Here is a 72,089-nt window from a genome sequence, read left to right on the forward strand (position 1 = left end):
ATTTGTTTGGCGACTACTATTTTAAAGCCAGCATACCTACAACCAATTTTCTTTGACTACCGATAAAAAAACGTAAAATAGATTTAATTATATACCCAGTCATAAAAATAAAAAAATTTCATGAAATTTAAGAAAACAACACAATTTTAAGATATTTAAACATAAACTCCCACAATGAAGTAAGATCAACGTATAGTGTATTTGCAACAAACCAGCGAAACTACCTATTTGGGTTGACTGTAGTGTCTGCCATGCCACATGAACAGTATACTTGACATTCCTAAATCAGCAGACGACTCTGGTGGCCTAGTGATTAGAGTGTCTGTCTCAGATATAGCAGGTCATGAGTTTAAAACCCAAATCAAACACACACACACACACAAATCCTCCATCAGCGACAGCTTGCTCATAGGCTTTGCTTTTTAATCATTCCACAAAAATAAACCGCATTATGAGTCCACTGATATTGCAGGGCAGCCTGTCACTGTCTCTCTTCATTCAGTCACATCAAGCGAGCAGTAATGTCACAGGTGGTGTTCATTCATTAGCAAAATGGTCATATTTATATGCATATATCCTCTCTCATTGCTTTAGTGAAAGCCATCAGCATTTAGAACTAGACCATCTCTTTAATGTGTCAAACTCACAAGCTATTCAGCAAGGGTTTTGACAAGTTTTCAATCTACATTTAAAGAAAGGCAGCCAGGGTAATGCTTCTATTCAATGTAACACTGAAAGGCATTTTCAAACTACCAATACTCGCTTGATCATTCAGCTAAAGTCTTCATTAGCTCTACAGGATTGCTAATTGATATTTACAGTGTAAAAGTGTATAGTTCATCAGCACATGAAAGGTAACTGTGTGCAAAGGTAATATCAATAACATGCCTTTCTCTGAAACCAACTATCGCAACCAACTTGAGCTCAGCCACTATCCTGAGATGATGTACAATTCTTTACCCCCAGGTCTGAAATTAGGGCGTTATTTGTTTCAATTTGTTCGAATAAGGATGGTGTTTCATTATTGCTGAATCAGATAGTAATGACCTTAATTTTTTTATTTCTTATTCATAATAAATAAGTCTGGGTGGCCACACATCAGAGTTCTTGAAGCAAAATATTGCTACACAAGATAAACCAAAGACACAATGAATGATAATGCTGCCGGAGTTTGAATAATTACTCAATTTACCACATGTATGTATGTATGTATGCATACATGTATGTATGTATGTATGTATGTATAAATGGTTGTATGCATGCATGCATGTAGTTATGTATGTACGTACATATGTATAATGATATATGGGCTTATTATTGGTTATATGCCACCAATTCAAAGCTTGTCCAAAAAGTGTATGGATGAAATTATTTTTGAAAGTTGAAAAGAAAAAGTCACCCAAGTAAATATAAACATATAGTATTAAAAGATAAAAACTCAGAAGAAAAGATTTGAAACTGTGTCAATGTATGTAAAGTAAAAGGTACAATTAAAACTCCTTTAAATATCAAATTGACATTTGTTATATAATCAACATTTCTTCATAATATTCCAAAGATTTTCTCTCATACATCACCATAAAATTTCTTAACTGTGTTCACATAAGAAAAGAAAAGAAAAAAAATATCCCACTGGGTGGAAGTCAATACACTAGACAAGTGTGGGTACTACTGTCAGGGGACTCTGGCACATTATTAATCTGTTACATAAACATAAAAGACAGCTACAAGTTTTGTTCAATGGTTTATTAAGTTCCATGACCATGGGCAAAACATGATGCAAAATCATGTTTATGATAAAAATAACAAAAATATGGCAACTGTCCACACATATGAACCATTAATTTGTTATAATTTCTTACCCTGCATAATTGTCACATTAAACAATGCTAGCAAAAAAATTGTCTTTTTTTCTGTGTCCCATAGCTTCTGCTACCAGTGTTTGTTCAATTTTAAAAAAAAAATTAAATTCACATTAAAAATGACTTTTCGTTCATATAATTTCCATAAAAAGACTAAGAACAAGAAAGGTAAGCCGGGACCAGAATGAGGATTTTGAGGTAAAATGTAACCAGATTTTATAAATACACAGGGTGATTTCAATTCAATATTTTTATTTATTCAAAACGTGTATTAAAAAATTATACTTATAGGTGTTGTACATAACTCACACTGTGACTTTCATACAAGTAACATGTCAAAATATATGCAGGAGTTCAAAAGTTAGTCTTTTTAATGTTCTTAATATTTGAGGCAGGGGCCTAAACATGGTCTGTGAGACACCCTCTCATAATAATGTTCACCAAATATTTAGTAGCTTGGGAGTTACAGCCTGAAACAGAACAAGGTCATAGTTACAGTTCCCCCATCATAACCTTGACCTTTTGAACTTGAGACCTGATCTGGTCAAATACAATGTGTACTCATATACTAGATAATGTTTAATCAAAGTCTCCTAAAGGCATGCTAAAAGAATGTTATTCATCCTATATCTCTGGAAAGATTAATAATTTTCTCTTAAAGGCTTAAAATTCTATTAGCTGAATAAGCAAAGGTCAACAGATAGAAGGATGGATGGATCAAGCCACAATGTAACATGGCCTGTCAAGATGCATATAAAAAGAAAGGTGTAATTTTCAATGCCAAAAATACAAAACTATAACATTACCAAGAACTCTTTGTACAAATGGTACAGCTAGCTATCAAAGCCCCTCAATTAGGCATGCTTCCTGAAACAACATCCCAACATAATTATACATTTTCAGCTGACATTAAAGTAAACCATATAAAAAAGAAACCTACAAAAGTATAAAGGCAGTAACTATGTGATAGAAAATATGCACAAATGATAAACAATAAAGGCTACATGACTTTCCAAACATTTTTGTTTACATGAAATTTTACAGTTAAGATGCACGGGATTATTTTAACACAAGTAGCAAAACTCCTAAAAATCAAATGATTCCTGCATGATTAACAAAAAGCACAATGCTTGTGCAGTACAGTATTTTATTTGCACCTGTTGCTACAATATATACTGACTGACCCAACTTGACAAAAAACCCTAACACAAATTTGATAGACAAATTATAACTTTAATGATGCAAATTTTGTAGCCAGAAAAGTGATAATTATGTCATGCCATGTACATCTGTTGGGTCCTAGAAAAAACTTGTAAGATACACCAGCCTTCTGAACTATATGCGAAACTACATTTCACAAGTTCAAGTGATAATTCATTCCAAAATGCTAAAGTGCTGGAAGATATTTTATGATTGATAATTCTTAAGAAAATGACAAAAGCTGAGTCCATGCCCTATAGTTGATGACAACACAGGAAAAAGGAGAAAAAAATCAAGTTTATCATTTATAACTCTAAAGAAAATTTGACAAAAGCTGAGTTCATGGCATACAGTTGAAGACAACACAGGGAAAGGAACAAAGCAAGTGTACAATATACCTCATGCAACAATTCTTTTAAAATATGAAATTATTTCTTTTTGTTAAGCAAAATGATATTATATATATATATATATATATATATATATATATATATATATATATATATACTAAAATGACTTATTATACAACTATATACTTACATAGAATTCTATACATTATCACAGTCTCAAATACGGTGTAAATAAAGCAATATTATTGGTCCCTAATTCCTCCATACCTTTTTTTTTATGTGATCTTTCTGGTACCATCTTTTTCACGTTATCGCAGAAAAACTTAATATCAATTGGTCCCTAATTCCTCCATAATTTATTTTTTGTAAGCAATCACTTGGTTCCACCTATTTCATCATAATGTAGGGAAACCTAATGCCAATTGGTCCCTAATTACTCAATACCTTTTCTCTTAACACATTAACCCCTAGCAATGACTTTATGGGGCAGGAGGTAGTAGCCTACTGCCGAGCTCTGTAGCATCATGGTCATGCATGATACATTAAAGTGGGTGGTATTATAGAAAGGTAGACAGATGTAGCTCTACGATGATACCAAATAATCTGGAATATCTAGTTGCACTACAAAATACAGATAGAAAAACCTTATTTTTTGGACCCGACTATTTTTTACGCAAAATTCGCCCGTGGTCAGAATCCCATTTTGTGTCTGGATTTTAGACTTTTTGGTCTCAGATCTAGGCAAACCAGTATGAACTGCAAACAGACAGATGAGCCTTTGCAAAAAGTAGGATATGATGGGCATTTGGAATAAAGAGTGGTCTCCATACAAAAATAATGTTTCTAACACAACTAGGCAGTATGTTACTGAAAGATGACCGGGGATTTGGTGTTTTCGAGTCTATTCAGAAATAGCTTTCAAAATGTGTTTCCGACTCGATTTTCAGGCAAAAATGGCAAAAACCTCCAGGGGTTAATGTGTTAAGTGATCATTTGTTACCAGATTTCCATTATAACACATAAAAACCTAAAACCAATGTTAATACTTTATGTCATGGTTTAAAAAATATATCTCAAAATAATATTTTCATAAACAAATAATATGAAATAGTACAAATGTACGTTGACACTAAAACACATTCAAGCTAATGATTTCACCATGAGTAGCATCATTTGATAGTGAAATATTGGTATAGCATAAAATCCCATATTTACTCAATTTTGCAATTTTCACACATTTTATACTTTGAGAATTAAAATCTTTTGATTTCTAAATTGGCTCAATCTCATAACTGGACAAAATTTAAGAATGCCTACATATTTTTTGTTTTACAATAAAAATTATTACTGCCCGAATTTGTAGTCTTAGAATTATTCCAAAAATTCAAAGGATTTTTTGACTGCAACTTTAAAAGATGTGAATTTATTATGGAAATTATGAATAAAATAAATGCAATAAAAGATATTTCCATTCTCCATCAATGACATTCAGGCTGGAATAGTTCCATACTGTCCATCACTATACATGGGTCCAAATTTTCTACCTTAGATCTACATATCACATTAACCCCTGGCGACAAGTTAACATTGATGGCAGGAGGTAATAGCCTACTGCCTAACTCTGTAGCATTAAGGTCATGTAAGATACACTAAAGTGGGTGGTATTACAGAAAGGTAGACAGATGAAGCTCTACAATGATACCAAATAATCTGGAAGTTCTAGTTGCACTACAAAATAAAGAGGGGATACAGTTTTTGGACCCCATTTTTTTTCCACCCAAAATTTGCTTGTGGTCAGAATCCGATTATGTGTTCAAATTTTAGACCTTTTGGTCTCAGATTTAAGGCAGACTGGTATGAACTGCAAACAGACAGATGAACCTTTGTAAAAAGTATGATAACATGGGCAATTGGAATAAACAGTGGTCAAGATACAAAAATAATAGGTCCATTAAGCTAAAACATAAAAAGAACTCCAACTTTTACCCTTTTGCTCATGCACAAGCCAAATAACCAATGAAAAACGATGTTTCTAACAAACTAGGCATTAGGTTATTGGAAAATCACCTGGAAGTTGATGTATTAGGAGGTATTCAGAAATTCTTTCAAAATGTGTTTCCTACTCGAATTTCAGGCGAAAACAACAAAAACCTCCAGTGGTTAATGTGTTTACCCAAATGACTTGTATTCATTTTCATCAAGCATATACACATTATCTAGTCATTAGTTTATTCCTATGCATTTTGTTTTGATCATCAAAAGTTTTAATTTAACAGTATCTTTGTCCTTTTTGCAATTAAATACTTTCAATATTTGTTAAATGAAAATTTGACACCCATAACAGGAACTGTACTTTCAACGTTTTGGGGAGCTGTTGCAGCTTTTTTGATAAAGTGTCAAACTTGTAATAGAAAAGCATGAGCTCGATACCCAGCCCTGGCTTCACTACCTCTGTTTGTCCCTGGGAAAAGCACATAGTTCCCATTTCCAATACATGTCATAGCTACTACTGAGTTGCAATTGCTATTAAAAACCAACAAAGAAAGGATTTACTTTTCATTTTAGCAAGATACATTTTATTCTATATGTGAATTGAACATAGTTTGCAATTTTGAAGTTTTAAGAAAAATCATTAGCACTGATGGTACCGAAAGAACAAGTTTGATATAGCTTTTACATTTTCAAAGTATGTTTAGCTTTTACTGTATATAAATGGACTCAAAAAGAATTGGGATTTATATAAGTGTGATTCACGCCATCTAAAAATGTTTATGTGCATATGTAAATGAAGACACCTAATTAGTAGAATCTAGATGTGAGATATGGAATGCAGAAAGAACTGCTGTATCATTGCCAGGTCAAGCATATAAGATTAAATAGGTATGTAATTAACCTTATATTCATGATACAATAACTATTTTGCAAACTATAAACAGAATAAACTACTATTCCTGAGTACAATTCAAACAACGAAAAAAATAAAAAAACACAAATACAATACCTGGAGCCAACAGTGGATGCAAACTATGAATATTTAAAATTCTTCCACTGAATAATACTTCACTTGATAAATTAGATACAAGTTATATAAAAATCAACCAGATTGAAAATAAAAGGAGCCACCAAATTTTTCACATATATACAAAGCATACATTACATTCTGGCAGTTTGATATGATCTACTGAAAACGTTGAAGAAAAAGGCAAGAAAAAAAATGTATTTTTAATCTGTGTTTAAGTATTTATCTGACATCAAGAGACTGTACAATAATTTATGGAATAAATATTAGTAACTGATTTTGCAAAAATTTTAACTTGTCAAACCAAAAACTTATTGGGGGAAACTAAGAAAAATTTCAATTAACTGCCTGAGTGATTAATTTATCTACAGATCCAATGCTGGATATATACACCGGGTGACATTCTATCCTGAGAGATTTATCTCTCTTAAACACAATGTGTTATGTGTCTATAGGGTTTAACAGCAAACAGCACAATACTGAATATACAGTGCCAAGTAAGTTTAGTTGTCTCCACTCCAACATAAAACAAAGATAAAGCCAGAAAGGGTAAAATCATTCAGATACAAAGAACATTTTTTTTTATATATGTAAACCACTCTTTAATAAGTCCAAGAACTTATCAGCTGGGAAATTATCACAGGACACATTCAGAGTGAAAAGGGTTGACTTTTATGACATGTAGGATGGGACATCTGGCCTGTTTTACATCCCTACACCATTACTGCAAAAAGAGAGCAGCTTTGATGTAAGTTTCTTTAACATCGCCACTTCCAATTACTTTGATTAAGGGAAAATGTCTTGTTTGTTCATTTGATTATCTATTTTGTGGGTTTAATCCAGTTTTTCAGCACATGATATACTATACATGGAGGCCAGTATATCTGGTACAGAAGAATCCAGGAAAAACTACCAACCCACAGGAAGCTACTAGTGAGCTTTCTCGCATACCCATGATGGTCAAAACGAGAACATAACTAACCAAGACAATGGTGATATGTGTGAGTGACCTGTAAAGGTGAGTGCCTTATCCTGCTCAGCCACCCGGGACCCCTGGGTAAAGATATACGCTGAAAGCATACTTGGGACACACTTTTAAAATATTTTCGTTTAACTGTATTAAATAAAAAGTAGGAAATTATAGTCTGCACCACTTTAAAATGAAAAAAGATATTAAGTCTCACATGTCAAGTGGAGCAGAATAAAAAATACATAACCCACAGATATGACTATCAAACAAAAAAATTTGAACTAAACAAAGGTCTTTTTGGCTACGAGGGATCTTCAGTCACCTTCAAGCCTATGGCATAGTATTCATACACTTTTACCAAGTATACTCTGTATTACTAAGAACAGTAACAAACTGGATGACCTTAATAAAATTAGTAGTAAAGTATATATTCATGAACCTTTCTGATCAAGTTTATGCATCACAAGATTAACTCAAATTTAGACAAATGATCAGACATATTTATCTCTCTTGGAATTTGTGCTGCTGTCTTAAAACTTATGAAAAAGGTGGGGAATGCTTTTAAAAGAAACTACCAAATCATCTTCAGACACTGTTTCAAATGTTTATTTTTAAAATTTCTAGTAACATATCAAGAGAAAGAAAATTCAGAATAATATTCCAGTACTGTGTTTCAGCTAGTACAAAGGGACATAAACAGCACTGTCTCTCTTGAGCTATGTTCTTAAGTAAATTAATATCATTTCATCCCTCCAAGCTATCAATGTTTTCAACACTTTGACCACCACTGAGCGCCATCAAAACAATGATTGTCCATGGTAAAAAGATTTTGAAAATATTACAAAAACAAATGAAATAAATACGGGTATCCTATATGTATGAAACACACCTTTCCCTCAAACTAAATACAAACAAAGATGCTATAAAGGATTAAAATAAAGTGGACAAAAGAAATAAGAATGCTTCAGTATTAATGTGGTTAGTTTAAACAAAAATAAATATATCCATATTAGTTTACATTTGTAGATCTATGAAAACATAACAACAATGAAACCAATACTGAAATACTATCACTAAATGTACATACATCCTGGGTAATAGAGAAAACATTTATCCATCAATGTACAGTTAGATTTTGTCACTGATAAATAAAATATAAAACATCACAAAAAGATGATCTTTAAGCAAATATTACATCGTATTCAAAAAATGTAATAGTATCACAGAAAACCTTGGTGGAAAAAATTGGATAATGTTTCTTGCAGAAAATTTCAGGATTCTTAACAACATCAATTTTTGGTTACCACAAGACTGCGCTTTCAAGACCTTATCTCTGGTAAGCACCTTCTTAGAATGGTATGTGCAACAACACACAAGATGAGACAGCATATCCTGTAATTCTATCAAACCATTTTCCATTAAAAATAAACTATCAACAATAATGAAATATTTGAACAATGTGCAATGCCTTAAGCTTTTTGAGTCAGCACACTCTCCATATTTTGTCGAATCTTGCTAACACTCTGTTTCTCCATTTCATGCCTCTGCTGTAGGGTATTAAGGTCAATAACATCTAAAGTCTTCGCCGACGGCGCTTTGGAAGGAGGAGCTTTTGTCTTTGACTTCCCTGACGGTGCTGCTAACTGGGCAGCTACTTCATAGGAATTGTACTGATTGGGTCTTGGCTTGACTGCTGGCTTTGGTACATTTTTGGAATACTCAATTGCCTGAAAAATACATCATAAAAAATAAAACGAATGTAAGTATTATTATAAAAATGAGAAATATTCAAAAGTAATCTATTTCTTATTTCTTATGTCTGTAAAATTTCTCAAGATTATCCATGAGACTTTAAATATTCAAGGGATCTGATTTATTTCCTTCCACTGCTATAAAAATCAGTTCTATAAATAATAAATGTTTTAGGCAAGTTATAAAGAGGATTTTTTTCTCAACACATTGTATTGAAATATTTAGGAAAGCAACATAATCCTCTGTTTTGGAAATGTTTGAAATACTATAAACTTGTTGTATGGCCTCTGGTGTACCATAAACATTACCTGGATTTCTTCCAGCATTCTTCAGAAACCAACCAACACACACACTGTTACTTCCCACTATAATAGTGCTGTAAATATGGTGATAATATGCCACACATTGAAAACTGAACCTTTCATAACTTTATGACACTAATGTTAGACTGTACTTACTGTGATTTTCATTTTTATTTTTCATTAGTGTCAAAATGTCAACATTGTACGTAATATGTGAGAAAAAGACACAAGGACTCTTTTCTTTCAGTGATGGAACACAAGGTAAATGAAACAAGAAGTTAGATATTGACACATGTAATAATATAACAACTGCAGCATAATGTAACACATTGGATCTGACACATTTTATCTGCTTCCTTTATCTTCTTATTGGCATGATTCCATTGCACGTAAAGGGAACAACGGTAGGAACTATCAAAGGTTATTTTATACTAAACTACAATGATGATAAACAAAGTCCATTTGACCTAAGGGTAAAAATAGTATTATGGCATCAATATAATCTGAAAGAGTATGAACTGTGAGGAATGTATGTTCATGAAGCAGTACTGGCAGCCTGTATTTTGAAGAGTTATCTCCCCTATACTATAACATCAATTTTAATTCATCACAATTTTCACTATCATACAAGGCAAGTTAAAATGAGGATTTGTTTCTCAACACATTGTATTGAAATATTCAGGAAAGCAACATAATCCTCTGTTTTGGAAATGTTTGAAATACTATAAACTTGTTGTATGGCCTCTGGTGTAACATAAACATTACCTGGATTTCTTCCAGCATTCTTCAGAAACCAACCAACACACACACACTGTTACTTCCCACTATAATAGTGCTGTAAATATGGTGATAATATGCCACACATAGAAAACTGAACCTTTCATAACTTTATGGCACTTAAGTTAGATTGTACCTACTGTGATTTTCATTTTTCTTTTTCATTAGCTTCTGCTTTTAAACATTATCAAAACAGTTATGAGTACAAAATCAGAGATTTATTCATTTGTTTGGTATAAATAAAACTATAATCATCTTTTTTCTTCGAATTGCTACTTTATCATTTGTTTTATTAATTAAGTACTATTTTCTACTCACTGAGCTAACATAACGACGTTGTAGCCTTGGAATGTGCATTTTTAGTATATCTTTCTGTGCTTTATGCCAATCAAGAGTTCCACATGTGTTCAAGATCACATATTTATATTACAGTTGCTTAATAGCTAAATCCAGCAACAGTTGATCGTGAAATAGGCAGGTAAATCATGGCGCGAGTACACTTTTTCACTCTTCCCTTCCCTTAGGATGAATGCAATGTAGAAACCATTCATCCTATCACATATCTCTGCTTGACCTAAGATACAACAGGCTTGTGTCTAATGAAGTTCAAATATGCCCCAATTGTCACTGTTACATAGCAGTCACCTGGTCAATATGGACATTTTAATTTCCCCTGAAAAATTTTCTATATAAAAGTAATGTATACCATGGTCCCATGCTTTCCATGTTCAGTGGTCAAGTATTTTCTAACCAAATATTTATTTCTCTCTGCTTTAAGCTGTTACTGGAGTGTATCAACAATGACTGCTCTATACATGCAAAATGAAAACATAGTTTAATGAAGAAGGCATTGTTTAGATACATAAATAGCACAAATTGATGTGCAAACATGTTTTATCTCACTTGTACATACTGTACTCCATCATCCTTTCAATGTAATGCAAAAGTGTAAGATTTTAAAGTGAGCCAATTTCTACCATTTGCAAGAATGTAGGCTGAAGAAATTCATTAGCTAGATGGTGGGTAAATTAAGCAGAAATGAGTCACCTTTTGTAACACAGTTACAGATAATGTTTGAAATCCCAATGTGTTTTAAATCTAATGAGTCACCTTTTGTAACACTGTTACAGATAATGTTTGAAATCCCAATGTGTTTTATATTTAATGAGTCATCTTTTGTAACACTGTTACAGGTAATGTTTGAAATCCCAATGTGTTTTAAATCTAATGAGTCACCTTTTATAACACTGTTACAGGTAATGTTTGAGATCCTAATGTGTTTTAAATCTAATGAAAACAGAGTTAATCATTGAGAAGAAATATGAATTCATCACATTTCATTAGGGTCAGGGGTCATTTGTTATTTAAATACCTTGTCTGTAATGACAGGCACAGTGTTGGTTCATGTACTAACATTAGCCACATAAGCCAATTCTTTTCATTTTTTAGTCATCAAAAGCCTCTCACATAAGCCAATTCTGTTCATTCTCTAGTCATCAAAAGCCTCTCACATAAGCCAATTCTTTTCATTCTCTAGTCATCAAAAGCCTCTCACATAAGCCAATTTTTGTTATCCTTCTAGTCATCAAAAGCCTCTCACATAAGCCAATTCTTTTGATCCTGGCGAGCTGAGAAACATGTGCATGTGGGCCATAGAAAAAGTCAGTTCTTTTTGGCAACCATATTTAAGCTGTTATTTAGTAGCAACATAGTGCCTTATACTGGTGTAGAATACAAAGATCAATGCCTTTTTAAAAAAAAAAAACTTAAGCATCAGTGATTATTGTATTTATGGATTAAAGTAAGCAGGATCTTCTTTGGAACATAACTTTAGTAGAACAAAAACCAAACAAATATATTCTATGATTTTGTTAAATAGTACACTATATTAAATTTGTTAAAAATAATAATAATAATAATTATAACAACAATACTCATGATACTGTTATTTAGTGCATTGTATTTGTTTAAAAACCAAGTTGGAAAGGTGAAACTGTATAGAGGTAAAATATGTACAAAAGACCAGTATATATCCTTGTCTATGTTTATTTATACTGTATATTAATAAGGTGTGATTTGAGAAGAAAACCTAATGGTAAATTAAGCTAAGAAAATAAGATTAAAAAACAACAAAGAATAAAGTACTGTCATATACAATAAGAACCTGCTTTGACACTTTAGGTGCTGTTTGGATGTTTAATGAAATTTTAAGTTTCTTTCCTAAATTCTGCATGTTTTCTTACACCTTTGAAAACCAGGCTTTCACAATCAACAAATATGGGCTATTTAAAACACTAAGTAGTAATCAACCATTTACATCAACATTGTCTGTTTTATTTTCTGGCTGCTATGAATGCACTAAAAGTCAAGATCTTTACTGGAATTACCATCTTCACCCCAAGACTTCTGGATGAAAATGTTTGGAAGAATTTAAGTCAGTAATGCTATTCTTATTCCAAATTTTCATATGCACTAAATAAGACCTGTTACAGCTTGCATGAAACATTTGAGAGATATTTTGATTCAAAATGGAGCCCTGCAGTTTAAAAGCAAAAACCAGAATGACATACACTTCCAATGAAGGACTGTCAAGAACTGCACTGGTCTCAGATTCAAATCCTAACATTGGACTTGCCAGGGTGAGCTACCATTTTGTGTCCTCGGACAAGGCACTTTACTCCAATTGACTCGGCACTAAATAACCTACTATGCTGTTCCATAAAGCATGAAACCAAAACAGAAACCATAAAATGATCATCTGGTTACCACAAGACAGTGCTTTCAAGACCTTATCACATGGAAAAATGTCTTAAATTTAAATATTTTACGCTTTACATCATCTGCAATTCTTTACAAAAATTAACATTGATTGACAGGATGAAACAAACTGTGTTAGCTCTGGTAAAAATTTGAAAATATATTAGTTTACCCTTAGGAATTTAATATTTTAATACTAAACATGTTAAAATAAACAGTAATTATTGCTATCTTCATATAATGTGTATTGTTATGCTCTCCTTAAGAGGGCTTCAAGGGAGAATAGTCCTTGACTAATGAGTCACCCTCAATAAATAAAGCATTATTATTCACTGCAGATCATCAACATATGAAGAAAACTGATTTTGCTACAAATTTAGTGACATTATTTTCTTGTTGTTGTCTTGGGCTTAACACCACCTTTCACAACATGATAGGCTATACAAGCCAGCCAGTATAACTAACTGGTGGAGGAAGAACCCAAATTATTTGGAGTGGGTTTTGAGACAAAGTAATTTGAAAGTTTGTGTTTTTATTGTAAGTATCCACACATATCTGAAGGCAGAATCATTTGTATCTACTTAGATGCAGTTCATGACAGGATGCTTTATGCTAAATTTAGTTGATACTGGTTAAGTTTTTTTGGAGGAGGAGGGGGGATAAATTTTTTAATTGAAAATGTTTCTAAATGAAGGGTAGACAAAGGGCCATACAATAAACTCACTTGGCATTACATCCAGATAAGCTAAAACACAAATATAATCAAATGAATTAATGAGAAGAGATCTCAAAAGAAAAGAAGTATTTGTTTGAAAATAATTCAAGTCTAATCCTCACACATACCCATTACTTAAGTGGCAAGCAAAGAAAAACCCTTTTTATACCGCAATTTTCAGTTTTTTCTGGTAATATGATTTTGGGTAAGCCATCTGTTGCATGGCCTAATACGGGTAAGCTATCTGTTGCATGGCCTTATGGGTAAGCCATCTAATGCATGGCCTTATGGGTAAGCCATCTAATGGATGGCCTTATGTAGATCTTAAACATCATTTAGATACAACAATCACTTCAAGTCAATTAAACAAATCCATAAGAACATATTTATTTCCATCAGGAAGTATTCTTAATTTATAAGAGTTATCTTTCCTTGACCATTAAATGATTTGATGCAATTTTCTTTCCAATACTCTTACTTCTGTAATGTTTTACTTGACTTTATCAATACTGTCATGTGTCTATGCTGAACTAAAATTTTAGGGTTAAGGGATTTCTCCCCCCCACCCTCCAAGAATAGGACAATATGATGGGAAAATGTAGGTATGTGAGTACAGAGAGGACACAGTTTTGGAATTTCAAAATGTCACTTAACAACTGTTTTAGAAAACCTTTGAGCCAGATAATACAGAATCAAACAAAATACTATAACCCTGAAAGATGCATTTGTGCTGTACAAGTTTGTTCTCTATAGTAATAAAAAAGAGATTGAAAAATGATATACTAAGAAGTGACCAGAAAAAAAATATATTGGTATGAAAAGATCATAAGTATAGTCATCTAATCCTCCCCATGCTAAACAGAACTAAAGCTGAACTGTATTTGGTAAATAAACTTGTTTTCTAACCAAATGTACAGACCGATACAAAATCCTTACAAGAACAGACCAACTCCTGACGATTTTATGTGGGCAACTAAATTTGCAACGTTAGCCACATTAAAATGTAATAAGTGTATGTGTCAATTGAGTCAATCATACTGTGCGTGTGTGTGTGTGTTTTTTTTAATAAATCTCCTCAAAGTAAGTAAAAATAGGTTAATAAATTGGCAATTACTCATAAAATTACACTGATCATATGTGGGAAACAAAGTTAAAACATTTGCTGAAATACATGGGAATAACTATGGATACTCAAATTTAAAATTATGGTACAGCATTTCTGAAGTTAGCAAACAGTGTAATCTAAGTATTTTTCTCACGATTTAATCATTCTATAAGTAGCTACAATCAAGTATTAATTGCAGTCAAATCCAGTACAAAACACAAATGTTTTTCATAAAGGTGCACACTATTTCAATCAAACAGGAAATTTTTAAGAAATGCATCTGTGGTGGGTGAGAAAAGAAGCTGTCCCTTGTGAAGGTAGAAGAGGAAAACACAACCCATCTATCACAAATCTTATTCCTTCCACCTGAACCCAGGATGATTCTAAGAATCATAAAATATCTGGACATCTAACTACATATGTAAGAGCTTGGATATAATTTACAGCCAAATGTTCCATAATTGTGTACAAAAAACACACCGTATTCCTCTTGACTTTCCCTTCTGGTTCTTTTTGCTTGCGGGGAAATGCTGGTGGTTTTTTGTCAGATAGATCCATCTTATTCTTCTCCATCACCATCCTGGCATACTCAAACTGCTTGTGTCTCTTCTCCAGCTGTGCAATATATATTCAAGATTATTCATTCGTTCTTCTGTCAAATTCAATTTATGAGAGGAGTTTAATACAATGCTGCTTTAATGACACTTCATATGCAACTGATTGAAAAGTATTTCAATGAGTGTAAATGATGAAAACTACTCATTTTACTCATTACAACTGTAAAATAAAGTTGTGAAATTACTTGTAGCACATCTGAGCACAAGATCATGTCATTAAGCAATAGCCTCCTACAATATGCTGTCATTTATATGGTGTTATTAAATATATGCAATATACAGAAATATTACCTAGATTTATCAATAAACTAAAAAATTGTCCAATTATTAATTACCAAGGGTAAAATGAATATGCTTCACACAGTAAATGTATTTATACATAGCTGAAGGTAGTTAAAGTCCCTGTTTAAAACTTGCAAAAAGCTGCACAAGTGTTCAATGAAATATGATAATACATGTTACACAGTAGAACAGTACGATACAGCTCACTGTCCGTTATCAATTTTTTATTACCTCTCAAGCAAAATTCTAGAAATATAAAGAGAACATAAAGATCCAGGACCTGTAATAAAATTTTTTAGTAGCTTGTAAGAACACCAGCATGGTCATAACTAGAGAATCTGACTTACTGTAAGTACCTGCTTAAAAGCCTTACCAAACCACAAACAACACAGACCCTGATCTACCAATGCATGAAGTACCAGCTTATCAAGGTAAGTGTAAATTGCTTGTTCTACTTATTATTCCAAACAAATTGCACTGACCCAGATCTGCTAAACAAGTGCATTATACAATGGCAGATCTGAATTCTATGCATTTTGCATCTGAACTCAACTTATAAGCTGGCATACATGGTATAAGCAGGATATAAGTTAAGTTACATATTGACTGGCAGAACAAACTGGGTAAAACAAAAAGGCAGGTAACCTCTGCTTCAAAATTTAAAATGCAAATATCTAATTTATGAACCAGAGATGCAAAATATTTGATTAATACACATAAATGAGTCACTGAGTGGTTTACTGTTAGTAGAAATTTTCTTCCAAAGTAAGCCTAGATTGTAATTATAAACTGCTTATTTGTCAGCTGTTTGGCAGTACATTTCTTGGCACATGGGAGAACACTGTTTCAACTTTCACACTGATTAGAACCGATGATCTGCAGAGCCAGTGATGGCAGTTATGAGAATTCATAACACACACTGTATCTTTTTTCTTGACTGCTACAGTAGCCTAGTGGTTAGAGTGTCCGCCTTGGATGTGGAAGGTCATGGGTTTCAATCCCCAGTTGAGTCATACCAGACTTACAAAAATGGTGGTAACGGCTGCCTCGCTTGGCGTTCAGCATTAGGAGGTTAGTGTTAGGACTGGTCGGCCTGGTGTCAGGATAATGTGACTGGGTGGGACATCATGTCACATGTCTGCGGCATGATGCCCCAGTACTAGACATCACTAAAGACTGCGACACTTATGAACTCTGACTAAAGAAATAGAAATGTGGTGCTTGTAATAAGTCAATAAGATAAAAAAAATCATTACAAGTTAGATTATCACAGTATACGGAATGCGATGACCATCCTGATCACCATACACTGACAACCCAAAGCACTGAGTGTATTGGGTTTAAGATTGTCATAACATTCCATACACCCAAAAATGTGACCTGTAGCTCATCGAAATTGCCTACAAAGAATCTTCCCAATCACTGTCTCAAGATTTCAGTTGGATAGCAATATAACTTTTAAACTGATGAGATCTGACCATTTTATCAAAACCTGTACTAATTTTAAAATGAATGATGGGAAAGAAACATAATAGTTATCATCAATGAAAATGAATAGCATCACAGTTGCCACTTGCAACTGTGCAAAGGAATTCTATCAAGGAGGCAGCATTACATGTCTTTTACAAGGCTTTCCAAAACATGATCAGCAAATAAATGCAACTCCTGGACATAAGATTTCCCCTGTAACTGCTAACTGCCTACAATGACAAGTTCTCTTGATCAATTGTCCATTAGGAACTGTCTGTCTGTTAATGTCGTAAACATTACCTTAACATAAACTTCAGTGTCAATGATGACATGATGACATCATCTTTCCCCTATTATAAACGATGTCATTTACATTATATCTCATTACTAAATTTGTTAGCAGATGCACATAACAACCATTATGTTCCCACTTATAAGGTGGATTCCAGTGCAATCTACAGATCCAGGTATGCTATCATATAATACATTGGCAGATCTGGATCTATGCAGTTTGTTAGTAAAAATCAGTAGAACAAATAACATAGACCCCAATCTACCAGGACATTGTGTGCCAGTAAATCAGGGTCTATGTTGTTTGCAGTTCTACTTGGCTTAAAAACCAGTATATATTGTACCAACTTTCTAGATAGTACTGGGAGGTTTTTCACTTCCATACGTGGGGCTTTTTGGTTGTGTGCAGCCTAAGTCAATGAAACAATATTACATAAAGAGTGTTAGTTAATATTGTTCATCTGATCTAATAGCCTCGTTTTTTGCATGAATCAGAAATCAAGGGAAAATGTAGTTAGTAATTACTGATTAAAATAACTGAATAGAAATTTTCTGGCCATGCACAATAATAAAAATATCATTAACAAACCTGATATTTTAGCATGCTGAATTTTTGTGATTGTGACTTAATCAATGCCACTGTACTTTCTGTTGCTATATTTATTCAGTTTAATTTATTTAGTTTCAAAGACAATGCCCAGAGTTTAGGACAAAAATAACTTATGACTCTGTCATTAAATTTTCCTGAGCAATGCTCCAAACTGCTCTAAGCCTTAAAAAAAATTAATCTCCTAGTTATTTCCCCAGCATCCTGCTGCTCTGATTTTAAGAGGATGTAACTTGGTGAGCAGCTATGCTGCATTATTCTGGATATATTGTACAAAAAGCCTATTCATTATCTAGTTATAACTGGCTGGAAGTCTTAGTAAGGTGCAAAAACTTTCCTAAATCATGATATTCTTTTAAATAAGATAATTGAAGAATAATTTTAGACACACAAACCCTGCTTTTGATATGAATGCATTTTGGGTAATTTGTGCTTTTCCAAACATTATGCTGGGGTGTCTCTTAGTTAAAAAGCATGTTTTTGATGTAACACACTGTAGTTTGGTAGATATGCATGAATGCATTTTGGGTAATTTGTGCTTTTCCAAACATTATATTGGGGTGTCTCTTAGTTAAAAACCATGTTTTTCATGTAACACACAGTAGTTTGGTAGATATGCATGCATCCCAATATGACAGACTGGACCTCATTCTCAACACTTCTTGAGCAACAAACTCAGCTAAAAATCAGAAAACTTTAACAGTCATTAACAGTACTTTGAGTAAAATTTGTATGAACTCGTGTCCCGTTTCTTGACTGCCTGATTGCACTGAAGTAGATGTGTAGCAAGTATCATTACTGATGAAATTCTAAGCATCAGTTTTGTGCTAAAAACATTTCAAGAACACATGGTCTGGACCATCAATCAGTTTAAGAAAAGTAATGATTATAACGGTACCTTCAGGGCATTTAAATCTGTTAACTTGTCCAATGATTATTAGTTTCCCATCCATGTTTTGTACTTCTGGAAACACTTGTGTTTCTGATAGTACATTGCTAAATCAGGTTGTTTAGATGGCTTAATAAAACATTTTGCAAGATAGTCCTTCAGACTGCTATATGCCTAATCCTTAAACACTATACTGTAATGCAGTGTTTTTATAACATAAGCCTAACCATGTCAATAAAATAAAAAATGGGTGGTTGTGGGTGTACTACCTTGTATATTATCATATCTAGTATTAAATGTGCAATGCTGATTCATCAGATCCAATCCAATGATAAGTAAATAGATTGCATACAGTTTTGTCTTGTTTATTTGTTACAAAACACAGCAAACTAAAATGATGGATTCACCAGGAAGGAGGATTTTAATCTCAAACCACCGCTCATTCATGGCAGTGTATTATAAATCAGATAAAACAGACAAAAGTCTGACTGTGAAGTGTCAAATTTTGAATTACAGAATATTTTAAGGTTGAATGCATTGAGCATTAAAATCTTATCGCATTTAAGCCAGAAAAGTCTTTGCGATGGGTCACTTCGAACTTTCTTCATTCATCTACCCCTGTGTCGGTGTAAACTTCAAAGGGACAGCATTCCGACCCAGTGAAACTGACCGGGGTATCTTAACACGGTCCATAGAATGTAAACATTTGACCTACCAACCCTAAACGCTTGGTAGGAACCTATGTCCACTTGTCATTTTTTCAAAGGGAAATTGTCCCGCACTGTCGTTCACATATTTCAGACTGTCTAAACCTGATGGAAGGAATTATTTCTTTGGGAAAAATTAGGGACTGCTGCCTATGACTGGGCAGAATAAATTAGGGCATCCACTTTAGAGCAATCAGACTTTAAAGTGACGACCTTAGTCGAAATTCTTTAGTCTAGAAATTTCCCAGACGAGGAAACTTAGTCTCGACTCTGTGGGAAGCATAAAGATATTAGTGCTTTCTTTGTGAAACAAGAAAGGGACCAGGTGGTCATCTTGTAAAAAGAAAGACATGTTTAGTGCTAGGATGCACAAGTTATGAAAGAGAACAGCAGCAAAGGTATGCAATTTTAGTTTCACATAATATTCTATTATTCGATTGTTTGTTTTATGCAAATATGTTTGCTATGACTAAGTTTCCATATTATGTATGGTTTATTCAATTCATGGAAATGTGTTAATGCTAGAGTTGCTATGCAATTTATTTTATTCAGTTCATGGAAATGTGTTGATACTAGACTTGTTATGCAATTTATTTTATTCGATTTCATGGAAAGTGTTGATGCTAGAATTGTTATGCAATGTACCTTTAAAATATACAGATATTAGTTCAATGGAAGAGTTGATCGCATGCAATCCAAATGTTCATATGTGTAGGATTTCATATGGTTATATGAAATAACTTCCTTTGTTCATTAGGACGATACGGATAAAATTTAGTAGCATATGTAAAATAATACGTTAATTTAAGACTTGCTGCTGGAAAGTGAGGTCAGTGTCTGAATTTACGCAGTGTGTGGATGGCAACAGGCTCTGAATAACTAAGTGAATCACAAGTACCTCTAGAGAGTGGGGTACACAGAATTATGGGGTAATTTTGTTCTTTAAGGAACAGCTTTCTGAGAGAAAGACAAGACAATCTGGAGACAGAAGTATGGGGATGGAGAGAAGGACGAGGGAAGAATAAAAGGACCAGGAAGTCCATAAAGGGGCAAAGCACAGAGCTTAGGAAGGATGAATTAGGAGACATTGATATATGGTCAGACAGGAAGGTGACATCGTGCTCTTTTCACCTCTCGTTATGATGATGAAATAAATCCAAATTAGACACCTGTTAAATTCTACTGATAGAATCTAATTTGAATTGTAATTACCGTTATTAATTTGTTATGATTAAATTTGTTATTTTCTTGCCAAAAGGGGGCTTGTATTGTTTTATTTCTTCCCAGTATTCTCGTTCAGTTCTCTGTTGAATTTTCATTGTTCTTTCACTACTTCCGGGCTATATCGAGGGAGGTTATCCGCTAGATAACGCCAGCCAAATCCAATTAACCACCCCTCTTACTAAGAGGGTGACATAAAACTGACATAAACTACAGGACTGTACACTGTCTCAAAACTAACTGGTCTTTAGGGCTTCAACTAGTTTGTTTTAGAAGGGTGTTACAGCTGCAAACTGTCTTCATAAAGCTGTACATGGGTGTCTCTTAAATCACCAGAGATTTATTATATGTTCTATATGGTAGCATTTTCGACATCCATTCTGGGTGTCAACTTGGAATAATGGATCCCTACTTTTCCCTTGTACTGTAGTGCATACATTATCTTAAATGCACCAGTTAAGTAAATGTCCTATTTCATAAAATGGGTGCACTCTAAAAAAACAGACCTACTGTGGTTAAATACACACTGACAGACAATGGCACACTGTTCTGATAAGTAATTTGGGGACATCAATATATATTATCTCACTTAACATACCTTATCTTTATAATCCTCTGTATCAAGGTCTGGCCCCAAAGTACCCCTATTAAGGGCCCATTCCTTTTTCATCTTATTGTAATCTTCAATACTATAGATCTTATACCATGGTCTCTCATTGGGATCCTTATTCTTGTTCTTCTTGTACATGGCTGCATAGCCATCTTCAGCAGTCAGCTGTTTGGGAGAAAAATCACGAAATCAATTAAGCACTTAAAAATGATGACAATTTTTGTATTAAAGTTTATATAAATTGCTCTTTGGTGTGAATAATTTTGGAATTGTACCACACATTGTTAAAAGTACAGCAAACCTCACTAAATGGGGACTAAGACCAATTGTAACAATTAGTCCGTGATTTGTTTTCTCTCTAGGACATGTAATTGTATCACTGCTAAAATGAATGAATGCCTCTTTTGAATGATTGAGTAGTTAATCTCATGCACAGACAAAATAACAAAACTTGTAACTTTATGTAATATTAATAAACAGACTGATCTGATCAAGTAAGCACTTGATTTCTAGATCAAAGCCAAACTCACACATCTGAAAGAGTGACATATTCTCATACTTGTTTATGTGCAGCCCACATCACTGTGTGGAGTTTATCAAAATCAAATGCTTAGAGTAATGATATGCAATTTTTAATTATTTAGCTATTAAAACCACTTTGCCATCTACATTCGTCAAGTCAGTTTATATGCAGGAAAGTAGTTTTTGTTGTTGTTATTGTTGAGGGTTTAACGCCATTTTTCAGCACACGATAGGCTATGCATGGCGGCCAGTATTAATGGTGGAGGAAAAACCCGGGACAATCCTGGAAAGAACCACCAACCCACAAGAAGCTACTGGCAAGCTTTCTCACATACCCACATTAGCCAAATCCGAGACCTGAACCCATGCAGACAGAGGTGAGAGAAAGTAGTTTTTGTTATTCAGTGGTAATGTCTCAGTCTGTTATTACATGCAGGTATAATGCACACAATGTCGCTGTCATTACACATAATTATTTATTCTATGCTGATAATGAACATATATAATATTATGTTTTCTCTTTATTTATTCAGTTATTTACCACACAAATCTGAAATACACTGTATTCATAAATATTGTTCTCCTACCAAAACTGCTTACCACCCTTAATATTGAAAATTATACCATCAACACTTAAAGAAAAAATGCCTTGCTGGAAATTATCCTCTATGTGAAAATCTAAGACAAATAACTGCTTAATATAACACATACATGTATATGGTCATGTACCCCATTATACTATGATATTTTTTTCTCTCCAAAATTGCTGCTTTTTTCATTTTACTTAATTCTTTATATACTTTTTTGTATTCCTGTGTTCAAAGTTTTTTTTAACTCGTTCATCCTAATCCATTTATATTTTTACTTTCTTTTATTTTTATCTTCAAACTTTCATTTATCACCCCCATTCTTGGATGGGCAATAGCTAGTACCTATATAGAAAGCAACATGATATAAAACATGGTGCACTTTTAATGGCTCCCTTGAATAGCTCCATAGCAAGTGATCATTATGGGTATTCCCAGCAAAGACTAATGGATGCAATACAACTAAAACTTGTACATTTTACAAGAATTTGTACATCAAAGTAGATGAAAAACTTATACAATACAAAATAGCACATTATGTAGGGCTCCACAATCTTTTGTTTATCTTTAACCATGAGGAGGCTTTCTGTGGCATTTTCATGAGGTTTTCTTCGTCACCATTACTCACAGCTTTTTAAAAATTTTAAAGTTTTGGAAAAATATGTGCTTTGTTTTGTGGGTGGGTTTGATCAGTCAAACCTCTTAGCATTGTTGTAAAACAAGATAAACAGTTTGCCTATGGAATCTTAGTACAGTTGTAACACTATTAGTGTGAGTTGTCTAGTGAATCTTAGTACAGTTGTAACACTATTAGTGTGAGTTGTCTAGTGAATCTTAGTACAGTTGTAACACTATTAGTGAGTTGTCTAGTGAATCTTAGTACAGTTGTAACATTATTAGTATGAGTTGTCTAGTGAATCTTAGTACAGTTGTAACACTATTAGTGTGAGTTGTCTATGTAATCTTAGTACAGTTGTAACACTATTATTTTGAGTTGTCTAGTGAATGTTAGTACAGTTGTAACAATCTCAGTGTGAGTTGTTTATGGAATCTTAGTACAGTTGTAACACTATCAGTGTGAGTTCCCTATGATATTTTCATACAGTTGTAACACTTTCAGTGTGAGGTGCCTATGGAATCTTAGTACAGTTGTAACACTATCAGTGTGAGGTGCCTATGGAATCTTAGTACAGTTGTAACACTATCAGTGTGAGTTCCCTATGATATTTTCATACAGTTGTAACACTTTCAGTGTGAGGTGCCTATGGAATCTTAGTACAGTTGTAACACTATCAGTGTGAGGTGTCTATGGAATCTTAGTACAGTTGTAACACTATCAGCGTGAGTTCCCTATGATATTTTCATACAGTTGTAGCATTGTCAGTGTGAGTTGCCTATGGTATCTTAGTACATTAATAACACTAACACTGTGAGTTGTCTATGGAATCTTAGTACAGTTGTAACACTATTAGTTTGAGTTGTCTATGGAATCTTAGTACAGATGTAACACTATTAGTTTGAATTGTCTATGGAATCTTAGTACAGTTGTAATACTATCAGCACAAGTTGCCTATGGAACCTTAGTACAGTTTTAATGCTATCGGTGTGAGTTCCCTATTATATTTTTGTACAACTGCAACACTATCAGTGTGAGCTATCTATGGAATCTTAGTACAGTTGTAACACTAACAGAGTGACTTGTCCATGGAATCTTAGTACAGTTGTAACACTATCAGTATGAGTTGCCTATGGAACTTTAGTATAGTTGTAACACTATCGGCACGAGTTGTCTGTAAAACACAACACAAATTCAAAAGTGTGTACACCATGTGTGGACAGCAGTACACATATGCATCATACGTTGCATTTCATGTCATTTTATTGGCAACTCAAAAGTGTTGTCCAAACGTTTCAGGTGATGATCAACCCAATACAACCAAGAAACTTATTGCTTGGTCCCTGAAGCAAGTGTGTAAGATATTTCTTTAAGATCTTTACCATAAAACGTGCACAGAACAATGAAATTACAATGATTAAAATTCTACTAGAAGGACTCAAATTTAATGAACCTTTATCCCCCAACCCTAACCCTTCAACTGTCTTTTGGTCACTAAAGGTATGCTGTGATGTTTCATCTCATAATCACAAATGGCTTCAGAGTTTCTGAGTGGAAAGGAATGTACAGTTGATGGATGGACAGGCAGAAATATGTATAATATGTTTCCTGCTTATTTTAACAGGGCTTTGGACAATGATAACTAAAGTGGTACCAAAATAAGAAATAAAAGAAAAGAAAACTGACTGACAATGGTCAAGCACAGCATCAGATTGTAGGAGGGGAAAACAAGGGAACATTTTGTTTCAATCAAGGAACATTTTGTTTCAATCAAGGCTGTTTATATACCTACCAACTGAGAACTAGATGGAACTGTCTGGTCCACTTCCAAAGTAGTGTATCCAATCTCTTCCCCAGGGTGTCCTTCTGATGGATGGTGTGCACCTGTGTTATCACTGTAGCTGGCATAGCCCCCTGGGCCCCCTCCATAACTATCAGGGTAACTGGCATAACCCCCTTGGGTTCCTGTATATCCCTGACCAGCATAACCCCCTTGGATTCCTGCATGACTCTGACCAGCATATGCCCCTTGGGGTCCTGAGTAACCCTGACCAGCATAGTCCCCTTGGGGTCCTGAGTAACCCTGATATGGGGCTCCATAACCCCCTGGAGGTGGGCCATATCCACCATGCTGTCCTGTATAATTGTCTGGAGGCACGTACCCTTGGCTATCCTGCAAAATCAATAAATTGATAGATTAATCAATAAGTCAATAAATTCTCATGGATCACAAACACATACAAACTGAAAAACACAATTCCTCAGTACTTTATTAAACTGATCTACTGCATACGTCTCTAATCACTTAAATGTTCTATCACATTTATTTATTGTTACTTTTGTCTGATCACCATTATTCAAATACTAAAATCCTACAGACAACACTGTAATAATTAAAGATTCATAATTATTTGTTAAGGAATACATTTGCTGAAACATTGCCTCCTGAGAGTGAGACCTCCTTATAATGAAGTACATGACAAAGAAATCCCTCATTATAACAATGTCCATGGCAGACAGTTTATACTTAACAGTAAGAACTCTTTATAATGAAGAACATGATAAAGTACTCCTTCATTATAACACTGCATACGAGAGCCACAGAGTATACCTCCTTATAGTGAGACCTCCTTATAATGAAATACATGAAAAAGTACTCCCTCATTATAACACTGTCCATGGCAGTCAGATTATATATAATGGTGAGACCTTCTTATAATGAAACACATGATAAAGTACTCCTTCAGTGTAACACTGTCTGTGAGAGCCACAGAGTATACCTCATTATAGTGAGACCTCCTTATAATGAAGTACATGACACAGTATTCTTTTATTATAACACTGTCAATGACAGTCACAAAGTATACTGCCTTATACTAAGACCTCCTTATAATGAAGTATACAACACAGTACACGTACTCAACTATAACACTGTTCATGACAGCCACAGACTATGCATCCTTATAGTGATACCTGCTTATAATGAAGTACACCAAATTACTCCTTCATTTTAACACTTTCCATGTGAGTCACAGAGGATACTGCCTTACAATCAAACCTGCTTGTAATAATGAAGTAAACAACATTACAATGAGATACAGTCTATGAGAGCCTCAGAGTATACCTTCTGATAGTGAGACTTCTTATAATAAAGTACACAATACAATACAGCTCTGACCAATGGGAGCCACTTAGTATAGTGACTTATAATGAGGCCTCCTTATAACTCAGTACATCATACATATAGTTTTACTAACACTTAATAAAACGGTATCCATGGCCATACTCACATTATACAGAAAGTATGTTATAGTGATGGGTGTCATAATGAGAGAGTACTGTACAACCTTACAACCAGATCATTCAATTCAATGAAGTGGTTGGGTTCAACAGATGTTGCAACAGTTGAATTATAATGATTTCATATCATGTCCCACACAGCAACACAAGTCGATTGTTTAGTCCCGAGGCAATTGGAGTAAATTGCCCTTCCCCAAGGATATACCACAGTAGCTGATCTCAGGCTGGTCCGATGGTAGGATTCAAACCTGCACCCTTTCGGCTGTGAGTCCAGCAGTGTGTACACTAATCATTGAGTCACTGTGCCTCATCTTGTAGCAAACCAAAACGAACATAAAATTTCATCCAATCATGTTTCTGACCTTTTTATCTTCTTAAGTTTCTTAATTAGTGTATGGCCAACGGAGCTAGTCTGTACATTCTATGCATGTTTTAGTAGATTCTGACTACCATGAAACATGTCTTAAAAGACACCTGCACATTATGAACACTGGCTTTAAAAGAGACACATTTATAAACCCAATGTGCTCATTTCACTTAGATATTAAACAGATTCTACATCAAGGATACCTGTTCACAATAAAAAAAGGGGTCTCTTGAGTGTCAACTTAAAACACTCATTTTACTCACAAATTTTATCAAACATTTCCACATACTGGTCATTTGCTTATAAAGTACTACATTTATGATGCCATTTCAAGGGTGGGCTGTTGTGTTCGAAAGGTAAGCATGTCTTACTCATACCCAAAAGGACAAAAGGATACAGATTCAAATCCTAACACCAGACCAACCAAAGTTGACTACCATAATGTGTCCCTGGGCAAGACACTTTATTCCAATTGCCCTGGCATTACAAGTAACCTTCAAGTGCTGATGTGACAGAAAACACAAAACCAAATTAAACCATATCAAGGCTTAAAAAAACACCAAAATTTTCTGCTTGCCCGGATTGAAGAATTTTTGCAAAATTGAAAGAAAAAGCAGGATTATTCCTGGAATATTCTATATAAAATTATGTCAAGTGACAAATATACAAGTGATATTTCCATGCCAACCATTTTCTAAAGCTTTGCTTATTTATCTGTATACAAAATATACCTGTCCATAAAAGACAATATTATCTTGTCTCTTCAATGTCCTTGATATAAGCTTTCTCTGTAAATGGTTGTGACAGGACTTTACAGGTACAATGTTACTAAAAGGATTATTCAGGTGAAACATTTCCATTCTCTTCACAAATGGTTTAACCTAACACCTGATTTATAATCTTCAGTTTGGAAATGTCAGAGGGTGGGCACGCCTTTGTCGATCTTTTATTGCTCGTTTTTGTATGCAAAAACTTCTATATGAAGTTACAAGGTTGTAAAAGCATTGTATGTGAATCAAAGGTTGCCTTTCATGTTCACCGAATTTAAATTTTTAAAGTAACTGGTCAATTTAATTTTAAATGCAATGATAAAGTTAAAACCTTTGAATCAAGGCCTAACATATGTACTTTATTTCCAGTTTTGAAGGTTGCTACACAGAATTTTTAAAAATGCTGACTATTTTTACCTAGCTACTTCAGTAAAAATATAATTAGTCACACATATTATCTCTGTATTTCTTTACAGTAAGCTAATAAGGTTACAACCATTACCAATATACAGTCACTGTGCTAATGTACAAATAACTGTGATACAAGCTAGTGATAATGTTATACCTTGTGTGTGGTTTGCTCTTTCCATGCGTGGGGATATGTGCATGGTGGTAACAAACTTCATTTGATTGAAATGAGCAATACTTAAAGATCAGATATCAGATAATTTAAAAAAAAACAAAAGATCACAACATTTAAACTACCTCCCATTATCCAGTCAGGTTCTGTTTTTATACTTGTATTTTAACCTCTAAATATACACCTCACTTTGAAAGTGATAATACATTCATGCTATTGTGTCTGTTTTAGTGTCAGCACTGCCCTAAATGGAAAGTCCAAATTCCCTTTTAGGAAGCGGACATGAAATTCCAATGAAAAAGCCAGAAGTGTTCTGTATATTCTTCACATAAGTCTGTGAGATTAACTTTTGCAATTTGATACTGGACTGCAAATTATATGTGTGTGATTTGAATGTTTAACGGCTTAACATTTTCCATTCATATCACTATGATGTCTGCAGTGTGAAAGTTTGTAGTGATGTCCAGCTCTGGGACATCATGCCACAGACATGTAGCATCAAGTCCCACCCATTCTCATTATCGTGACACCAGTCCAACCAGTCCTGGCACTAACCTCTTAATGCTGAGCGCCAAGCGAGGCATTTGTTAGTACCATTTTTATGTCTTTGGTATGACTCAGCTGAGGTTCAAAACTAAAACCACCCACATTCAAAGCAGACTCTCTAATCACTAGGCCACCAGAGCGGCATATATATATATTAGGAAAGGTTCTACTGTATATATTAGCATGTTCAATTATTTCCACAGTATTGATCCTTCAGAATTACATTTTCAAATTATAGGTTGGTGTGTTTTTCTTGAGTTTGGCAAGTCTTCAGACTTGTGTGTTTTCATTGAAGCCTCAAGGGTCAATGTTACATATAACATTGTCTGCTTCAGGGTACAGTTAAATCTTATATACAGTAGAACCTGTCTTGAAAGACCACTTCATCTGCCAAAAAAGTATGGTCTCTCAAGACAGGTGGTCTCTCATAACAGGTCACACAGCTATGCAATCAATAAATTTGAGCACTGAAAATGTGGTCTCTCAAGACAGGTGGTCTCACATAGCAGTGGTCTTTCAAGACAGGTTTTACTGTACATACATACATACATACATACATACATGCATCATGCATGTATACATATGTACATGCACACATACATACATACATACTTATGACCCAAAACAAAACTACTGATATGTATTAATTAAAAAAACAATGAAGTTATACTTTATATTTTAGCATTCAAAGTTCAATTGACAAGTTTAATATCTACATGTAATAATGTCTGATACATTACAGATCATTTTCCATTACAAAATAATGGTGAAGTGCTTTGATCAAGTGTTCCCATGCAGCTAATAAGCACATAAAAAAGAAGTAAATAAATCCATAGCTGGATTCATGAATTTGATTTTTAACTTGCACTACTAAATCATACTCAAAACATTTAGGTACTTGGATGATGGACTTGAAAACTTCAGCCCATAATATTTAACTGTACCCTAGCAGACAATGTTATATGTAACATTGACCCTTGAGGCTTCAATGAAAATACACAAGTTTGAAGACTTACCAAAATGAAGAAAAACACACCAACCTATAATTTGAAAATATAATTCTGAAGGATCAAGGCTGTGGAAATAATTGAACAACACGCTAATACCCCATGAAGTTCTAAATAATTGATGAAGACACACCAATACCATTTGAAATTCTTCACAACTGAAAGACATCAATCCCCCTTGAAATTCTCCACAACTGAACAACACACAATCCCCCTTGAAGATCTATCAAAGTATCAATCAGCATTAGGCCTCTAAATTGAAACTTAAATTTGACTTTCAACTTACAGGATATCTGTAAATTGCTTTTTCTCTTTACCCAGGAATTATGATGAAAGATCCAAAGAGGTCACACCTAAGTTAGAAATAATATATCTTGTTTCATCCATGAATAAGATTACTTGCTGTAGGGAATGACTGTCAAACATAAATCAAATTGTTGTCCATTCTTCCTTTTGTCACTACGTGTATTATATGGTTACATGACTCAGCTAGAGCATATCCTTTTTAGGGCAAGAAAGGCAACCTATGGGCAAGGAAGGCAACCTATGACAGGCACTCTACTGCCCTTCCAAAACTCCTTAGCCATCTGAGTTCACTTGATGCAGAGAAGACCTTTCCTAACTAATATGTATTTGTAAATTAATACTATTGTTGACTAGTGTATTAATGCTATTGCTGGCTAATCAATTAATACTATTGTTGACTAGTGTAATAATACTATTACTGACTAGTGTATTCTAAAATCCCCACTGTACTTAATAAATTGCTGAAAGTGTTGATGTCAGATGGAAACCAATCTAACAATCTACAAAATAAAATTTAATCCGAGGACTTGACTCTCCATCAAGATCTTTACATTTTTATTCTTGATCTTTCTCATTTATACTCTTGATGATACTGTGGGTTTCCTCTAGCACAGGGCATCATCTTAGCAGGGTGTAAAAATGTCCTAAATCCAAGGCCTGACTAAAGTTTATACAGTCAAGTCTCTTTCCCTCTCAGAGCTATCTATTCATGAGGTCTATTTGTTTTTAAAACTGTAAATAAAAAAATTCTTCAGGGCAAGTAAATTGTTACAAGGCACAAAATATGCTTTATAAGCCACTTATAAAAAATAATTCTGAAGTACTGCAATATTTTATGGAATTAGATTCATTAAGTTGAAAAATATTATTTTTAGCAAACCAAGATTTCCTAAAAATATCAATGACAGGTTATGGTTTAGCAGTGAAAGCTTGATAATTAAAACATCATGTAATTTCATGATTTGATACCTTAAAGCCAACTAACTGCCTACACTTTTGAACATATTCATTTATGGTCCAAAATTTGGTCTTGTACATCTAGATGTATATCTTGTATAGCATTATAGTTGGCATGATTCAATTTTGTCATTATAGGTGGAAAATGCATACAAAACACACACACACACACACATACATTACAGCCTAAAAGTGTGTTGTAGCTGTTATTTTACTTGAAATTTGTACAAACAGCTCACTAAATTGTCAACTATGGTAATTTAATCTGGGCCAAATACCTCTGAAAAATGATACATGAAAGGTCAGTGAACTTGCCTGCCTCATCTACCCTCCTTAACCTGGAAAGCTACTTGGGAACTCTAAAGGTTTATTCAAGTAGAGTTAAGAGGTTTACAAGGAAATTGCAGGCCATTATTAACTTCTTTTTTCACAAGGAATATGGTGAGAAAAGCCTTTCTAGAAACATCATGCAGAGGCAAAGGTAAACTAATTTGTCACTTAAAAGAAAAGCAAACAAGATCATTTATTACAGATTTGTTACAATTTTGTCGAGTTCTAACGATACAGTATGAAGCCAGTAGTACACTATGATAGCCAATAATTATGGACACCATTATAGCTAGTAGTACAATCAAAATGAAACTACATTAGTTGGTTATCAATGCTACTTTTAACACATTATTGGCTTAATCATCCCAAGGGACCTTAAGGGATCTATGTGCCTTTCCCATGAACACGCCACAGCAACCAACCCAAACTGGTCTGGGTGGGTACTAAAACAGCAACCCTTAGATTCTCTATGAACTGAGCTACCATGGATCCAAAATAAAACATTTGAGACTTATTTCATCAATCTAGCAAACTAAGTTATGCAGGCATGAAAAAATATGTATAAAATACCTACAAACAGTTTTACACAACATACTAAAACACATCACATAATATGCAAAGGTCTGGCAAATTAGGTTCTATGTAATTCACAGGAAGGTATATACTGAGATCGCTTAATATAACACACTTTACAGAACCATTGTGTATCGTGTTATAAGGAGGTCATCTTATACTGGTGTAACTTACGTACACAGTATTATAGTAACATCATTGTATTTAAGGGTTTCAATAACCATAAAAGAACAATATTTATACTGAGGTACCTTATAGTAAGGGACCATTGTATAATGAACAGCAAACACCATTATATGCTGGTGCATTATAATGCTGTTCGACAATCTAAACAATGATTATCATCAAAGCACTGTTTTGATTTTTTACATTCATGACTGGTTTAGAGCAATATAAACATCTTTGCTGAACCCATCTTTGTTCATGTTCTTTACTAAAGCCTGATCTACCATTATTACTGGAGTGTGAGCATTCTGATCCTGTTTACATTTCATATAAAACCAATGTACCATTAACCTATGTAAATAATTAAGACATAATCAAGACTTGTAGTAGGATATAATCTACATTATGTCTTCTTGCATTTACTTCCAATGTTACCTAGGTAGCTGTCCTTAAGGATGGGTGGGAGATGTTTATACAGTGGTCACTCACTATAAAACAACTCGTTATACATGTAGCCTGTTAATATGTACATGCCTGATGTAATGTGAATGTGGTTTTGATACTGAACCTACCCCAGTATAGCAACCATTGCTTTGATGCCATTATGACCCATGGTTCTCTACCATGTCTTACCCGTTGTGTTCTTTTCTTCTAGCTTCGGGGATTAGGGAGGCCATAGTGCTGTGTAATTAAAACACTAAGTCATTCTGGCAAACTACTGCTTAAATATACACATGTAATGTTCTGTCTACCTCTCCAAATTCTATACTACAGTTCAGTTACATGATGTACTGATATGGATGTTTGCTTTAATAATATCTATCTCTCCATTATATATATATATATATATATATATATATATAACTACTCTGTCACTCTACATAATGTCCATTTATTACAAAATATTCTGAAACTGTGTCTATAGATAATGATGAGATTGATGAATATAAACTGTAGATTATATACCATTGTGTCCTTCCTGAATTTTCTTTGCTATTCTTTTATTTTACCAGTATCAATATTTTTAATTAAATCCACCTATTTACTTTCTTGCTATCTTTATTTTTATTATTGTGTATCATTGGCAACAGGTAAAATTTGCTCAGCTTTGTGGTAGAAACTAAAGGTAGTAATTAACTAGGAGTGACCCACTTTAAAAAGTGGGTCAAGTTCATGTATGTAGAATTAACTATCATACTTCGAGGGTTGCTAGAAACAAGTGTCAATAACACATGTTTTTTTGAGAGTTGTAGAAACAACACTGAGTCATATCATCACCATGTGTTCCATTTAATATAATAAGTTATAGTATTTGTACATGTCTATCAGTATTTTCACTGTGGTATTGATTTCCTCATCTTTATACCATACATGCAGTCCTTTACAATCTTTAATGCCATTTAATCTGACTTTATACCATACATGCAATCCTTTATAATCTTTAATGCTATTTAATCTGACTTTATACCATACATGCAATGCTTTCTAATTTTTAATGCCATTTAATCTGACTTTATACCATACATGCAGTCCTTTATAGTTTTTAATGCCATTTAATCTGACTTTATACCATACATGCAATCCTTTATAATCTTTAATTCCATTTAACTTTAGCAAAGAAAGTACATACTTCATTTGGTAATACATTTATCATATGAAAGTTTGTCTCATTCTTTTGCTGCCATAGTGATTTGATCACACAGAGTTCTGCACGTGTTTAATTATGATGTCATACAGGGATTCTCTGATGATAATATGGTACATTTTCAAGGCTACCCATAACAGATTAGTAGTGAAGGTTCCATACAGTTACAGGATATTGTGTACAGTTACTTCAAAACAACATAGACCCTGATTTATCATTGCATAATGTGCTGGCAGATTAGAGTCAATGCTGTTTGTTATAATGATTACTCAAAACTAACTTCACAGATCCAGATCTGCCAGTCCATTATGCAATAACAGATCTGGGTCTGCAGTTTGTAGTTGGACTTGATGTATAAATGAGTAGAGGTATATGGTTGTTGTTGTTGTTGTTGTGGAGTTTAATGCCATTTTTCAGCACAACTCAGGCTATACATGGCAGCCAGTATTAATGGTGGAGGAAGAACCTGGGAACCCCCCGGAAAGAATCACCAACCCACGAGAAGCTACTGGCAAGCTTTCTCACATACTCACACTGGCTGAATCCGAGACTCAAACCAGCATAGACAGAGGTGAGACGGCAGTGATCCGTAATGGAGAGCACTTTAGACCACTCAGGGCCCTCCCAGGGTATATGGTAAAGTACTATATTTGATGGCCAAAAATACTGCATCATCCAGATGCTCTATATTTTATATGCCAAATCATGACAGTTGCTGATAAAGTTCTATCATTGTTCATGTATACATCCATCTGTCACAACTTCATTAAATTTTACTTTCAGTTCATTTCTAATGCTGTCACAAAGCATCTGTGTTCCCTAAAACACTAAAAAAATATTTTTACCTTTTCTGATTCTAAACTGACATGCAGTAGTAGGATCAAATACAACAGGGGATGCAAAACCTAAATAGCTGAGCTTGCTATAGGTATTACAATAAGACAACTCTGAACTCCCATAGGTATTACAATAAGAAAACTCTAAACTCCCATAGGTATTACAATAAGAAAACTCTAGACTCCCATAGGTATTACAATAAGAAAACTCTAGACTCCCATAGGTATTACAATAAGAAAACCCTAAATTCCCATAGGTATTACAATAAGAAAACTAAACTCCCACAGGTATTACAATATGAAAACTCTAGACTCCCATAGGTATTACAATAAGAAAACTCTAAACTCCCATAGGTATTACAATAAGAAAACCCTAAATTCCCATAGGTATTACAATAAGAAAACTAAACTCCCACAGGTATTACAATATGAAAACTCTAGACTCCCATAGGTATTACAATAAGAAAACTCTAAACTCCTACCCATACCAATTACAGATTTAAGTTCCATCCAGATCTGAGAGAATACAGCTGCCCTTTGATTAAAGTCAATCCTACCTGGTTTGAAAGTTTCTACAGCAGAAATTAAAGGAAGGACATTATTCTGGCACACTAGAATTAACACAAGTCTTCATATACAAATGAATTTTATATGATTATGCTTATTTCTCAGGACACATTAAGTAAAACACATCTTGTGAGACACAGTTCAAAATGGAACAAAATTTATGAGCCCCTTGTTTAAAGTTCAATACAATACAATGTTTCACCTCTGTATTAGGGACACTTTACCATAATGATTGATAGCTCGAAATCACACACATACGCACACTCCATAAATGACAAAATTGTGTAGCCACTTAACTGTCCTTTCTATACGGATTTTAACCCATTATACCATAGGTGATTCAACTGTTGATAGAACCAATATGACAAATATTACCCAAATAAAATGCATGGTGAAGAAGAAAACGATTCCCTAGCCCAGTTAGTATTTTTAAGGCGAGTGAACTTTATGTACATAGTCTCATTATTAAACAAGTCTCATTATCAAACAGGAAAAATGTAAAAAAAAAAAATATATTTATACTTTGGAGATCATTTTCCAAGCATCATCCTTAATGTCAGAAACTTTCACCCGTGTGATGGGCACTAAATATTTAAATGAAAAGTAGTTCTAATCACGTCATGGAAGCTACATGCGTCTGTTGTTACATGTGAGAAAGATTCATAACTGTGTACCCTCCTAGATCAGGCATGTTTACATCTAATATCACATTGAAAACTGACGTGTTTATTTCTGAGCTAGTAATTTTAAAATCCTACAATATATTCTCCTTTTTCAAGAGACTGCCTTATCAAATCTAATCAAGAAAATGATTTATGGAAACATGAAAGTCACTAATCAACTTTTGCAATTGTCCCAATCATGTAAAAAGTCAGCAAATTAATAAAAACATGAATTACACATATTTGTGTCAAATGAAAGAGACAGGTTAGATATGAACTTGCTTAAGAGTTTAATAACAGTAATTCAATGATGATTTATAAAAGGGAACTACACGTGATCATTACATGTGATAATTAAAGAGTTTACCTGTTTTTAATTCTACAGAAGCATAGCGGAGTTTACGCAGTAAAGGTATTTGAGATTTTGACAAGGATATTTAAATTTAATATGGTCAGCTTAAAAAGTATTAATCTGCCTGAATGTCTGTCAACATTTATAGTTTATCTCCTGTGAAAAACCCCAGGAGGCCAGCTTTGTGCAGGAAAAAAGAAATAAAAAATAGGGCAGTGTGGTGAGAGAACTTATTATGAAGCTAAGGTTTATCATGGACAAGTTATGTTAATTTAAAGTCCATTCAAAAGCTGATGTTATATGTGTATTATTCTGTGTAAAGTCATTCTGACATAATCTAAATCATCAATATGAAATATTTCAGATGCACGATAAAACTGAATGAACGTACTTTCTGCTCCTTTTTTATTTTTTAACCAAATTCTATATCTATACAAAATTTGTATAGTGTTAAGCTGAAGTGATGAAATGTGCTGAATTAAATGCGGAGTCATTTTTTCTTTCTTCATTTTTACTGTATAATTAAAAAAACTGATAAAACTGAATCCTAGATCCTACTATCACAGTCACTGAACCATAATATTTGTAAGCCTATACTGTGTGCATAATTGACGATTAATCCTAAGCCTGAAAAAGACTGCAAGAAAATAAATCTTAGGACTATCTCATTCATGCTGTTCTTGACAAGTGGGCCTCTTTCGATCATTCTTACAGAAGAGGGCTCTTTGACTCCATAACAAAGTAATTATTAAAAAAAAATATTTAAAGAATATGCAATTCATTACTATCACTCACATAGCGTTAGGCAAGCATTACGGTCTCTGATGACCAAAAATTGACAAAATACTAATTGAGAACCAATAATGATAATTTTACTTTAATGATTCTGAATTTTGACCTTTAAACATATCAAACACCAAGAAAATTGTCCTTAATGATTGCATCTTGACTGCTAAATTTCACTATATAGAATTAAATAGATTTGCATAACTCATACCAAAAAGTAAAATGTAAACTTCAATAATTTGGACCTTTGATCATTAACCACAAATCAATTTAATGCTGACCTTACATATAGTCCCCCAAAAATTGAAACATGAGGATGGGGGAGGGGGGTAACTTGTAAGGCAGAAAACTAAAAATTAACAACTTATAAGGTAAAGTACACTGAAAATCTTACTATAACCTGTTTTCTGCACCAAAGAAGTTATTGATTGACGACGACAGTGTTTCACAGAACTTAATCTGCTATTTCTTGCTGAATCAAAGTTAATATTTGAACATTTTCAGCTTATAAGCCAGTGTCATACAGTCCTTTACCAATAACTGTAACTACCCACATAGTTTCCAAGCACATGTCATGGCAAAATAATGACAACTTGTAACTGGATCAAAGAGAACTGAGTTACTATTTTTACAGTTTTTACACCATGAATACCATGGTGGCTGATGTTTTTGAACATGGATATGTCTGGTTTATTTGTACATGATAATCAAGTTGATTTATGATATAAGCAAATACATATTATAAGTCAATGCAGGAAAAACTGAATAATGGTATATATAAAATGCAGATCCCACCCACATTATTTAGAAATGAAATGCCATGCAGCTAATTAATTCCTGAACATTTTGTTTTTGTGTAAAATTATAAAGATAAGATAAAAGACTAGTTCAGCTGCAACCGGCGCATACCCAGATCTGCCATCATATAATGCACTGGTAGATCTGGGTCTATGCAGTTTGTTTGCAGTAGTCAGTAAAACAAATATCATAGACCCTGAACATGTGCATTATGCATGGCAGATCGGGATCTTTTTGGAAGAGTTAGACTAAACATATAAACAAGTATATATGGTACTTGTATACTGCTATGAAACAATAAGTAAATTAATTCCTGTGATATTTGCATACAATTAAACAATAAACAATAGACCATTGTATTTGTCAATGACAAGAATCTGATGCCTCCTCATCCATGCCACCTCATATGCTTCAAATTTGTATTGTTTCTATCCACTACAGTTATTGTGACAGTAGCAATTTCATGAAAAACTGCTGAATCATTTCTGGTATTGTTTAGGTATCATTTGTACGTACTTGTTACTGCCTCAGCTACAGAGACTGACTGGTTAACTAGGATGACAAGAAACATTAAGGGTCCTGCAGAATGTGGAACCATGGTGGCACAATGGTTAAGACATGACAGACTCAAGACCAGACGTGTCAGGTCAGTGTTCAACTGGTACCCCTGAAACAGCCTGGATCAAATCATATTTTCCTTGGCCTGAACATGATATAACTTGCTTTGCCATGAAATACACAAAACCAACCAGTCTGTAGAATGTTGTGTCCCACCAGTAATTTACACCATTGGAATTTCCACTGGCAATAACCAAGAACCAGGCACCAGCAAGCCTTAAAGGTCATATCAGTTCTTGTCACCGTGCCTTGGTTTTGCCACCATGCCTTGACAGTGCCACCATGCCTTAATTATTTCTCATCATGACTTAGTAGCTAGTTTGCACCATCATTAAAAAATAAAATTCCTTTCCCCTAATGCACCATTACAGATCATCTCTTACAGTTTTAATACATTACTGCTGCAGATACCCAGCTCTACCTGACTGCTGAAGTAGCTGCTGCAACTTCCCTTCAGGACAATTACTACAGCCTGATGCTGTTAGAACAAATGATAACCTTTTAGGTGATCACTTGAACAGATTACACATCTAACTTTCACACTTTCATCAGACTAATGTGGCTGTTAAATTTTGGTGATTGATGAAATCTAAATCACTTTTAGTGTTCCTAAAGCTGTCATAAAATAAAGTCATCAAAATTTACACGTCACAGTTTGGGTGTTATATATACACTTCTGTTATCTCCAATGTATGTTCTTTCAGATACAACTTTCCTTCAGCAAAATAGTTGTGCAGAATTATCACTTTCATGAAAAAGAATTTCAAAGATAAAAAGGAATGGGTTGAATCACATTCTTAGATTTGTCAACTTTATATGTCCATCTCCACTGGACAAGCTGTGTCATAATCCAATTGTGATATATCTCATGGGTTTTTACTGAAATAACATCACGCTACCAATGCAATATCACCACTCTGGTGGCCTTGAGTGGTTAGAGCATCAGCCTTGGATGCAAGAGGTCGTGGGTTTGATCCCCGTTCGAGTCAATCAAAGACTTATAAAAATGGTACTAACAGCAGCCTCACTAGGCGCTTATCATTTAGAGGTTAGTGTTAGGACTGGTCGGCCTGGTGTGAGGATAATGTAACTGGGTGGGACATCATGCTACATGTCTGCAGCAATCGATGTCCCTGAGTTCTAGACATCACTATAAACTGCCACAGCAGATATAAGTGACATAACTGAAATACTGTTAAAGCTATGTTAAAAATCCAAATCACACACACACACCTATGCAATATCAGGTTCAGTTCCTGACAACAGTTGTGTTCTGTATCCCGACCTGTTATAATTGGAAACTCGTCAACTCTCAGGAGCTCACAGATCAGCTCTGAGAGGTGAATCTTGGCAACATTTAACAATGCATTGCCCCATACAAGCTATCTAAGGTTGTCAGTGTGACATTTTCTCTAGTGGTACATGCACATAGCTATTAAACAGATGAACTCCATCTGATTCCTGATGGTGAGAGTTTGCATCCCTTCATTCCCCATTACAGTATGTTAATATATGGGGTGAGGTAAATATCTGCACTGAAACCAATACCAAACTGTTGTTTAGGAACAGGAAAGAATGAATAACTGAGGTACAGCAAGACTGAATATAACTTAATACATGTGGATGTTGAGACTGAAAGGAACATATTACAGCTATCTCTCTCTACTGAAAAGAGGCAGTTAAAACAAAACAATTACAGTAAAACCTGTTATTAGAGACGTACTGCCTCTTCTGTTAAACAAAAGCGGTCTCTCAAGACAGGTGGTCTCTCATAAGAGGCGTGTGAAAATGGACTGGTCTCCAGAGTCAATAGTGAGCATTGTTGAAAAATAATAAAAAATACCCATACTCACTGCACATGTATCATTTCCTTCATTCATAAATCTTGTTAAACATTGCATGCATTCCTCACAAAATAACTTTATCTAATAAAGATATACATTTTCAGACAACATGATTCAAATTTATGTTTGAATATCACATGAATATGTTCTTTCTTCCAGTGTTAGAATTTTTCATTTTTTCATCAGAGGTTCTACCATTGTTATTAGTGTTGATATAATAACAACAACATCCATTTTGGTTTTGATCAGGTTTGGGGGAAATGTGGAATAAATATATATTATGTACCAATGAATGAAACCAAAAGACATCATTAACTTGGCAAGAAAAAATACATTTATTCTGAGACGAATTAGTTTAAATCACCATCATTATAGCTTGATAAAAGTTGGATTCATCTGCACCTGGGTAAACAAATGGTGGCTATGTGAAACACTGTAACAAAACAAACAAAACAAAAAAATATCTGGAAATGATTCTCACTTACTAGTTTGAAGACAGAGTTCATTCACCCCCTCGGCATTATGGATTAACTGGAAAGACAAACAATGTACTCAACTCTACACAGAATGTGTGGGAGATTTTGGATTTTTAACATAGCTTTAAAAAATTTTCAGTCATATCACTACAATTGTCTGCAGTGTGGCAGTTCATAGTGATGTCTAGCACTTGGGCAGTATATGCCGCAGTCACATTATCCTGACACTAGGCTGACCAGTCCTAACACTAACCTCTTAAGGATGAGCGCCGTTAGTACCATTTTTATAAGTGATATGACTCAGTTGGGGATTGAACCCATGACCTCACGCATCCAAGGCACATGCTCTAATCCACTAGGCCACTGGAGCAGTCCACCCTATACCGAAGCACTTTCAAAAGATTCATCACTGGGACATTAGGACTACCCGCATTGTGTGGGTTTTCACAAATATAAAGAAAAAAATACAAACCTCTAAATTGACTATGTCCATCATTACTCCCTTCGATGAAAAAATGGTTAATCTTACTGGCTATTCACATGACTTCGGCACTACAATGGCGGTTACTGACATGTACTTTAGTCAGGTTAACTGCAGTTTACAAATGACACCATACGCTGGACTTGTATGTCAAGATCGGTTGTGTTGATCTGTATTTTTGTGATGCAGTCGTTCATAGTAGTGTCAAAATGCATATTTTGCCAAGACATTACAGTCACTGGTTGCGTTCATAACAGAGCGCTTATATAATAAATTCAAACTGTGCATTACAATTGTGGTTAGAAATGACAGGTGGTCACTCACAGAAGAAGTCGCTCGTAACAGTTTTTACTGTACCATATAAACTTGTTTATAAGCAATCCAACTGCAATCTGCACAGACCTAGATATGCCATCACATACTGCGCAGGCAGACCTGGGTATGTGCAGTTTATTTGCAGTAATCAGTAGAACCAACAACAAAGACCCAGTTCGGTTAGCACATTATGCTAAAGCAGATCAGGATCTTTGTTTTTGCAGTCTGACTGAGACTTTAAGCGAGTACAGAGTGTAGTATGAACAGAAATGTGCTATAACAGATGCAGTGGTATAAAGCCAGTAGTAAACTGAACCTTAGCTTATGGAAAGAATGTGCTGTATTATTATTATTATTATTATTATTATTTCTATTATTATCATTATCATTATTATTATTATTATTATTATTATTATTATTATTAATACTGATACATGCATTTAGTAACAGAATTACTTCCATGAAAAGTCCTGCTGAAAAATCCTGAGAAAAGATTATATCATATCCAATTAGTTTTCAACAAGCTTGTCAATTACATGAATACATTATTCATAATCATGATGATCTGAGTAAAAGATTTTATGGTGCAGCAAAATACAATGACTTGAGAAACAAATCACACAAATATGCAAACTGTACATAGCCACATACAACATGCTCACTGACAGCCTCAATTTGCCAACACTGAACAGTGTACACTCAGATCTGCTATCAAATAACCTGCCCCCAAAACTGGGGTCCCAACAGCCATTTGTATCAAATGACAGACACAGTATAAATAGGCACAGTATGATATGGAAGATATGGGTTTCCACCATTTGTAATAAATCATGTGTAATACAGTGGGTAAAAATACATGAGTATCAAAATGAAATTAGTCACAATGATGGGGATGAGAACACAAAAATGGTAAGGGAAGGACAACTTGTAAACAAGTTAGTAAGAATTTATACAGTAAGAGCACACACTGAATTGCACTGTAGTCCGAGACCCCACCAAAACCATTGGCAAGAACAAAGAGAGATCTCAGTTACACACATATTCTAAGGTTGTGATTGAAATACCTTTCAGCACAGATGACAAAAGTATACAAGGAATTATTTACATTAAGCTGATATCTGTGTCTTGTAAACCAAATCATGTGGTGGACATTTATAACAATACACATGTTCCAAATTACAAATGTCTGAGTTCTGATTTACTACCCTATCACAGATATCAAAATTATACTTGACACATAAATGGTAGACAGCCCATGGAGTCACTGGCTTTTATACATGATGTTTTGCTACCCAGTGTTTCTAAATTTGTATAAAATTTGCACACAATATATCATTTTTAAGGCTTTGTTTTTTAAAGACATCACTGATTTAAAAATCGTAAGTAGCTGAGAATTTAAAATGATAAAGGTAAAAAAAATCATGTCCAGTCTCATCAAGAACATTCAATAATACACAAATGCATGTAAGTTGAACATTCAATAATACACAAATTATCACCCACACAATTAACAGACATAAAAAATTGCACTCAACCACATGTATATTTATTTGTAAGTGGCAAGCAAGGAAGGTTCACAAAGTAATGATTTATTCTACAACACAAGAATGCAATTCATGACAATTTTTCTGAAATTACAACTAAAAATCAATTAAATGTGGAACAACATTTTTCAAGTCCTACCTAAAAATCCTACCAATAGTCATAAAATTCCCACACATTTTTTTCCAATGAAGGAGCCTGCAATATCCCCCATAAAATTCCACTAACAGAACAGACCTAATAGCCTGTCCAATTGGACAAATGCAAGTTGAAACTGATTCCTGAATAAAGCCAATACAAACTGATGTCTAATATTTTAATTAATGGCAGGCTATCCTATAATCTGCTTTTGTCTTAGCACACAAAAAAAGGGATTGATGCTGTGTGGTAATACCATCCAAACCATTATTTTCAACAGCGAGCAGGGAGGTTGTGTTTCTTTTCATTTCATCTAAACAAACAATTTGTTTTCAAGAAAAAAGTGTCCTCAATAATTTGTATCGTGTAAAAGAGTAAAACCATTCAAATTACTTAAAAGTCTACAGTAACTTGTCTTGTTGGACAATGGGTTCATTAAAAAATGTTCAAGGCCTGATTTGTTTTCTTTGACAAATTAGTCTTAGTTCTACTTATAATGTCATTTTAACACATAACTGAGTAATGTGGTCTTGTGTATTTCCATTGTATGCAGTAAGGTACATTACATGCATTATTAAAAAATGGTTCAAAAATCTTTGAAATCACTAGATACATAATACCCTATATACATATATATCTTTCCAAGCATTATAATACTGCTTTATACTTTGCATTGGGTGACATGCAAGTTTGTTTACTGCAATAGGCCATGTTTATACAGAACTTCATGCAGGAATATTGATCTACAATTTCTATGCAGCTAATAGCTACATGAAAATGTTGAATATCCATGTAAACCTGTTTGTTAACATTGACAGAACCACTAACAAATTTCACTCAAATTTTCATGTACTTGCTGCTCTCAGTAAAGCATAATAAAACAATATCACAATTTAGCTGCAGCATTTTATTATTTTCCATTAAAAATGCCTGAAATAGGCACAATCCTTCAGGTTTCATTCTGGTTAAATGGAAACCTGCCTTAGCAGACAACTTGATATAAAGACCATCTGTTCATTATGAATAATATTAATCTCTTTTCTTTTCATTTTAATTGAAAAATACATCTACAAGGCAGTTGCATCTTCAAACAACTGTAGTGTGGTACAACCACATGTCCTTTGAAACATGCTCCATTCTAGAAGGATAATACTATAATACAGTCAGGTTTATGTAAAGAATTCTAGCCCTATCTTTTAATAATTTTGCTCCTTCTATGCCTTTGTCTGTTTTCTTACACAATATGTATTTTTGGGAATTGTATTATCATTATCTTTTTGTGTTTTTTTGAATGTATGTTTGCTTTTAGATGGGGTTGGTTTGTCTTCCAAGAGATTTTAGCTACTCTTTGTACTTTTGAACCTAACTTTTACTTGGCATTATATATGCTACACTGTACTGATGTGCCATTGAACCCTATACATATAGCACTCCCTCGTATGTACCATCATTCATTTAAACACATTTGTTATAAGGCAGATATCGTCAATGATTCGATTTTATTATGAAATATTAAAATTATATAATGTACTTCATAATAATGCAGTTTCACTATACATCTTTGCCAAGTTTCACACTATTTTATTACTCATTATAATGCCATCTCACTATTACTATTGTCAAGTTTTACTTCTTAATATTCCCTCATTATACTGTCTCACAGTATACATTTTTGACAAGTTTCAATATATAGTACCCTCATTATAATGCCTTTATCAGAACTATGTTGTAAAATGCCTTATAGTGTGCCTACCTTATGATGAATAACTGGATACTGTACTCCCTCATTATAATGCCATCCATGGGAATCGTAGAGTATACCACCTTATACTGAGACTATCTAATAATTAATTTTAGTACATATCATTTTACTATCACTTAATGACATGGGATCTATGACCATACTAGCCTTGTCACACTGAACTGATGTTATTATCGATGGCCTAATAGTGAAAGAGTGCTTTTTATATAAAATAAAGAACAACTCATTCTGTGAAACTTAGTGTCCCACATGAACTTTTATGACGATGTTGGCCCACCCCACATTATTCTACTATTTGTTGACTTGCAGAAACTGTAACACAAAACATCATGGCTGATGATGCCTGGCATCAATGACATTACTGTTTGTTACCTCTGCCTCACCTGCATATTTATGTACATGAGACAAAAATAAACACTTAGGCAGCTGTGACAAATATACATGCTTTCAGCAGATGATACAAAAACCTTTTCCCACCTTTACCTTAGCGCTAGTGCAGGTAACTGATACATTAAACATATACCATTATCTACTGGCTTCTTTGACTTTAAGTTAATTTGTCGTCAGGTTGTTTTAATCAGTCTAGATAAACTCATAAACATAATGAATTAAATGTGCTAGTTCAATCAATCTGACAGTCAGGTGATCATTAAAAGCTCTTGTTGCTGATCAAGGACATGTACATAAATTCTACAATTCCTTAAAATCTTCTTAATTTTCAGATTTCCACAAAGCCCAACTTGACAGAATCTCTGTACAGCATTCACTTTGGCTTCACTTTACAAAAAATATTGTCCACCTATGACCTAGGTAAATGTTAATGGGTTTTTAATTAAAAAAACTTTACTTTTTTTTAAATACTGTTTTATCCCATCTCTTTGCAATTGGAAGGACTTCATGGTAAGCTTGGCATAATCTTAGCAGGGGATGTCCAAATTCGTATACATTATATTATATGCTTAAAGGCATTCTCATGCTCAAGTCTGTACAAATCTCATTCTAACAATAGTTTGGTCTAAAATGAAACTGAATGAAATTCATAATACAAATGACAATTTCAAGGGACAAACATAAAAGGAGAACATGTGCATGTTTAGTTTCTTCCATATAATCATCAGTTTGGATAATGCTCACTCAGCCTTATTGCATGGCAATACTCTCATACACTTATGTAAGGAAAATTAAGCCATAAATCAACCAGAGAATGAAGTACTGACCTTCCTGACATATTGAGCAAATTCTAAAACACATGGGCACTACAGCATTGGGACAATCAGTTAAGTAAACAGGTCTCCCTTAAACAGTACAAAGAAAAAGCTGGCATGACTTCAAATATTCTACAAAATATATTCACGATGACAGCACGACATACCTACTTGTTATGTCAGATCTGACTGTAAACATACTCTGACCCTGATCTGCCATTGCATAATGTGCCAGCATATCAGTGTCTATCTTGTTTGTTTTACTGATTATTTCAAACAGGCTGTACAGATACAGCTATGATGGGCCATAATATGGCAGCAGACCTAAATATATGCTGTTGGTAGTTAGAACAAACCAGTGAATATATGTGTTACTACATTCAGTGTATGGAAGACTGTACAGACTTTACTATGATGGGCCATAATACAACAGCAGATCTGGATATATGCTGTTTGTATCATAACTAACTTCTGAGTATATAGGGTAGTACATGGAAGCATGTAAGGACTGCATATGATTATGACTACGTTTGAAAACCTTAGTCAAAGTTAAATTGATTCACAGCATCACAAGTAGGTTATTTAGTGCTGAGGCAATTCGATTAAAATAAGTGCCTTGTCCAAGCAAATCCAATGGTGGGATCTGAACACATGCAATTTCTTTGGCAAGTCCAGCAAATTAAGCACTAAAGTGCTGCCAGTATTCAAAGGAATCAGAACTAGAGAACGGTTCATCCATGATTTTGTTTTAGAAAGTTTTATTTTTAGAATGGATGGGTGATTTTGCCTACAATGCCCACTTTCAATGTTTCACTGGATACTGTAAACACCATTTCATTACAAACTACAGTAAAACATCAATTCACTGAAAACAGTACTGAGTTAAACACAAATTCAGTGAAATAGTAAAGTAAAATACCAATTCACTGAAAACTGTACAGGAAAACACCAAATCATTGAATACTGTACAATAACACAACACATAACTGAATACTGTACAATAAAACACCAAATCACTGAAAACTATACAGTAGAACACAAATTCACTGAACACTGTAAAGTAAAATACCAATTCACTTGAAACTGTACAGTAAAATTCCAATTAAGAAAATACCAATTCACTGAAAACTATACAGTAAAACACAAATAAAAGTACTCCATCACTATAACTGCTCATGGGAGACAAAAGTAAACTGACTTATAGGTAAGGCATACTCATATTGACAAACTACTATTAAATAATGAAATGGGATCCATGACAACACCCATCTTATAAAAAGGGACCTTCTTACAGAGGTAACTGATAGTGAGGGTCTACTGTATTCAGTCACTGATTAACCTAATTGTTCACATGCATGAACACCCGCTGCCACATTCCTTAAGTTTAAAAGAGCACATGATAAAAATCAGTTCCTGATACAAGTGAATTTTAGAACAAAATCATTTTCTCCAAATCAGGGTCCAATAACTGTACAGTTATTGATAGCAAAAGTGTTTTGTCTGACCCAAACTCACCCCTCTGGATCTGCCATTGACAAGGCAAATCCAGCAAAAACTATGGCCACCTTAAATTACTGACCTACTGTATATATACAGATTGAAGGTGACCCTTCTTATTCTGGACAAAATACCTCTGCCCCCCCCCACCACAAGTAACTGACCCATTACACAATATCCCTCCAATGCCAATTCCTCAATACAAGATCACTCCATTGTCAATTCCTCAACACAAGATCACTCCAATGCCAATTCCTCAATACAAGATCACTCCATTGCCAATTCCTCAATACAAGATCACTCCACTGCCAATTCCTCAACACAAGATCACTCCAATGCCAATTCCTAAATAAAAGATCACTCCAATGCCAATTCCTCACCACATGATCACTCCAATGCCAATTCCTCAACATAAGTTCACTCCAATTCCTCAATACAAGATCACTCCAATGCCAACTCCTCAATACAAGATCACTCCAATGCCAATTCCTCAACACAAGATCACTCCAATGCCAATTCCTCAATACAAGATCACTCCAATGCCAACTCCTCAACACAAGATCATTCCAATGCCAATTCCTCAATACAAGATCACTCCAGTGACAATTCTCTAACTATTAAAAATATAACACTAAATTTAACTAGATAATTGGCTCTCAATTATGTATCATATATTGCTAGACTAAAAAAATACCAAACTTAACTAATTGGCTCTCATTGTGTATCTTGCTAGACTATAAAACACCAGACTTAACTAATTGGCTCTCATCGTGTATCATATATTGTTAGACTATAAAACACCAAACTTAACTAATTGGCTCTCATTGTGTATCATATATTGTTAGACTATAAAACACCAAACTTAACTAATTGGCTCTCATTGTGTATCTTATATTGCAAGACCATAAAACACCAAACTTAACTGATAGCCTCTCACTGTGCATCATATATTGCTAGACTATAAAACACCAAACTTAACTGACAGCCTCTCACTGTGTATCATATATTGCAAGACTATAAAACACCAAACTTAACTGACAGCCTCTCACTGTGTATTTTATATGGCAAGACTATAAAACACCAAATTTGGCTGTCTCTTTTTATCATATATTGCTTGAATATAAACCGTCAAACTTGAACTAGATTTGGCAAAACAAACAAAAAATTGTCTTTCTCAATGGCCAGCTGTCCTTGTTTCTCATTGCTGACCCTAGCACTCACACCCCTCCCCATCAGCAAACAAATTTACATTTATGATTTTCACTAGAATTACATCTACTTATGATGTAGAAAACTCCTAAGAAACTTCAATACAACTTTTGGAACAATAACTTATTGCTTACCATATACACTCGCTTAAAAGATGAGTCCTAATGCAAGCTGCACAGACCCTGATCTGCCATCACATAATGCACCAGAAGATTTTGGTCTGTGTGGTTTATTAGTAGTAATCAGTAAAACAAACAAAGTAGACCCTGACCAACAGGCACATTATCATGTTGCAGATCTGGATCTTGTTTGCAGTTGGATGACTTATAAGCAAGTACATACAGTACTTTTAGACAAAATCTAAGTTTACTGAGATAAATCTTCTATAGCATGTGTTTACCTGTGAACAGGATCATAATGTTATCTAACCTTTTACAAAGAAAACTAACACATAAAACATGATAATAATGATGATGGTGGTGGTGGTGGTGGTGATACCAATAAAAATGAAAGTAATACCTACATTTACCATTGTTACTGCTGACAATGAACAATCAATCTCTACTGCATTTCATCTGGCAGAAAATATTAAAATAAAGGGAAAAGTTTACACACAAAGTCAGTAAATTAAAAAAAATAAACTTTTGCAGACAGGAAGAGAATCAGAAAAGTCTTTCTAGAAAACAAATGCCTTGTCTTCCCTCTTTGCATGACCTAACATACTGCAGTAAGTAACTGAGCTAAATGCAAAAATTCACTAAGCCTTGAGGGTGTGCAGGATAGACATATGTACAAACAAGATGAAGAAGGGTATCACCATGAATCCCTTCCAGGGAGGGAATTAAACAAGAAAATGAGTGTCATATGAAATCCAATGTCCTATCTGCATCCATGCACTGATGTTTCACTGCTGTCATTTGGTTTGCAAAAGTTTTAACACATTTCTTTTATGTTATTAAAAATAATGTTGCAGTCATTGCCACAGGAAAAGCTACATGGATATATTGATATAAAACCACTGTTACCTAACTTGCACAAACTTTAACAAATCTTTAACGTTATTTACAATGACACAGCTATCACCACAAGAAATTCTACATGGCTGTACCGATGTATAACCATTGTTATCTAACTTGCAAAAGCTTTAACACAAAAAAATCTTTAACACTGTTAACAATGATGCCACAGCTATCACCACAGGAAAGGCTACATGGATGTACCAATGCAATGCCATTGTTATCTAACCTGTGAAAGATTCAACACAAAAACTACCATTGCTGATACTGATAATGTTGCCACCATAACAAAATGATGCCAATGTCCTGCCATGCCAGCATGGAGACAACAAACATGTAAAATGAACTAACCTGATGGGCATACCCACTATCCTGGTATCCACCATACACATTATTCACCTGATACGGCACGCCTACTGGCCTCCCTCCTTGCAATGGGGCTGCTTCCTCCTCTGCATCCTGGACTGGTACCAGAGCTAACTGATGCTGCTGAGGAGATTGACGTTGTGATGAACCATGGGCATGTGTTGGTGGTGGGCTGATTAATCTCAGGTTAATATCAACACTGATTCTCTGTCCATCTTCTGTAACAATTTCTTGTGATATTGGCTTTAGCTCATGATGCCGTCTGAATGGAGACTGTGGCTCAATGGCAGGAGGCAGGGGATCTTGCTGAGCTGGAGGAGCCACCGGTCGATTTTCCAAAGGTTGAAGATGATACTGGTTCTTTGTTGGTGTCCCATAACCTTGCTGCTTTATCCCTTGTTGTGATGACTGGGCTTTCCCTAAGTTAGAATCACTAGGGAACTTTTTCAATTTGCTCTTTCCTCCAGCAGACAATTTCTCCTCCTTCTTGCGAGTAAGGAAAACTGACCTCTTTGCCCACAATTCTTCAGCTGAGGATGGCTTGTCATCTGTGTAGTCATTGTATGCCACTGGTGCTTGGTAACCCAAATGTTCTGGTTGAGCAGACAGTGACTTTTTCTTTTTTGTGGGCTTTGGCACTTTTGGCTGAATGAAAATTTTATCTAGTTTTTCCTCTTCCTCTTTTTTTCTCTCTTTAATTTCTTTGTAACTCTTTTTAGGTGGAAGACCATAGTCTTGTTTATTCTTTTCAACGTAATCATATCGAGGCTGCTTTGGATTTACAAGTTCCATTCGTGCAGTGTCTTCTGGATCATACAAATCCAGGATATTGATATTTTCCTTTGGCCTTTGTCTCTGTCCTTCCTGATCTCTCCTGTCATAGTTATTCACTGGATTTGCTGGGGGCTGTCCCCAACCCTTCTCATTTGGATACTCTAAAGAATCCCGAGCAAAGTTCTGAGAATCTCCGACATATTCCTGACTCTGTCTTGGCAAAGGCAGCTTTGGAATCTGAATTTCTTTATCGTGTTTACTGTTTGACTCAATTTTTGCCCTCAGTCTCTTTTGGTATTCAAGTTCTTGCTGCAATTCATCATCATCCATATCAATATTGTCACCTAAAGTAACTTGATTTGTGTAGCCTTGTGGTTTACGGCCCTGCCCATGCTGTTCATTCTCATATCTGTCTTTCTTGTCCTGCATCTGAGCATTTCTGTCTTCATAACGATCTGAATCTCTATACTGAGGTTTCTCTTTTTCTTGATCCTCATTCATTGCATGGTTTCTGTCTTCATATCGTTCATCATCCTCTGTTTGCCTTAAATGTTTACGATCTTTATCCCTGCCACCAAATCTTAGATCCCTATCATATCCCTGATCCCTTCCTCTATCCCCTTCCCTATCCCTATCTGCATACCCTTCACCTCTACCATCATTTATCCTACCCCTATCCTCGTCGTAATGACCTACGTCCCTCTGATGTGCATCTGGGTCTCTCTCGCTTCTTAACTTGTCAGGACCATATCCATAACCATAGCCTCGTGGCTCTCCTGGGGCTTGTTTATCAGAGTATCCCAATGTTTTATCCTGTTGTGGATACCCCCTGTCTCTAGCCCGAGAATATCCATCCTCTATCTTTTGATCCATTTGTCGGTAAGTATCTTCTTTATCTTCAGTATCTTCCAAACGACTACTCACAAAACGATACTCCTCCTCTTCTTCCTTTGTGAATGAAGGCGATTCTACATACACTCTTTTAACACTGGTTGATGAAGGAGAATGTGTGCCAGTCTTTCTTGAATGATGTGTATCTATTGGTGGATGCTGTGGTGGTAGACCTTCTTCTGTAGGAGACTGCCCTTCTTGTTCCCTCTGTGACTTTTGACCAGTTTGTGGAGTTGCCCTTCTTGGTGTCCCCCAATCAGGAGGACTTTCAGCTGTTGGTCGCTGTTCCTGTAGTGTCTCCTCGTAATATGGTGTAGGATTCCTGTCCCTTACTGGTGTGCCCCAGTTAGGGTTACTTGGTGGTCTAACAGCTGGATTAGTTGACAGAGATACTGAAGTTGTTTCAGTGTTTCTGTTTCTACTTTGATTTGTAGTCGTATTTTTTGTTCTATCTGTGGCAGTGACACCAGTATTGCGACTATAGTCACGACTGGCACGATTCAATTCCCTTGTTTCATCATTTTGTCCACTATAAACTCCATGAGCATTCTGATTTGAGTCACCAGCCCTACCATATGTCCTTGGTGTGAACTGAACCTGACCTTGTGGGGGTGAAATACCCTGAGCTCGTAGAATTTCAGGATTAGCAACAGCATAAACGTTTGAGGAATTTTTTGTATCTGTTGAAAAAGGGCGTGGAGGAGATGGGGGTTGACTTTTCTTGGGAGATTCAGGTGTACGAAATTCGTACGGAACTTTAAGGTCATCAGCAAGGTCCGTAGGATGGGGACTCACATTTCCTGGTCCCTGATCACTATCTCTCTCAGTGACTCTGTGTGTTCCTCTGTTTCGGTTTGTCTCCCTGCCTGCACTGCTTCGGTATGTTTCACCGCCTTCGTAGTCTCTGAAATTGTTAGAAGAATTTACATGTGGAATTTGAGATAAAGTAGGCGTAGTAACAGTGTAAGTCTTGCGTCCACTAGGGTACACTTGACTAACACTTTTAGGCTCAACAAAAGAATTACTTTTGGCAGTCACATATAAGTCATCTACTTCATGCAAACTATCAAGCAATAAATACTGATCTGGTGAAGCAGTAGTTTTAGTTGGAGGGGATTTATCTAATTCTAGTGGTGGAACACTGACTCTATCGTTCTCATGCAGTGGACTTGGACTTTCACGACTAGGACCTCTCTTATGCAAATGCACATGCAAAGCTGTGGAATGCCCTAATCCAGTGCTGTGTGCAGAGTGTGTAAAAGCAGGGTTCACTTCATCCCTCTGTACAGAATCACTCTGAGTGCTCTTCCCTTGGTCCCTAAATTGTGACCCTGATCTTGTGTTAGAGGAGTGATAATCTTTAACTCTTCGCAGTGAATCAGATCTACCAAACTCAACTGGCTCCGATTCTGGATTTGCTTTCTGGAAGTCCAACTTACCGCTATCTTGCCTATAGGTATTAGTGTCAATTATTCTATTGTCAGTAACCCTACTGTTATGATTAAGCTCTGGGTCAAAATTAGAAGCAGAGTGTGCAACAAAAGCATTAGTGGTAGTAGTGTTATTTGCATGAAAACTCTTAGCTGATCTGTGAGAATGGGTGCTTGTTACACCATCACCAGAATTAGGTAAAACTGACTCAGTGCTCTGAGCTAACTCTTTTGTATTCTCTCGAAGAAGTGAAACAAGTGATGGATTCTGGGTGACAATCCGTCCCTGAGATGCAGCAGAAGACCTTGGTGTGATACGAGAAGCGTGCGAAGTCGACATATTACCTATCCGCCATGATCGGAGATGGGGAAAATAGCTCCCCCACTACACAACAGTGTCACGGAATCAATGGCTGTCTTCACACTGAAAAGAGATAATAACAGATATAAATAAAATTAGAGGAATGTGATTTGTCAATACAAATTATTAAAAAAGAGACTGAGTGTGTGTGAGTGTGTGATGTAGATTTTTAACGTAGCTTTAAAACATTTTCAGTCATGTTGCTACAATGTCTGCAGTGTGGCAGTTTATGGTGATGTCTAAGCACTGGGGCATCATGCCGCAGTCATATAGCATCATGTCCCACCCAGTCACATTATCCTGACACATTGCTGACTAGTCCTAACACAGAGCTCTTAATGCTGAACACCTAGCATTTATTACCATTTTTATAAGTCTTTGGTATGACTCAGCCAGGGTTTGAACCTGCAACCTCCCATATCCAAGGCAGATGTACTAACCATTAGGCTACTGAAGTGGTCGAAAAAGAGGCTGAACATCAGTACATTAGATGGAAAGGAAGATAGAAAGAAGAAAAAAACTGTACAAAATGAAAGATCATTTTGTATCACATTACGTCACTGTAGTCTATATAATACCTCTGCAAAAACTTAATTTCAAAATACTGTCATGTCCAACAAGGCATGACAGATCATTAGCAATGTTGCCACTGGAGGTCAGTTTGATTAACATTTTGGATGAAACTTAACATAACCAGGCATATTTATTTTTTCTGGTTCTACTACCTTGACATAACATTTTCAAGTATAATATATGCATTCTAATACATTAATACTGTACCTGTACTTGAAATGAAGCCTAAGGTAGCGTTTGAGGAACTACATTTGTGTCTGCAAAATATGTATGCCCCATAGGAGAGAAGAAAAAAAAAAGAGTACATTTCCAAATAAAACCCAAGTGTATGCCTGCCACATGCATGATAATCCTCTATGAAGATTATGAGCTCAAAAGTTTGTACAGAAACCTCTTTTTCTTCTTTCAGAGACAGTAACCTTGACCCCAGGTCTTGTGACCCCAAAATCAATAGGCTTCTTCCCCCTACCTATGTGTAGAACCAACACTATTGTGCAGAAACCATTTTTCTTCTTTCAGTTAGAGTGTCATTATTGGTAATCTTCTTCCTTACTGTAACTGCATGACATCCAAAGTTGGACACTGGACGTAAACTAATGCTGTCATATATGGAAACCATTTTTCCTCTTTCAGTCAGTTACCTTGACTTACACCACAAAAGTTATTGTTCAGGAACTATTTTCTAGTTTTAGTCATAGTGACATTCACCTTTAACCTTTTCACCATGAAATAAATAGGTTTTTAATTACCCTAATTGGAACCCATCCACAAAGTATGGTAACTGTAGGTGGTGGAAAATCACAATGACCTTGATCTTTAAAATTCTGGCACCTTCCCCACCCAACCCCCAAAATAAAGTTCTTCTTTCCCCAAGTGCCAGCTATCCTTAAAGTTTGATAACAAAAGATGGTGGACAACTCATGCTGTTGGGCAGGAACTAAACTGCTAACAGGCTGGCAGAATGACAAATAAATGGACATCACTATAAAATAATATAACACCATCAAAACTTAATCAGGTCGTCTACACTGCATGCCAAGTTTGATTTGTCTCCATCAAACAAGTTGAAGCTAAGTAAAAACTTTAATCAGGTCATCTAAATATAAATAATGCCTACCAAATTTAATATGTCTACTTTAAATGATTTTGTTTAAAACATGTATGAAAAAGAAAGAACAAGTCCAATAAGATGTAAAATATCTTAAATTTAAAAACTGCTGTGATGGATTAAAACTATATAAAATCATCCACTTCTAAGTTTCATGACTCTAACTTTAATATTCCTTTTTGCTTTTGCACATGAACAGATTTGATACAAACATACAAAGATACAGCTGTAAAACAATAATCCCCTTGAATAGAGGCCGAACGAAACTAAATTTCTGGTTTCAGCTGAAAACGAAACCAGACCGAAAGTTATAAATTGACTTTTGGCTGAAACTGAAGCCGAAACCGAAAGTTTACACCTTCGGCCGAAACCAAAACCAAAACCGAAAGATAAACCGAAGTTGCCGAACACAAGATTTATTAAATAGGCCTGGGTCATGATGCAATGCTACACTTCAATAACTGAGTAGGGTAATATGTCGACAACGATCAAGTCCATGATGCACTTATCAATTCGCTGAACTGCAACGTGGTCATCAGGCCAGACCATTCTGCTCTCGACCTATGATGTCAAGGGACATCTGCACAAAATTTGGTAATGCATGTTTAGTCGCTTTCTCTTCCATCATCATCTTTTTTGAGGCATGCTCTGCTCTGTCGTTCATGGACCTCCTGAGATACGTACCATGGAGCTCCTTGTGGCAGCTGGCCAGATGACCTTTCAAGCCTGAAACTGTCTGAAGTCTTGGTTTATCGCTGCCAAGTGATAACAGTTTGTTGCATTCTTTGCACTGCACCTTGCTTGCATCAGAATCGATTTTTGTGAAGTAATCCCACACTGCATTTTTCGACATTCTTTGCGGTGATTAACTAATCCATTTATTATTAACTTCAATTTTGTACTTCACACAGATTAATTTGCTACAGTTTAACTAACTGAAATTATCAATACTGTCAGACTTCAAAATCTCTGTATTCAACACGTGAGTAGACTGAAATGCAACAGTGCCTAGAACTGCCTAGCGCCGACTGACTGGCCGACAAGCAGAGTAATAGACACAGCACTAGAATTGCATTCTGAAAGTTAAAATAGATCTTCAGCTGATGACCGAAAGTCAATATCAATTTCGGCTGAAACCGAAAGTTAACTTTTTGGCTTCGGCCGAAACAGAAACTATGCCGAAAGAGGCCATTTACCAACTTTTGTCGCCGAAACCGAAACCGAATTTCGGTCGGCCTCTACCCCTGAATAAACCTTAAATTTTTTTTTTTAATTTTTTGGGGGTGATATCACATAACATTACTGAAGAAATTATTTTGGTGACATGCCTACATAATGATTTTTCATTCCTTATTTTACTTGCCTTTGCTAGTTTGGTAAAAAGGAGACTAAAGCAGTATCCGTAAATCTATTACATATAGGACTATCTTCATGTATAAAATTTGGTTGGAAATTACAGAATTTATTGTAAGTGATGCTTTTCCTTCAAAGCCTTTCAGACATATTTGTGACAAGAGTCCAAAATACACACCTCTTACATATGCACAGTAAATCGGTCATAGGAGATCACCCGAGTTGTGAGACTGGGTTCTCCATATACATATATATTGATTACATTATGACCCAGTCTCACAACTCAGGTAGTCTCCCACGACCGATTTACTGCATATATTTTTCTTTATGTATCTGGTATTTTTATGAATTTTAAAATATTCATTCTGTATTATTTTACTGACAATTAGTGACACATTACCTTTTCCTACACATTTCCAAGTATTTAACCCTAATTAGGGGATAGATACTGAAAATGGGGTAGTGCAAGAAAATGCACACAAACTTAGATACTTTTGCTAATGTTCAATGGTTAAAAAAAATTTTTTTAGTAAACTTTCGAAAAAATAAAATAAAGAGATAGAAAGACATATTTAGACCACCACATTACATGCCCCTAACATGTAGTATGTATAAACAGAAAACATTATTGCTTAGAGTCCATGTAAAACCACCTATGGAGTAGTTTATACAATAGATCATCAAAGAGGCAATTAAAGGATAAGGTGGTCACATTTCACATATTACTTAATTGGCTGAAAAAAGCTACTGTAAAATGGTGTTAAATCCTTTGAAGACTTCTGTAGATGAATCCATTAGGCTAATTTCCATAGGTAAAGAGGAACAACTAAATTTGTTTGAAGTTAATAGGTAAATCAAAAGAGATACATGTCAAAAATCAAAAGTTATTACATGTCATTACCTTGAATGAGAATGTTTAGGCCATCTTTATTAACGATTATTGACAAGTTTGTGATAAGTAGCAACAGCTTTTAAAACTCACATTTCACTCCATATATAACACACAAAACATGATTATTTTTATATTTGGAATAGTGGTTAAGTGTGATTCATTTCTATGGGTAAAATGTTGAAATGCATTTCTGATTCAACAAATGACAAGCATGTGACCTGAGTGGTTAGATCATCCACCTCTGTTCAAACCTGGAAAAATCATATTAAAGACTTATTAAAATGGTACTAACAGGTGCCTCATTTGGCACTCAGCATTAAGAGGTTAATGTTAAGACCAATAAGCCTGGTGTCATGATAATGAGACTGAGTGGGACATGATGCTAAATGTCTGTGGCATGATGCCCCTATGCTAGACACTGCTATAAACTGCCACAATCCAGACATCAATTAAGCAACATGACTGAAAAATTGTTAAAGCTACATTGCAAATCTAAATCACACACACACACAATTTTTTGCACATGCTGCAAACACCACACTGACATGATTCTGGATTATACATCATACATTAACATAGCATTTACACCACCCAGTTAAATATCTGACACTCCCTCACAGCAATGCAGATGCTGACAGACTGTTTTCTACTTAGAGAAATTTTCAAGATCTTATGGGATGTTTGAACAATAGTAACATCTCATCTCTAATGAGTGTCAATATAAGCACAAATGACACTTGAGTTACCATCAATTATGAAAAAACACACTGAATTCATAACTGATAGCAACAAATACAGCATCTAATCATGAAAATAGTGCACTGTCTGAAAGACTGTAAGAAGAAGAATTTGTATAGCTCATTTAAGGATTATATAAGTGTTAGCAAATTGTGGTGACTGATAAATCTACATTTTGTTTGTATGTATATTAAATACTTCAAAGAAAACTGACATTATTTCTTTATAATCAAATTAAAACCTCAGTACTTTTCTGCAAGTTTATATCACAAGACAACTTATTTTCAACTACTAGTAGACAATGTCACTTTTTGGTCATGCATAATGAAACCCCTGTGGACCCTCATAACACATTTGTGGAGTCTTCAAAACCCACCAACACTGTCTGGGAATATGGCAGGTTTGAGACAATATGACTAAATCAGAAAAAAGGGGTGACTGATTAAGAGCACACATATGGGAAGTAAAACAACAAAAGAAACTTTATTTCTAACTTGTGCAGGACAAATAGATATGTATGTCACTGTGACCTTTTTAGTATAATTGAATATAGTGATCATCAGTAATTTAGAGACCTGTTATGAATCTGAATAACAAATGCACATTCAAATCACAAGACTTTAAAAAAAATGATAAAACTGAAGAGGTTTCATCTGGTTTTCTCATATATATACTATTTATTGCATTTCAATCTTGAAACTGTTGTAAGCAATTTCTTTTTAAAGTATCCACAGATGTGTCACACTAGTGACATCTACAGAATCATTACTGTAGATATAACTCTTGAACAATCAGAGAGGGGACAGTAGACAATTCCATGAATATTTGGTTTCTCAGACTTCCAAATGATTTCTTTATGTTGGCTCTGAGTTGGACACACTGTTATATAGATTATTATCTCAGCTAACGGTGTATATTTAGGCTATAAAATGACGTTCTTTAAAACTTAATCTTACATCACACACCGAACACCCATCCCATTTTGAAGAAGAAAAAAATGAACTACGGATACTCGATAGGACTCGTCACGATTCGACCTATGCATATTTGCAATATCGTGAAGCCGTTGACAACCTCGTATAGTGCGGTCGGCAAATTTTATTAAGTTGATTCCGTGATCGTGATTTTATTTCTGGTTTACAACTTTTAACCCATACAAGTGCAAGTTTAACTTCAATGATTACGGATCAACCGATGCCGATTTCCCAACTGTGTGTGTGGGATGGCTTCACAATATTGCTATATCATTTATATTTACAATAATTATTTCGTTTTGTGATCACCTGCTCATATGTCCAACGAATGTCTGTCACATCATTTTTTGATGATTTCGATTCGAGCAGGGAATTCCTCATTCCTCGATGGTTTCAGTTGACAGATAAAAATGGCGACAGCTACATATCCCAGAATGCACTATATTATTTACCTGTCGTCATGGTGCACTGTGCATGGACGAGTAAGCTCGTTGAAGTTGTCAACTTTTCGTTTACAAGTAATTAAAAGCTGTTTGTTAATTCGCAATGATTTGAAATGACCAGATTTTAAAAAATTGTACTTAGAACAACAACAAATATTAAATTTAAAGAGATTTTCATGGTCATAGATAGATGGATGGATGGATGGATGCATGGGTGGATGGATGGACGGATGGATGGACGGGCGGACGGACAGACAGACAGACAGACAGATAGATAGATAGATAGATAGATAGATAGATCTGTATGCCGGTCCACACACACGCACACACACACACACACACACGAATATCAATTTTATTATTCTGAAAACGCACAATTGAAAAATGTGTGATGAGCATATAAATAACTAGGTAATGTTGATAAAACTAATGTTATCTAAGGCTAATATTTTTCCAGTTAGTTCTTATTTAAACATATCGCTTAAACGAAACAAAAATTACACGACGGATCGACTGAAAAATTTGACAATGGCTGCTCAGAACTCTCTCTCTCTCTCTCTCTCTCTCTCCGTTATAACGAACTTCAAAACCGTTAACGGTTCGTACAGGGACTTGTTAACATTCTCATAAAAGACTATGTTTAAACCCGGTAAGTATAAACCATTGACCTAATGCATATATATATCACTTTACATTGGTGTAATAAATATTTTATCGTTAAATGCGCAATCTAAACTTGTATTGTAACCAATCTACCCATGAAAACTACAACTAAATCAGATCAAAATTATTTTTTCTGTTCTTGAGCATTGTAAACAGATCTTCAAGAGGGCGTGCAACAACGTTTGCATAGCTAAGAACTTGGGCTTTACTTAGTTATATTCAACTCCATCCCTTGCAGAAATGTCCATATCATGGGAAGCTCCGCCATGATGTATCGAATGAAAATTGATAAAACTGTCGTGCACAAACCACTCCAATCGTATCCAAAGCTTTAAAGTCTCTGTCTTGAAAGGTAGATGATTGGTGGCGAAATATAACGCGCACACGGACAGACAGTAAAAAAATTCCATATTTGTCAGCAAAAAGTGCTAGAGTAATAAAATAAATATAAGATAATAACACAAGGGAAACAGCGCCAAAGTCTCACAAACCCAACTTTTTTGTTGAGCCTTTCAATGTTGGTGAAGATAAGAAATGTATTAATATGAAATAATTAATTTACAATTTCTTCTTCATATAGAGCAAGGCCTGCGTCTGGCGTTGACCTAATTTATCAGTATTCGGTAACTAGGACGACAATGCAACTGGCTGTTTTTTGTTTTTATTTCTTTTTTTTTTGTTTTGTTTCTTTTTTAAATAAATCTTGTTCCTAGGTCTCAACTATACACAATACATAGATAAATTTTACTTAGTTTACAATGCAAAAAGATGCTTAGGTCAGAAGCAACATTTAGAGGCAAATAGAATAAGCAAGTATTTGTGCAAACTAAAGGAGGGGGCGTGGAATTGAAGGTGTTAATGTACATTTCAAATACTGAACAGCCATCTATAATTGGGCTTCGAAATGCGGTTTATTTCGCAAAGATGAATATATGTGTGTGTGTGTGTGTGTGTGTGTGACACTATTTTTCCTGCTGCTTGGAAAAAAAGATCAAATCAAACCTTGAGTTGCCAATAGATTTATACAATTAATGGTGGGCTTACAGTTAGGCCTCTATTAATCTCCAAAGCTTGTCACTCTTGGACTTATCTATACAGCATATCAGCAAAACTTCGCACACACAAGCCGCAGTAATAAGTTTTGTCGTGTACTTAACTTCTTAAATGGCGTAGTGGGCAAATAATATTTTCCTGAAAGATCAGCGTCCACTACGCAGTTACTGTGAATCATTGGACTAAATAACATATTTTAGGGTTAGGCTGGCCATAATTTAAAAAATAAATCTCTCAGCATCTGTTAAATATATACTACGTAGCTAGACTACCCTTCAATGGAATTTCTACATCTCTGTACTCCGTTACAGAGAGATCTTCATTCAGTGTGAATATATAAAAAGATACAGAGAGAGAGAGAGAGAGAGAGAGAGAGAGAGGGATAACTTGAAAATAATATCAACGATTGTATCGGTACACACGAATCGATGCATTTTCGTGTAATATGTTTTTTTGTTAATCAAGATCAAATTGTTGCATAAGCTACACCATAGTATTCCACTGCAATGTCTTCAACAGTACTAGTTCTTGCATGGCACACAGTTGCTTTATTACGCTAAGCAATCTATCGATAAATATAAACCATAGAACTTTAAAGTTTTTTTTTATATAAAAATCATATATGTACACGAAAAATATGAAAGAGCGATCCAGCTGGAGAGTTTACTCTCGCTGATCACTACTGTGGATGCGGAAAAACAAAGCTGATAGATAAACAAATATTGCCCAAGAATGTTGTTTTTAAACTTATTTTAACACGTGAACAAGATCTAGTGGGGGTGGGGTTTTAATAGGACAACAGTAAAGCAAATTAACCACTGCGTTGGATACACTTTGAACTGTTTTCTATCTTCGTTGATTTTAACGGCACTTTCAAGACAACATTGGCTATATCATACCAAGGAAATGGAAGCAAAGCGTCTTTCCGAAGGCCACATTTAGGCTATCAACACGAGCTGGCCTGGGCTGGTATCGAACTATCAACCCTCGGATTATGAGTCTTACGATCTGACTGCTGAGATACCATGGCTCCCATTTTATTATAAATTATAATTACAAAACTTTATATCTCTTCACCCTCCTGTCTATGATGCTATTGACTTTGTTTATATTTTGTTTCTATTTTTTTTTTTGTTTGTTTGATGTTGTTGTTGTTTGATTGATTGATTTCGTTTTATTTTACATTTGTTTGTAAATCTGTACTGTCCTCTAAAGCATAGTAAACCGCATGTACGTTTTCCCAAACTTTGAAAAGGGTACTTTCCTATATGTAATTCTATTGCTATGTGCCGCGCGATTAGGACCGTTTTCCAGCCCTGTCGGAACAACATTTTTTGCATTTTGCTTTAATTTGATGCACAAGATTGGTTCATTATCTTGGATTCTCATAACACAGGATCCATATTTTGATCAGGTCAAGTTTATCTTCTCGAATCCCTAATGTGGCACCTATTAAGAGTTGGGAAAGGTTAGAGAGATGCATATCTAGATTACAATTTATAAGTTGCAACAAAACTACCACGAATGATCTGCTAGCTATTTCAGTAAATGCCAAGCAATGAAGGAGATTGGCTAGAGCAGGATAATCTTATGTACTCGCTTATAACTTTGGTCCAACTGCAAATAACACAGACCCTGGTCTGCGGGCGCATCATGCACAGGCAGATCAGGGTCTGTGTTGTTTGTTCTACTGATTACTCGTATCAAACTGTTTAGACCCATATTAGAGAGCGCGTTATCATTATGCGATGGCAGATCTTGGTCTATATGTTGCAGCTGTATCCTACCTGTACGCAGGTAAGTTTTATTGATTTAAAATGATCGAGGTGTATGTTTTTGGATACCATTAAGGAACCATGGGTGGCACACAAATATCGTAAATATAACGAATTTCCTCAACTCACCCACCCACTAATGGGAAATTTCTTTTGTTTTTCTTCGTTATGAGTACTCGCACTTTTTTATATTTTCTTTCTCTTCCCAGTTCTTATGATGCACTTTAAAAAGTTTGTAGTATTAGTGTTATTCACTGCATGTTCTTTGTAAGTGAACAGCGCGTTATTGCATTCCCTCAGTACTCGCCATGCTCCTCTACACACTTTCTCAGTCTGATAACATAGTTTTTAAATCCCATTTTGTGTTCTCCTTTTGGTATGATATTCCTACCCTTGAAAGCTTCCAACCTCATGACGGCTGTCAAATTATCAGCTCAGTTTTGGTAACGGGATTCAGCACACGCATTTTGTTATATATAAACTAATTCAACCCACCGAGCCCTCAGACGAAGACTTGGAGGGCTGTGTGGAGAATGTGACAAAGTTTGTTTGCTGAGTTCCTTCACACGGTCTGTCACGACGTCGTATTAGATGCGCCGGTGCGTTGTCATGGAGTAGATAGATACCTGGGGTATCGGAGCTAGGACGGGTATTTCGTCATTATCTTGCAAAGTTTTGGCAACACTTTGGAGAAATAAAAGTGTCAAATGACTTTGGCACAGCCAGGCAAAGGTAAGTGGATGACCACACTAACGTCGATCAATTTGTGGTCTCCGCTCATTTTGTCAGGTCTAAACTTCATTATTTCTCTTGCGTCAGGACGAGAGTGAAAATCGATGCTTGGTAACCTGTGACAATCTCATTCAACGTCTCTTATCACTCTTCATATTTGGCAAGTAGCTGTTTTGCGAGTTCAACCCCAGTCTGTTTTGATCATCCGTCAAATAATGCGGGACCCATCTAGCACAAACTAATTTTGAGTTTTAAATGATTCTTCAGTATATGAAAAACAGCCGATGAAATTCCTGTGATAATATATATTTTTTTTATGGAGTATCTTTATCAATGGCTCCTTTCTCAGCAGCCACTTCCCTGCTCACTGGTGGCAGATAACAGACTTGGAGAACGTGGGTCATCTTCCACAAATTCGCGAGTAAAACTCGAGATGAAACCCACTGCATTATATGACATAATGGCAGCCTCAAACTTTATTCAAGTAGGCATCAACATCAGGTGGAGAACATCCTAAGAATACCTGGATTTTAAAGTATGTTTTTTATGTCGACTTACTACAGCGCCTAGACTTGAGAAGCTGTAAGTGCTTTAAAATATTAGATAACACATAAAAACATGTACAAAGACACTATTACGAAATCGAACACCATGAAGTTACAAAACAAATATGTGCTGACAATAGTTAAGGGAATACTATTATGCATAAAATCAATGTTAACCTTCTCTGACATTTTTACGTCACTGTAATTCCCTGTGCTATATCCCAAGCACGTATGTGCAGTCCATTTAATAGCAAGTAATTTGTCTTTCGATCAGCATTAAATTAATTTTACAGGTTAAATAATTTGACAAAATATTCATTTTTTTAAAATACTCTTCTTTTATTCCGAGAAAACCTCGAGGACTGTCTATTTATTTAATTTAGGGCACTGCACTACAGTAACTAGGTAATAACAACGAGAGGTGTTATTGTTAACCTCAAGGTGAAGCATTTGTGAGCGTCATTTATAGTGAAGATAGCTGTATTGAAACTAATACTCGACTAGATACCCTGCACTCTGGCTAGATATTTTGGCTGAATGAATGGTTAAAAACTGAACATGTCAATATGATGTACATTTTATTTACCAACTTGAAGATAAACCCAAATGAAATTCGGTATCCAGAGTGGTAACTAGCTCAGATAATCCGAATACAAGATTACCTCATAAATAAGCGAACATTTATCCCATAATTAAATTCATTAAACATCGTGATAATATTAACCTATTTAAAATGTTTGATGGAAATTTGATAATACATACGGTTGCTAGAGTGTTGACAAGCGCAGCCAATCAGAGGCAAGCTTACCTTACAAATATGCATATGTTTTTCGCTCATATAACAACCAAGAGTACATTGATAATATCAGCCTTTTTAACTTTAAGTATGATAACAATTTATTCATTAATAGCGTTTCTAAGTGGTAAGAAGCAAACTCAATCAGATGCAAGATCGACTCATGTTTTGTAAATCGTGCTCGCAATAACATTCGTTGGATACAAATATGACTTGAAAGAGAGTAGCTAAAGTGTTGGCAAGCTCAGATAATCGGATGCATTAGAATCTCACTCTTAATTGTATCCATCAAAGATTTAAACTTTATAAAACCGGACCAGAACTACAGTCTCTAGATTCGTAACAACATCAGCCAATCAGAACTAAGGCGCGATATAGACCGTCAAAACCTGCATTCTAAGTTTTATCCTAATTGGATTAGAAATATGACCTCCTTAGTGATAACAATCTTAGCCAATCAGATGCAAGAAATGTTATTAATATGCGCGAATTTGACTAATTGTCGAACACATAGGTAATCTAGATAATATAATCAAAACTTGATCAAAATCGGATCAGAAACATGGCTTCAGAATTGGTAACATAAACATGTTGGCGGTCGGACGACAAATGAAGGACGGCGGATGCAAGGCCATACAATAAGACTGCGTGACCTTATGGCCAGTTGAGTTTGAAACTCTATCCAACATTTAAAGATTGACACAAATAATAATTATCGTAAAAGAAGGAAATGTTGCAAGTATGTTCACTGCATCCATCAGACTGGTATCCTTTTACTAGATTACATAAGTGACGTTGACTTTGAGTGGTATATGGATTTATATACTAGAATTCAATTTTAACTTGAGGCGGAAATTGTTCTCAAAAATTACCTTGTGTAAAACTGGGGCCAGTTGAAAAAGAACGTGATGAATATCCAATAACTGACGCATGTTAACAATTTAGTTTCTCTTTTTTACGGAATCACTATACAAACATTCAAGTTCATGTTGTGAGTCATGGATATTTTTACAAAAGACTTCCGTTAATTATTCAGTAGATACGAACAAACGATATAAGAGAAAACATATATTTTCAAGTAAAGTAAATAATACTTTTGAAGATAGTATGCGTTTTAGTTTTTTCTCTCATTACACACACACACACACACACACACACACACACACACAAGCATTACCTACATTAGGAGGACCTTGTAAATCCACATACATTAGGAGGTCCACCTCAAGGAAAGCATTTATACGCTTCCTTTATAGAGGGTTTTGTTTGATTTTAAATAAAAACATATCTCAAGGTCTAGATGTTTTGAAAAACTACATTTTTATTTTATTGATATGGTGTGTTTTCCACGTACATTGGCGGGATGACACACATGTGGTAAATGGCATACACTACGGGGACAGAGATTTACACACCTGTAGTTCACTACACTTAAGAGAACTTCGCAGAATTACCTCCTCCTTGTCCAAGGGAAAATTTCAGAATTCCGTTTGTTTCGTAGATGTTATTTATTTAATTGATCTATGTTTTCAACTTTTTTTTTGGTGTTGTATAAAATAAAAACAGAAACAAAACAATATATAAGTATATACATTATTCCTATATTTGTTTTACTTTAGTATAAGCCATTCTGATGACTACAAACGACCCAGTAAGAGTTAAATATCACTTGTCGTTTTACAATTTTATGAGACAATTTAAAATTTTAGGGATTTTATGGATCCAAATAAGACAATAAAAACATGCGATTACACAACAATAAATTATTTTGGCAGTAGCATATTTTACAAATTTGTCAATTTAAGAGTATGCATTACTTGAGAAAGGAAAATCAAAAATATTAAAAATAAGACAGCTAGAATCGTAAACAATACAAAAGATTTAGTAACTATTGAAGTTTTATGTCGATGCGTGAACGCACACACACACGTGTGTGTGTGTGCAATGAAACAATAGACTGATTTATATGTTTGTTATTAACCTTATTGTATGACAGTATCTGCATCGGATAAGGTGCATATTTGGCAAGAGGTGTTAGGTTTAGGTCATTGCTATCGTAATAATTTAAATCCATAAAAAAATATGATAACTAAGAAACATTGGATTACAAGTCGCGGTCAGTGCATATAGGAGAAGATCGGGCTTGGAAGACGTAGTATGGTCAGTGCCGGATTTAGACATTGCGAGGCCCTAAGCTATAGAAAGCTGAGAGGCCTCATCAGGCTGGAGTTCAGACTATGAGACCCTAAGCTGTAGCTTGTTTATCTTATGCCGAATCCGGCACTGATTATTGCTATTTTTTTTACGGTGGGGTGGGGATTCAATTAACTGCAAATAGACGTATAAGCACGCTGTTTGATTATGAATGAATTGCAGCGGTAGACAGAGTATCGTCTGCAGCAAGGACGTAGTATGACACAAGCAAGCATTATCACAAAAACTTATTTTTCTGTTGATTACCAAGGTGATGAGTCATGCTGATAAAAGTTAACATGTATTCACTAATCAATGCCTATTTAACACTAAATTGGTACTGATAGTTGTCACGTGTAGTGATCTGTTTTGCTTTTTCCGATAATGCGTTGAGTTTAGAGACGTAATCAACAAATCTAGAACTCTACACATTTTGACTAGCGTTTAGCTATGCATAATCTAATATAGAAGCATTTTAAAAAATGAAGGGAGGGGTAGTCGGGATGACCGATTTGGACTTATCTTTGTATCATACTAAAAGTATATGCAGTGAAACAACATCAAATCCGAAACGTCTGTAGATCGGAGTCCCTCAAGATCGATTGTTTTTTGTGTTTTTTTTAGATTCCCGAGGAGTTCCTTTTTTAATATCGTTTTGCCACAGTAAACCGAAACCCCGTAACTCCAAAAACCGAAACAAATTTCGATACAACATTTCAATTTTACACTTAAAAATATGCGAATGAAACTAACTTCAAGCTTGGAAATATATTTTAGCTGTTAAGTTTCTGACACACGCTGGAACAGATTAATTACAGTTAACAAAATACTGTAGTAGGCTGATGTAAGACCAGGACCCTGAAAATGACCAATGCCATGCTGAGTGAAAACAATACTTGACACACGCGCCGACACAGATTAGCGCCGACAATAGGATAATCTGAAGTCTTTGCTTCATAAAGAAATCGGTATACATGATTAATGAAACAAAGTATATTTTTTTATGAAATACAAGGGGACTTTATTAACCAGGTATGAGGCTTGCTTTGATGCTTTGCCGACAAAGACTGAAGAAAAGAAAAAACAGTATTCTTATCGCCAGAATTACTCAACTGATTTTCAGAGAAGAAACGTTGCATACATACGTGTATTTAAGTAGTCATGACTGTAATTTGTTTTCGCTCACATGTCGAGATGTCTGAAGATAAACATCGTTGGAATGAAATGTCCTTAAAGGATACAATTAGTCCGATCAATAAGTAGGTAAAGAGAAATAACTATGAAAATGACCCTAGAAAAGGTCATTATCAAACTGTCGTGCGGATAAAAGGGATGGAAACCCTCCTTTCAGACTTGTACTGGAGAGAAGATGAGTACAGAACTTGGACCCCCAAACGTGAAGCTTGTCTGTTAAGGAATACAAGAACCTCCAATAAATACAGACTCAATAAACAGAAAATAACGCCTTTAGGTAACCATACAATTAGGAGGGGTTATCCCTATAGTCCAACCAGCTATATGTGCTGGGACGGATAAAGTCATTGCCCACAAAACAATGAGTAGGAATCTATGAAGAAACCTACATTGAAGAAGTAGGGGGAACATTCGTCATGTGAATAGTTACTGTTTCAGCAATTATAAAGAAAATATAATTATACAGGAATTAATTTGGAAACAAAAGTTATGCAAACATCCATCCTTTCGAAAATACATGCAACTGTTACAAACTAAATGATCTTGTGTGGTCAAGCTAGGACCTAATATATTCCAATCTCAAATCCCATAATCTCTCTCGTCGCATAAAGGAGTATACAAATACATTTTCTTCACAGCCTCAAAACCTCTCAAAACCGAGACATCTTTGGCGTAATCATCAATGATAATAATGTAATATTGCCATCTAACCTTGAGAAGTCCAAATGCAAGACAATGGTATTATATGATTTGCTCGCATGCAAGTGACTTATGCGCATTTGGCCATTGTTTCTTCTACAGAGGAACACCATATTGAAAGGTGTACAAATTCGGTCCGTCGTTATACTAGTCACAACTCTGCCAAATGCAATCCACAAATTTTTGTCATTCATGGTCTCAAAGCAAGTAATAGAAGAGAGCGAAAAGTAACAAGCTTTGTAAAATTCAACAAATAATTTATTTATATAAAACTACAAAGTGAAAGTGTAATCCACCCCCCCCCCCCACGGTATTGCAAATTAATTCCCAAGTAGCAGCAGAGGGGGCGAATCGGACATTTTGTCCAATCGTTATTTTGCTTAATTATTACTTTCTGCACTCAACGATCTAGTGTCGTCAGCGCCTGGTAAAAAAAAAACGACGACGTCGTTGGGGGATCGTCGCGTCGTCATTTGGTTTAATTAACACCTTCTGCGCGCCGATTCCCAGCGTCGTCAGCGTCCGGTAAGCACGTCGACGACCGCGTCGATGTCATTGCCCCCTCTGCTGCTAAGAGGTTATTTACAATGATCTTACAAACAGAGTGATCACTAACTCCTCCTCCTGTAGATCAATTAGGTTATTTGACTGATCGGTGAGTTTAAAATTAATTCTCGTTAAAAACCGATCATGGCATCGCATATAGACCGGATTAATCGGATTCTCAACGATTAAAAATCCCGGAGGGGCTGTTGGTGAAAATGAATAAAGGATATATCCCTGTTGAGCTTGATTTGATTGATTGGTATCTACCTGGTAACTCCCTTCGATAACATCACACACTAGATTGATTGCTATCACCGATGCGATATTTACGTTGTATGGAGCAATATGCATACCATCATCCCCGTTATCGTGTCTGAGGATATAAGTTGATGGACTGAGAAAATCATTAAGAGACTTTCTTAGTTCAGGCGCGTTGTATCCTGGAAACTTGAAATCGGGTAAATCGGCTTCTGTGATATTATACCCGGTTAGGAATTTTTGTTTATTATCATCGCTGCTATCGGATATTGTCTTAACGATTCGCTCATTAATATATTCCATGTCTGATATAAGTTGATTTAACACCTCAACGTGTTTTCGTGCTTTTGTTTTCCGTAGCTGTTCTAGTTGTGATTGGTAATTACGATTAATCTCGGCAAACGCACCAGTGATATCATCTAAACGAACTGTGACCTTGGCTGACAATTCAGGAGTTTTCTTATACGGAAAAAACCATTGCATGGTATTCCTGTCTTGAAATATAAACTCGCTGGGTAATAACGTGTTTCTTATAATAGACAAATCATTCAGATAACTGGGATTAATCTCATGATACGATTGCACATTTGTGTGCAAATCCGCGGGTGGATTCTTAGGCCATCCTAGTATGGTTCTTATTGAACTGTTATAAATATCAACCATATACCCCGGTGTGCTTATTTCAATCGTCGATGATAACGTCGGTTCATGAACCGTAATAGCGATTTTTGATTCCTTTCCTGTGATCGATTTTATTCTGCGTTGAAATTCTTTATTGATTTGCTCTATTTGGTATGACCCAGTTGGTATTGTAACCTCCTCCCAGTCTGGGGTCCCATCGGGTTTATTTTTCCGTGCAAAAACCAGCGAGTTATTAGGTTGTTGTCCGTTAAATGCGTCCGCTCGAATATTAGGCCAACTGTGATATACTCGCAATTTTGCCAGCGCTATTTCCTTCACTGGAACCGGCGACGGGAAGTTCACACTGAATTCGGGTTTCGTTGACGTTATTGATATCATATTTGTTTGTACCGGAGTGGTGTTCTCCGCGATCCGCTGAAGTAATTGAAACCCTTCGGGGTTCAGCGACATTATTATTATTTGTTGTCTTTAGTGTCTAATTTCAACAACCAGGTGGTTTCGGCTTCCAGTTGAAAATCCTCGATTTTTGACATCGCGGAGCTATATAACTGGACCATCGTGGAGAATTCAACATCGGATACGAACAAATTATCAATCGATAACGAGATCAACCCGGATAATTTCGAGTATGCGTCGGATACTATTTGATGTTTTACTGTATACTCGTTGAGTTTTTTCTGAAAACACGATGATATCTTCCTAGTGATTGCGTTGGCGACTCCAGCAACTGTTGTCATCGCGGAGACAGCGATTGGAACAGCGATCGGGGCTATCGTGGTCACCGTGGATAAAATAACACCGGTACCGGCCACTATACCCGACACCGAGTACACGACCGCGTCGATGGCGGTTATTTTTCGGCGGTATTTTTTTATTTTTGCACGGTATTGTTCGGAAAGCGTTTTCAAGTTCGCGGAGAATTCTTTTGCGGTATCGAATCGATATTGATGTGACGTCGGTGATACCTCTGATTCAATTTCCTTGGTGGTCATTTTTATTTTAAAAGAACTAGTGTTTTTAATTACTTAGATTCGCTACAAATTCCACATACCATGTAATGTTTGCCCCGGCTAGATTTCTATCAACGGCTTTAATTATAAACCGTTCGATTGTATCCTTGTCGATGATTGTTGATATTGTATTGTTAAACCCGGATGAACTCGGCGATGATATACTGAACTGCATCGCCGAAATCAATGTCAATCGATAAAT

General features: G+C 35.1%; 1 protein-coding gene across 2 annotated transcripts; it reads right to left on the reverse strand.

The window, feature by feature from the left end:
• Nucleotides 1-1,727: 1,727 nt before the first annotated feature.
• Nucleotides 1,728-59,769, reverse strand: LOC149793635 (uncharacterized). 2 transcript variants are annotated; one of them, XM_089967618.1, is made up of 7 exons: nt 59,648-59,769; nt 53,685-53,763; nt 50,278-52,813; nt 25,021-25,401; nt 21,492-21,668; nt 15,290-15,424; nt 1,728-9,128 (listed from the first exon to the last, which is right to left on the reverse strand). In XM_089967618.1, exons 2-7 carry the CDS (start codon nt 53,693-53,695, stop codon nt 8,871-8,873), a joined length of 3,498 nt encoding a protein of 1,165 aa, XP_089823744.1. In that variant the 5' UTR covers nt 53,696-53,763; nt 59,648-59,769; the 3' UTR covers nt 1,728-8,870. The 2 variants fall into 2 exon arrangements, with proteins under 2 accessions (XP_089823744.1, XP_089823743.1); XM_089967617.1 differs by having other exon boundaries at nt 50,230-52,813.
• Nucleotides 59,770-72,089: the final 12,320 nt, after the last annotated feature.

This window comes from Sinohyriopsis cumingii, chromosome 8 (genome assembly GCF_028554795.1).
Source record: "Sinohyriopsis cumingii isolate HCF-2022 chromosome 8, ASM2855479v2, whole genome shotgun sequence".
In the NCBI taxonomy this organism is placed as follows: domain Eukaryota; kingdom Metazoa; phylum Mollusca; class Bivalvia; order Unionida; family Unionidae; genus Sinohyriopsis; species Sinohyriopsis cumingii.

What these genes read in the sequence shown, in the direction of transcription:
- LOC149793635 (XM_089967617.1), bottom strand. An exon ending in TTCCATCTAGTTCTCAGTTG is followed by an intron (nt 21,669 to 25,020) that starts GTAGGTATATAA and finishes TCTCCCAAACAG; the next exon opens with CTGACTGCTGAAGATGGCTA. An exon ending in CAGAGGATTATAAAGATAAG is followed by an intron (nt 15,425 to 21,491) that starts GTATGTTAAGTG and finishes TATATTGCACAG; the next exon opens with CTGGAGAAGAGACACAAGCA.